Source organism: Betta splendens, chromosome 7 (genome assembly GCF_900634795.4).
Source record: "Betta splendens chromosome 7, fBetSpl5.4, whole genome shotgun sequence".
Taxonomy (NCBI): domain Eukaryota; kingdom Metazoa; phylum Chordata; class Actinopteri; order Anabantiformes; family Osphronemidae; genus Betta; species Betta splendens.
In genome coordinates, this window is record NC_040887.2 from 14,623,181 (window position 1) to 14,694,134 (window position 70,954).

The 70,954-nt window shown below is 44.1% G+C and overlaps 6 protein-coding genes and 1 long non-coding RNA gene across 7 annotated transcripts; 6 read left to right on the forward strand and 1 right to left on the reverse strand.

Annotated features, from left to right (window-relative positions):
* The first annotated feature begins 3,179 nt into the window (after nt 1-3,179).
* On the forward strand, nt 3,180-5,994 carry LOC129604348 (trace amine-associated receptor 13c-like). The gene is made up of 2 exons (XM_055510343.1): nt 3,180-4,790; nt 4,973-5,994. Exons 1-2 carry the CDS (start codon nt 4,618-4,620, stop codon nt 5,781-5,783), a joined length of 984 nt encoding a protein of 327 aa, XP_055366318.1. The 5' UTR covers nt 3,180-4,617; the 3' UTR covers nt 5,784-5,994.
* A 15,365-nt stretch (nt 5,995-21,359) lies between these two features.
* On the forward strand, nt 21,360-22,664 carry LOC129604360 (trace amine-associated receptor 7a-like). Its single transcript, XM_055510393.1, has one exon. It carries the CDS (start codon nt 21,555-21,557, stop codon nt 22,413-22,415), a length of 861 nt encoding a protein of 286 aa, XP_055366368.1. The 5' UTR covers nt 21,360-21,554; the 3' UTR covers nt 22,416-22,664.
* A 4,156-nt stretch (nt 22,665-26,820) lies between these two features.
* LOC129604335 (trace amine-associated receptor 9-like) lies at nt 26,821-28,005 on the forward strand. The gene is made up of 2 exons (XM_055510277.1): nt 26,821-26,993; nt 27,195-28,005. Exons 1-2 carry the CDS (start codon nt 26,821-26,823, stop codon nt 28,003-28,005), a joined length of 984 nt encoding a protein of 327 aa, XP_055366252.1.
* A 3,879-nt stretch (nt 28,006-31,884) lies between these two features.
* Nucleotides 31,885-33,163, forward strand: LOC114858740 (trace amine-associated receptor 13c-like). Its single transcript, XM_029156255.1, has 2 exons — nt 31,885-32,057; nt 32,347-33,163. Exons 1-2 carry the CDS (start codon nt 31,885-31,887, stop codon nt 33,161-33,163), a joined length of 990 nt encoding a protein of 329 aa, XP_029012088.1.
* Nucleotides 33,164-42,715: 9,552 nt separating this feature from the next.
* On the forward strand, nt 42,716-44,494 carry LOC129604376 (uncharacterized). The gene is made up of 3 exons (XR_008695193.1): nt 42,716-42,754; nt 43,483-43,594; nt 43,660-44,494. It is a non-coding gene; the product is annotated as an uncharacterized LOC129604376 (long non-coding RNA).
* Nucleotides 44,495-49,668: 5,174 nt separating this feature from the next.
* On the forward strand, nt 49,669-50,857 carry LOC114858741 (trace amine-associated receptor 9-like). Its single transcript, XM_029156256.1, has 2 exons — nt 49,669-49,841; nt 50,047-50,857. Exons 1-2 carry the CDS (start codon nt 49,669-49,671, stop codon nt 50,855-50,857), a joined length of 984 nt encoding a protein of 327 aa, XP_029012089.1.
* Nucleotides 50,858-66,933: 16,076 nt separating this feature from the next.
* LOC129604367 (trace amine-associated receptor 8a-like) lies at nt 66,934-68,548 on the reverse strand. Its single transcript, XM_055510410.1, has 2 exons — nt 68,131-68,548; nt 66,934-67,912 (listed from the first exon to the last, which is right to left on the reverse strand). Exons 1-2 carry the CDS (start codon nt 68,304-68,306, stop codon nt 67,102-67,104), a joined length of 987 nt encoding a protein of 328 aa, XP_055366385.1. The 5' UTR covers nt 68,307-68,548; the 3' UTR covers nt 66,934-67,101.
* Between the last annotated feature and the right edge of the window lie 2,406 nt (nt 68,549-70,954).

The window sequence follows — 70,954 nt, forward strand, 5'->3', positions numbered from 1 at the left end:
TGTGTGCATGCGCATAAGAGAGTGAGACCTCCTATACCCTCTGTAAGAGAAACAAAGTGGCGAGTGTGATTACATAATGGTGCCCAGCCTTCTATTAAATGAAGAACACATGTTTTGGCCCTCAAAAAAGGACAAAGGTGAGCTCAGAGTGAAGCTAGAGAGCAATAAAATACCTTAAACACTGGATTTACTGAACAGAGCAAAGAGTTTGCATGTTTGAGCATATGATGGTATATGTACATGCTGATTATTTAGGAACCTCTGAACATACTGTGAAAGATGCCAAAAAAGGCGAAATGTAAAAATGCTGATTCGAGTTTAACCTGAAATGCGTGTATTCAGGTACAGTATCTGTAGGTCTGGATGGATGAAAAAAGTCCCAGAAAGCAAAGGGAACTGATTCACAGTAAGTAGGGGGGCTCTACCATCTGTTCACCGCGCTTCTTAACCTGTTGGTCATTAACCCCATCTCCCAGTGTGTGTGAATGCATGTGTCTGTGTACGTGGTGAGGGTTAGTAGGTTATGGTTGACAGGTCTCTTCTTGCCAACTGCTGTATCTAAAAGATGGTGAATGTGGACATAGATGTAATTTCTTCCTTTATGATGCAAGCACACATAAAAACTGATGCAACCTACTGTATGAAGGTGGAGACGAGACCATTTCACCTCCAGCCTCACATGAGGAGAAACAAAGAACAGAGATAAATCAGCTGTTTGCTACATCTTGGATCAGGAAGCTGTGTGTTCAGCCTCTCCTCCTTTTCTGATGGAGAAACTGGAGGAAGCTGAACTCTGTTTTCCACAGCTCTTTAACGGCTCCTGTAAGAAGGTCATGCGTCCTCTCTCTGACGCTCTAAATATTTATGTCCTGATGTCCTGCATTTCTCTGCTCACTGTGGTTCTCAACCTGCTGGTCATCGTCTCCATCTCCCACTTTAGGCACAGATTCATGTCTTAGCTATTAGAATATTGCTAAATTGAGATTCATAGAAATAATTTACCTTTGAATTTAACATCATTGTGCTGACTTTTGTTCAAACATTTTCACAACAGACGTTTTTAGTGTATATGTGATACTTCTAGTGTTTATAATGTTCACAGTAATGCTGTTCTCTCCCTCCAGGCAGCTCCACACTCCCACCAACCTCCTCCTCCTCTCTCTGGCTGTGTCTGATTTCCTCGTAGGTCTTATTTTGATGCCGTTTCAGATCCTCTTAGCAGAACCGCGTTGGCTCCTCAGCGACTCAGTGTGTGTTCTTTATTATTTCTTCACATTTGTCATAGACTGTGCTTCTGTATGAAACATGGTTCTGATATCAGTGGACCGTTACATGTGCATTTGTGATCCTCTGCATTACTCCACCAAAGTCACTCTGAGGAAAGTTCAACTCTGTGTCCTCCTGTCATGGGTTTCATCTGTTTTTTATGCCTTCATAATATTATATGATAACCTGAAGCAACCAGGCAGGTTTAACTCCTGTTATGGTGAATGTGTGATTAACATAAATGGAGCTGTTGACCTTGTGATAAGCTTCATCATCCCCATCTCATCCATCATCATCCTGTACGTGAGGGTGTTTGTTGTGGCTGTGTCTCAGGCTCGTTCCATGCGCTCCCACGTTGCAGCTGTTAAACTGCAGCGTTCACTGACTGTGACTATCAGGAAATCAGAGATTAAGGCAGCAAAGACTCTTGGTGTGACTGTTGTAGTGTTTCTTATGTGTTACTGTCCTTCTTACTGTGCTTCTTTCTCTGGATATGACATTACAATTGGTACTTCGACCAATGATTTCATATTGTTTCTAGTTTTATCAAACTCTTGTCTGAACCCTGTAATTTATGCTTTTCTTTACTCCTGGTTTAGAAAATCTGTTAAACTCATTATTACTTTACAGATACTGCAATCTAAGTCAAGTGAGGCTTGTGTAATTCCAACTGACTAACAAATTTACTTACAACTGAAAACGTTAAAGCTCAAAACTCTATGTAAAATTCTTAACTTTTATCCTAATGGTATGAAAACAAATTTAAAACTCAAATTAAAGACACTCAAAAGGAAAAGTGGTTGTATGTGCTGAATGAAGAGGACTAGCAAAATTTTTTTAACCTGTCTCTCAGACACAGATTGTTCTCTAAAGTCTGATCTGTGCTTTTTTCTCCTCCGCCATAATATTTTAGTCTCAGTCTCTCTAGATTTGCTCTTGTCTGCCTTTCCTAACCAGCAGTCATCAGTACCTGAGGCCTCATGCTGACATGATTACGTCATGTGCTTCATGTACAGCATATACTGTACATCGCAGTGATGGTCTCACATTTATAACAAACAAACTGTTGAGTCTCTTAACTAAACAACTCAGTTAGTCAAGATGAAACGTATGAACAGGACATGTCATCAGATATGGACTATGAACTGATCACTGCATCAATTCTCCTGTAAGTAAACAGTAAATAACTATTATATACTGTAACATTAACGTTCTTCCTTACCATGAATGCACGTGGTAACCCTTATGCCCCTCTCCAAAAAACTCCCTTTCAAGACCCTTGTGGCCAAAAAAGAGCATGCACACAGAAACTGCTAAAATATATTTTTTTTATTTGTTTGTAGATCATTTAAACAACTTCAGACCTGCCCAAAACTAACAAGTCTTTAATTAGTTTCAGAATGTTAACACTTTAAATGCCAGTTTTTCTATTTGAAGTATTCACTAATTTTTAAAATTTGCCAATAACAACCATGCTAATCATTCACTGAATGGGAAAAAGCCAAAAGAAATTATCATCTTATTTTTTTAGTAAAAAATTACAAAAACTCCTTTTTACCCATAAACTATACAGCAGGAGGAGGCGTACACTCTTAGACTTTTGCTGTTAATTTACTACGGATAAAATTCAAAAATATATTTCTGTAATTGTGAAAATGCTGTACATTTGGTGCCGGTCGAGCAACCAGCTCCTGTCCTCTTCTCTCTTTTTATATACTTTCTTTTCTAATTTAAACATATGCTTCTCTTGTTTTGTTAATTATATTAGTGTACATAAACCTGTAATGTAAACCTGATAAGAATAAAACACCCTCACTGTGTCCCTGGTACCTTTGCAACGCCATGATCAGTGGGAGGTAATGCACATGAAAATTGTTGCTTGTTGCATCTGCTACTACTCTGACCATGAAAGACATAGTGGAACTTATGTCCCCTGTCCATACAGAGGAAAGAATTTGTTATCTTGACAGTTTGATTTTTGAAGCTGCTTCCTAGTGTAAGCACCACTTTCTCGAACACTATCCTGAGCATATTCGAGAGTTTGGCCCTGTGGCTGCCTTGTGGACAATAAGATTTGACGCTAAACATAGCTTCTTTAGGAGAACTGTCAGGCAAACAGGCTGCTTCAGGAACACCTTGCTATCCTTGGCAAACAAGCACCAGCTCATGGTTGTCACCACCTCCATGAATTGAATGCTGGCAGACCATCACAGACAGTCACAAAGACAACACAGTTATCTTTAGACGTGCTTAAAAGAGGATGTGAAAAACGTACTGAGGACAAGTTTTCCAACGGTCTCAACAGTCAGTAATAGTGTGCGTTTTTAGGCACTGACTATGCAATCATAATGTTGTTGTGTTGTGGTTCTGTTGCAGGATTGCTTCACTTTGCAGAAGTGTTTTAGGTCATGTTAATTCAAGATCAATTGGCCTTTGTTGTACTGTAAAACTACAAAATGCATGGTACAATGAACACCTTACTGTAGTAGCTATGAGTTACAGAGCACAGGTAATGTGCAGTTACTGGAACACAAAGCACTTGCAGATTTTCTTCCTTTAACGACTAGTTTCCTTGAAGCATCTTATTTGTCTCTCCTATTAGCTAAACTTCATTATTACAAACATATGTACAGCATGTATTTACTAGACTGATATTCGCAAACTTCAGGCATCCCCAGCACAGTTGAGGGACTTGTTTCTGTCATTCAAGAGACTTTTAGGATTCCAGTGGATTTTTATTTATTGTATCATGAAGCTATAAAGCTTTGTGAAAAAGTTAGCACAAAAAATTTTGCTCATTTGGCTCAGTTATTGCAAATTACAAATTTAAGTCACAATTTTACTCTTGTGGAAATCAGCTGGAGACCATCAGTGTGATAAACCATCTCAAAGTTTACTCTCATGTCGACACAGAGTGGATCACAATGACAGTACATCTAGGACATCTTACTATGTACAAAGTATCCATTGAAGGACTGAGGACACAAGACTTGTATTTATACCTGGTTACAAACCCCCACATGAGCTGTTGACTGGTCATTGTTATTTCCTTAACAATGTTTCCCATGGTCACCACTGTGAAACCCCCATCATTTGAAAGCCAAATGCTTGATGACCCCCATGGAACAGGTTTAATGGGTTCTGGTTGCCAGGTGTCTTATTACCAACTGTTGCACCTGTTGACCTTTTATTCTCCCTGATGCAAATACAAATGAAAACTGATTTGACAAATTAGGGGGGGATACGGGACTGTTCCACCTCCAGCTTCAAATGAGAAGGAGGAACTAGGACAGATAAATCATATGTTCATCACATCCTTGTGTGTTCAGCTTCTCCTCCTCCTCTTTTCTGATGGAGACACTAGAGGAAGCTGAACTCTGTTTTCCACAGCTCTTCAATTACTCCTGTAAGAAACTCACGCGTCCTCACTCTGAGGCTCTGATCATTTACATCCTGATGTCGTGCGTCTCTCTGCTCACTGTGCTTCTCAACCTGCTGGTCATTGTCTCCATCTCCCACTTCAGGTACAGATTAATGTCTTAGCTTTGAGAATGTTGTAATGCTGAAATTTAATGAAATGATTCTCCTTTGAACTGACTAATGCACAAAAATTGCCACAGCAAATTACTGCAACATTTTAGTAATTTTCATTACTTGTGATACTGGTGAAAATATTATTGACAATTGTGTTTTTCTATCCCTCCAGGCAGCTCCACACTCCCACCAATGTCCTGCTCCTCTCTCTGGCTGTTTGTGATTTTCTCATTGGTCTCATTGTGATGCCATTTCAGATCCTTTTAACAAAGCCCTGTTGGCTCCTGGGTGACCTGATGTGCACTGTGTATGCTTTTGTATCGTATATCACTGTCAGTTCTTCCATAGGAAACATGGTGCTCATATCAGTGGACCGTTATGTGGCCATCTGTGACTCTCTGCATTACACCACTAGTGTCACTCACTGGAGAGTTCAACTCTGTGTCCTCCTGTTGTGGGTTTCCTGTGTTTTTTATGCCTTCATGATCTTATATCATATTCTGAAACAACCAGGCAGGTTTAACTCCTGTTATGGTGAATGTGTAATTAACATAAATGGAGTTGCTGACCTAGTGATAAACTTCATCATCCCCATCTCAGCCATCATCATCCTGTATGTGAGGGTGTTTGTGGTGGCTGTGTCTCAGGCTCGTTCCATGCGCTCCCACGTTACAGCTGTTAAACAGCAGCGTTCACTGACTGTGACTGTCAGGAAATCAGAGATTAAGGCAGCAAAGACTCTTGGTGTGACAGTTGTTGTGTTCCTCCTGTGTTATATTCCTCCTTACTGTGTGTCTCTCTCTGGATATGAGATTACAATCGGTAATTCGAACAATAATTTTCTGTTGTTTCTAGTTTTCTCAAACTCTTGTCTGAACCCTGTGATTTATACTTTTCTCTATCCCTGGTTTAGAAAATCTGTAAAACTCATTATTACTTTACAGATACTGCAGCCAAAGTCCAGCGAGACCTGTGTAAAGTAGACTAACTAAGTTCTAATGCAATATAGAAAGTAACTATTTTCTTTAAAACTGTTTTGAATTTAAAATAAATTGAACTGAAAGTTTAAATAAACCAATTTAGTTGTAAATGTTTTATAGTTTTAATTCTGACCATATGAAACACTAAATGATGTTTATTAAAATGCTCTAAACACTGACTGTATAACTGTGTGGAGAACATTCTTTCTGCAAATGGGAAAGTGATTGTATCTGCTGAATGAAGATGTGATTGTTCTCTTCTGCTGTGTTTTCTTTCTCTCAGAAAAAGTGTAGCCAGTTAAAAAAAGAACAGGAAAAAGACCATAAGGAGCACAGTGGTGATTTATGTGGATGATGAAACGTGGTACTTTCAAACACCTACAGTACCACTACACTGTTCTCCGTTAAGGGCAGACTGCACACAATTTAGAAAGTAAGTTGAGACAATAGACATTAAGGAATATTGGCAGTAGTGCATAGTAGCACACCAATATAATCAGAATCAACTTTATATGCAAAGTTTGCAAAAGACCAGGAAGGAATTGAATTACTGTACAGTATGTTCATTTTTGTCTCTTGGTAATTAGTAACATTACTACATAAGTAACAGTATTTACATAAAAAATAACAGCACCCTATGCTATAGTCATAGAATTATTGTACTGACTTCTATCCTGTGATTGGAGAGTTCAGCTCAGACACAGCCTGGGGGTAAAAAACTGACTATGTCTGGTGATTCTGGTGGATTCTTGCTGCCCGTTTTCTAATTCTAGAGTGGTACAGATGTTGAATGGAAGGAAGAGCAGTCTTGATAATATTTTCTATTGACCCGACCACCCACTTGGTGGTTGAACCAAACCACACAGTGATGGAGATGCAGAGGACAGACTGGATGATTGCTGTGTAGAAGAGTGAGCTCAAAGTCCAGCCTCTGCTGGGAATTTTTGCAGATGTATATGTGGGGGGACCACTTCAAGTCCTGGGAGATTGTGGGTCCTAGAAACCTGTAGCGGATCCAAATTAATAGTTTGATATTATTGCAGTAACATTAACATTCCTCCAAATTGGGGGACCAGGTTTGTTTTAAAGCTGAAACCACACTTTCAGCAATCGAGTCAAACGCAAGATGTCAATTTAATGAGTTATTAATTATGAGTAACAATAACAATTCTTCATTGATAGAACCAAATTAGTCTCTAATGTTTTGAATTCTTGTCGCAGTTCAGTTACCTCTGAGTATGAAGAACAATGCACACACAACCAGATTCCTTTTAAAGTTATATGAATCTAATACTACTGGATAGACAGTATGCACCCTCATTCTTGAAGCAGTCTGAGGTGAAATGAACCCCTTTTTTTTAAACAGAGGGTCACAACACTGCCATAGTGTTGCACCTGTCCGTTTAAAATAAAATTAAACCACAAAGTCCTCGTTTTGCTGTCTCTGATTTCCTTGTGGGTCTGATTGTGATGCCATTTCAGATCCTCTTAAGACAGCCCTGCTGGTTTCTAGGTGACATGATGTGTACTGAGTATGCATTTGTATCATATATCACTGTCAATGCTTCCATAGGAAACATGGTTCTGATATCAGTGGACCGGTATGTAGGCATCTGTGACCCGCCTAGCTATTTTACTAGTGTTGCTCACAGGAGAGTTCAATCGTGTGTCCTCCTGTAGTGGGTTTCTTCTGTTTTTTGTGCCTTTGTGATTTTATTCGATAACCTGAAGCAACCAGGCAAGTTTAAGTCCTGTTATGTAGAATGTGTGATTAGTGTAAATGGAGCTATTGACCTGGTGTTTGGCTTAGTCAAGCCCATGCAAGTGGGTCACAGTGTACTGGAGCCCATGCAAGTGGGTCACAGTCTACTGTCAGATGTCAAAAACAGGAGGTGGTGAACTCAGGGGCTCTGCTTGTCCTGCGGGCAGCCTCGGCATCTCGTCTTAGCCTGTCCAGTAAAAGACCGGGCTCGCCACTAGAATAGAATAGAATGCCTTTATTAGTCCCACAGCGGGGAAATTCCCATCAGCAGCCAGGTTACCCGGCGCTAGTCCGACAGTGGAAGCAATTGCAGTTCAAACAATAAAAAACACACGCACATACAGTGGCACACAGTACAGGTGGAAACCTTGCTGGAATTTTTTCTTGGATTCATCAGGACAGATAGATAAGGTCGGAGAGCAGACAGTGAGACTGTAAGGTGGGGTGGGAGGGGGTGTATCTGCATCAGTGTAGTGAGGTGTTGTTTATAGAAGTAAGGCCGACCAAGATGTTTACAGGTCAGTCCAACATTTGTCCTTAAAGGGAGTCACAACAGGGGAAGAGGATAGATAGAGGCACAGCTTCATCGCCTCTTGTGGGACCATGGGTCACCCGTGACATCTCCTCAAGCCTGTCAGACAAGGCTGTCACCATAGTAACCAAGTGTTCAGTCTGTCTGCAGATGTTATCCCTCAGTCCCTTGTCTTCCTCCGAACGGACTGAGATATTATTAGTCAGTCCTGCAATCCGGGCATCCGAACGAGCTGAGATGTTACTGATCAGTCCCTCAATCCGGGTCACCCTCTGATGCAAATCATCCGAACGAGCTGAGATGTTAATTGTCAGTCCTTCAATCCGGGCCGTCCTCTGGTGTAATTTCGTCAGCCGAGTAACCATGGCCCCCGTCGGCGTTTGTAGCTCCACGGCCGGTGGACACGCCAATGAGCCGGCCGCAGATTTTCCAATCTTTCCAATCTTCCGATAAAGCAGGGCACCACCAAAGCCAATCATGAGTAGCCCTGTTATCAAAGTCCAAAACATGAATAGATCCTCTGCATCCTCGATGGACAGAGGCTCCAGACACACGGGGCACCAGGAATCCCACGCGTCCCGCACGTAGCCGGAGGCAAGAGTCCCCAAGGGGCGGAGTGGTTCTCCCGGAGATTCTTTCCTTTGTGAAAACATTTTGTCCAATGTGCTGAGTGACCAGTTGATTAGCTCCATGTTATTATTCCAGAATAGCAGATCAGGGTGCTCAGAAAAAGACAAGACAAGGACACTGCAAGCAAAAGCAGAGTGGGAGCAGAGAGAAAACACGTCTGCACTCCTCGAGAGGCGGAAGTAGAAAGAGAGGTTAGTTGTGAGCCTCTTTCCAACAGGTGAGCCTCATGGACTCTTGACTGGTAGAGAAACTTGGTGAGAATATTTTCGCGTTACCCTCTGCTGTGGAGGCACGGGCTCTGGTCGTTGGCTTTGAAGAGACACCCAGTTGTATGTGTTGGTAAGTTCACAAGCGGAGGTTGGTACACAGAGGGACGGTCAGCAGAGGTACAGGTAAGGAGCAGGCAAGGTGAGGTACAAAAACGTTAGTAGGGTTTGGCAACAGATCTATGCAGCAGGTGGCTACAGTACAGACAAGTACGTACAGTACCACAAAGACTCTGCAACTTACAAAAGAAGGACTATAAACAACGCTGGATGGTGGTGATGAGCATGTGACAATCAGGCAGATAACTGAAGTAAGGACTGGTGACTAAATACACTTACTTAGGGGATGAAAAACAGGTGGTGGATTATGACCAGAAGTAACGTTAGCTTTGAAGTTGGTGGAACAGAAGACTGGATATGGATACAGAAAATGGTGATGAGACCTGGACTGTGACACCCACCATTCGGTAGTCTTGGGTTAGACGTCATAACCCCCATCTGGATTAGAAGAGTGATGATTTATCCAGGGTTCCTGAGTGCTACCTGGAACTGTGGGCCATGTTTAATAAGTGTCACAGCCTGGACTCACTTCCTGTTTTATTTTCTTATACTTCCGGTTTTGTCTTGTCACTTTTGTTTTAGCTTTACTTTGCAGTCACGTGATATCCCCAGCTGTATTCTATCAATCATTACTCACCTGTGTTCTCATTAGTATTTAAGCACCACCTCTTAGCCCAGCACCTTGCCAGATTGTCTCTTTATGTTACTGCCAGCAATCCAGCGTTTTGTATCCATAATCTTGATAACCCGTGTATGACCTCGCTTCTCCTGACCCTGATTCTTGTCTCGTCTACGACCCTGCCTTGCCGTGAGTTGACCCTAGCCTGCCTTGTGATTACCGCTTGTCTAACCCTGCCTGTACTGTACCTGCCTGCTCTGTGTACTGACCTTCGCCTGCCTGACCACAAACTAGTAAACTGCGTTATCACCCAGTCTTGTCTCCGCTGTGCGTGTGGGTCCGCTACCTTGAGTCCGTGACAGTACAATCTGGCCACACTCGGACCCAGCCGGCGTCTTGCATCGGTTTAAGGGCTGCAAGGGATTTTGTTTTGTGTACTCAGACAACGCAGAGTCGCTATGGTGTTTACCTGCTCGAGTCTGCCGGAGGACCTCCGCTGGTGCTTCGGGGAGCTCGCGAGGAATTACGCGGAAGCCCCCAGTCTGAAGGCGCAGCTCCGCGTAATAAAACAGGCGATCGCTACCCTGGAGGAGGAATTTTGGTGGCTTGACTACCCGGGAGTGCAGACACTTTTTGAGAAACTCCAGGCCATGCGGAAGGATTTGGCACGCGCTCTGCGCGCGGCGCCCGCCAGCGTCTCGTCAGCTGTTCCTGCTGCACCGGAAAGCGCTCCTGTCGCTGCTCAGTCGAGTCAAGCTCACGTTCCTGTCGTCGCTCAGTCAAGCCAAGCTCACGTTCCTGTCGTCGCTCAGTCAAGCCAAGCTCACGTTCCTGTCGTCGCTCAGTCAAGCCAAGCTCACGTTCCTGTCGCTGCTCAGTCGGACCAAGCTCACGTTCCTGTCGCTGCTCAGTCGGACCAAGCTCACGTTCCTGTCGCTGCTCAGTCGAACCAAGCTCACGTTCCTGTCGCTGCTCAGTCAAACCAAGCTTACGTTCCTGTCGCCGCTCAGTCGAGTCAAACTCACTCCCCTGTTGCCGCTCAGGCAGATCCAGCTCCCGTTCCAGACACCAGCTCATCGGTCCCAGTCCATGCCCACGTTACCGCCATAGTTCCCGAGTCCAATTCCGCCCGTACCGTGGCCCCATCCCCTGCTTCAGCCCTGGCAGTTGAGAAGCCCACAGCTAGCCGTCGGAGGTCCAGACGGCGTCGACGACAGCCGGTTTCCCCTGTCCAGGCTCCAGAAGACTCGGTCACGGAAATCAGACTGCCTCCTTCGCCAGCAGAGGGCACTCTCGCCCCATCGGACGACATACCCACCTCCATCGCAGGCATCCCGGACAGCATCCTCCAACGGATCCGTGCCCAATGCACCCCTCCAGTCCTGTTCCTGTTTGCGCACTGTCTGAACTCCGCCGAGGCAGAGACCGACCCGGTAATCAAGGAGCGTCGCTTCCGTGAAGCCGCCCTGCTCATCGCTCGGAAGCCTGCACTGCGCGAGGCCCTGGGTTTCATTGAACCCCCATCAGAGCCTGCACCCGTTCCTGCATCAGAGCCTGCACCCGTTCCTGCATCAGAGCCTGCACCCCTTCCTGCATCAGAGCCTGCACCCCTTCCTGCATCAGAGCCTGCACCCCTTCCTGCATCAGAGCCTGCACCCCTTCCTGCATCAGAGCCTGCACCCGCTCCAGCGTCTAAGCCTGCACTCCTGGCCCCAGCGTCTAAGCCTGCATCCCTGGCCCCAGCGTCTAAGCCTGCATCCCTGGCCCCAGCGTCTAAGCCTGCATCCCTGGCCCCAGCGTCTAAGCCTGCATCCCTGGCCCCAGCGTCTAAGCCTGCATCCCTGGCCCCAGCGTCTAAGCCTGCATCCCTGGCCCCAGCGTCTAAGCCTGCATCCCTGGCCCCAGCGTCTCTGGCTGCATCACTGGCCCCAGCGTCTCTGGCTGCATCACTGGCCCCAGCGTCTCTGGCTGCATCACTGGCCCCAGCGTCTCTGGCTGCATCCCTGGCCCCAGCGTCTCTGGCTGCATCCCTGGCCCCAGCGTCTCTGGCTGCATCCCTGGCCCCAGCGTCTCTGGCTGCATCACTGGCCCCAGCGTCTCTGGCTGCATCACTGGCCCCAGCGTCCCTGGCTGCATCACTGGCCCCAGCGTCCCTGGCTGCATCACTGGCCCCAGCGTCCCTGGCTGCATCACTGGCCCCAGCGTCCCTGGCTGCATCACTGGCCCCAGCGTCCCTGGCTGCATCACTGGCCCCAGCGTCCCTGGCTGCATCACTGGCCCCAGCGTCTCTGGCTGCATCACTGGCCCCAGCGTCCCTGGCTGCATCACTGGCCCCAGCGTCCCTGGCTGCATCACTGGCCCCAGCGTCCCTGGCTGCATCACTGGCCCCAGCGTCCCTGGCTGCATCACTGGCTGCAGCAACTCCCGCCCTAGCCTCACCTCAGCCATGCCAAGCTCCAGCTCCAGCTCACGCCTCACCTCAGCCATGCCAAGCTCAAGCCCCAGCTCAGCCTGCAGCAGCTCAAGCCTCAGCTCAGCCTGCAGCAGCTCAAGCCTCAGCTCAGCCTGCAGCAGCTCAAGCCTCAGCTCAACCTGCAGCAGCTCAAGCCTTGGCTCCGCCACGCCAAGTTCAAGCTCCATCTTTACGCCAGCTAGCAGGCACCCCTGGCCAGTCACACCAGGCCTCAGTTCCTGTTCCTGTCGGCCATATTGAGGCCGTTCCTGTTCCTGTTCCTGTCGGCCAAGTAGAGGTCGTTCCTGTTCCTGACGGCCATATTGAGGCCGTTCCAGTCCCTGTTCCCGTCGGCCATATTGAGGCCGTTCTAGTTCCTGTCGGCTCCTCGGAGGAGGACGCCGTTCTAGTTCCTGTCAGCTCCTCGGAGGAGGACGCCGTTCTAGTTCCTGTCGGCTCCTCTGAGGAGGATGCCGTTCCAGTTCCTGTCGGCTCCTCGGAGGCCGCAGTTCCCGACGATCCCCAGGTGGGGGTCGCTCCCGCCGCAGCACCTGTGGCAGCCCCTGCCGACCTCCCGGAGGAGGTCGGTCCAGCTCTGTCTCCTGCCGACCTCCCGGAGGAGGTCGGTCCAGCTCTGTCTCCTGCCGACCTCCCGGAGGAGGTCGGTCCAGCTCTGTCTCCTGCCGACCTCCCGGAGGAGGTGGTCGGCCCGCTCCTGGTCCCTGTGGTTTTTGTGCCAATGTGTGCAGGTGCAGTTCCTGGTGGTCCGGCCCCGGACACGTTCGCCTCAGCTCCTGGTGGTCCGGCCCCGGACACGTTCGCCTCAGCTCCTGGTGGTCCGGCCCCGAACACGTTCGCCTCAGCTCCTGGTGGTCCGGCCCCGGACACGTTCGCCTCAGCTCCTGGAGGTCCGGCCCCGGACACGTTCGCCTCAGCTCCTGGTGGTCCGGTCCCGGACACGTCTGTCTCCGCTCCTGGAGGCCCGGTGCCGGCCACGTCTCCACGTCTGTCTTCGCCTCTGGTTTTCTGCCTCGTCTCCACGTCTGTCTTCGCCTCTGGTTCCTGCCTCGTCTCCACGTCTGTCTTCGCCTCTGGTTCCTGCCTCGTCTCCACGTCTGTCTTCGCCTCTGGTTCCTGCCTCGTCTCCACGTCTGTCTTCGCCTCTGGTCCCTGCCTCGTCTCCACGTCTGTCTTCGCCTCTGGTCCCTGCCCCGTCTCCACGTCTGTCCTCGTCTCTGGTCCCAGCCTCATCTCCACGTCTGTCCCCGTCGCCGTGCCCGGCTTCCCGCCGGCTCTCGCCTCACCTGCTGGACGGAGGGCCAGGTCCTTGGCGAATCCTGTGGCAGGGATGGCGCTGCCTCCTGCGTCGTCGGCCACCTCGGCTGGCCGGTTCCGGAGGCGACCACCTACCGGGAGGTCGCTGTTTCCTGCCCCGACGATGGCGCGGTCTCTGCCATTGCCGACCGCCGCGCCTTCTCAGTTCCCTGGAGCACCCCCGGTCGGGAGAGCACCGGCGCATGTGCTTGGCCACAGGAGGCGTCTTGTTCCGACGCCGGCCTCCTAGGACTCCAGCCTTGCCCTCGGGCACAAGATGTGCCGTCTCGGCCTGGCGGCTGCCCGGCCGGGACTCTCCTCGCATCCACCCTCCGTGAGGAGGTTTCTGGACTTTGTTATCATCCATCATGGACTTCACACTCATGGACTCGGTTCTGTTTTCTGTTATTCGTGCCTTGTGTTTTGTTTTGGCCCGCCTCCTGTCCTCCCTCCGCCCACCCTGCTTGTCTGCCTTGCGCGTTTTGGGGCGCCTGGGAATTCGCCCATGAGGGGGGAGTTCTGTCACAGCCTGGACTCACTTCCTGTTTTATTTTCTTATACTTCCGGTTTTGTCTTGTCACTTTTGTTTTAGCTTTACTTTGCAGTCACGTGATATCCCCAGCTGTATTCTATCAATCATTACTCACCTGTGTTCTCATTAGTATTTAAGCACCACCTCTAAGCCCAGCACCTTGCCAGATTGTCTCTTTATGTTACTGCCAGCAATCCAGCGTTTTGTATCCATAATCTTGATAACCCGTGTATGACCTCGCCTTGCCGTGAGTTGACCCTAGCCTGCCTTGTGATTACCGCTTGTCTAACCCTGCCTGTACTGTACCTGCCTGCTCTGTGTACTGACCTTCGCCTGCCTGACCACGAACTAGTAAACTGCGTTATCACCCAGTCTTGTCTCCGCTGTGCGTGAGGGTCCGCTACCTTGAGTCCGTGACAATAAGAGGAGAGCTCATTTACTGTCACCTCACTGACACCACGACTGAACCATCAACTTGAGACCCAGGATGTCACTGCCAAAGAGAAGACTCTATCAGCTTACACACACTAAGGTTAAGGTGAAGAAGGACTATATTGATAAGGCTCTGTTGCATGGACTCATTCGTCCCTCCTCTTCTTTGACAGGGGCCGGCTTTTTTGTAGATACTTGAAACTCTTATCCTCTCCCTCTCTTTTCCTCAGCTTTTGAGTTGCTGTCTGGAGCACAGATATTTATGGGGTGCCCCTATAAAGGAGCACCTATAACTAGTTTTCTCATATTTAACTAAATGACACAACATGTTTTCTCACATTTAGTTAAATGTGCAAAAGTCTAAATGTAAATGTTAAATATAAATGTTAAATCCATCCATTTTCCAAGCCACTTATTTCCTAATGCGGGGTCACGGGGGTGCTGGAGCCTAACCCAGCTGGCTATGGGCGAGAGGCAGGGTACACCCTGGACAGGTCACCAGTCCATCGCAGGGCAACACAGAAACAGACAACCAAGCACACACACCCCTACAGTACAGGCAATGGAGAGTGGCCAATCAACCTACTGCACGTCTTTAGACTGTGGGAGGAAGCCGGAGAACCCGGAGAGAACCTATGCAAGCACGGGGAGAAAGTGCAAACTCCACACAGAAAGGCACCAGCGGCCGCCTCCAGGAATCGAACCCAGAACCTTCTTGCTTGCTGTGAGGCAACAGTGCTACACACCGCACCACCGTCCCGCCTAATTGGTAAATGTAAATGTTAAATGTAAATCTAAATGTTAAATGTTAAATGTTAAATGTAAATGTTAAATGTTAAATCTAAATGTTAAATCTAAATGTAAATGTTAAATGTTAAATGTAAATGTTAAAAATTAAATGTAAATGTTAAATGATCGAACTGAATATTTAAGTAGACTCCACCCCCTATTATCCTAGATCAGTGACGCAGACTCTAACACGCTCCGCCCACATCTGACTCTGGATCGGTGCACGAAACTACTGGAGAGAAGCCTAAAGTCGAAGACTTTAAACTTTAAATGTGCACACACTAATTATGTACTTCCGTGCTATTAACTACTGATATTGAACAACTACGTGTACTTCATACAGGCTATTAGTACAACTGTAGTTTATTGTAGTATACTGTACTTGTGAAAACTCATATAATTGTAATATGTATTATTAGTACACTTTAAGTTAGGACAGTTTACCGAAGTACATTATTTACTTCATTCTCAGGGAATTTGTTTAAGTCATGATCACGACATTGCACAAAGTGTGAACCGGTGGGGGCTATTATGGGCTATATAAGCTTTTGTTTTGAATCCAACATGGACACTCTATTCTATAAGTATTTTCATGGAACTAAGTATGTCCCAACACAAATAGACAAAAAAATATATGTATACAGTGAGTTAACTCATAACTCATTCACCTAACATATTTAGACTTTTGTGTATACTTCTCAGTTTAAGTCGAGTATACTTCAGAGATAATTACAAATCTAGACAAAAAACACTTAACCTCTTTTTTTATACTTGTGCAGTAAGTAGAAAGCAAGTATACAGTACGGTACAGTACTACTTAAATATACTTTAGTATAGTTTTAATATACTTTGGTATATCTTAGTATACTACTGTGCATAAAAGTAAACTTAAAGAAAACGTTTTACTTTATACTTTTTAGTTTATAACAAGTATACAAATAGTACGCGTGTATGTGCAGTACTACTTTTTGCCAAGGGAGGGGAGAATGTAGCCAGGTAAAAAAATCTAAGAAAAGGAAACAAAAAAAGTCTGTTAATTCTAAATGATGATGTTGCAATATTTTTTGGAAGTGAAGGATTATTATTATTAATATTATCATATTATTATGAGCCCTGTAGCTTTGTGGATGATGGCAAAGGTTGCTTGCAAACTAAGTCGCACATGTGACTTAGCCTGTGACAGAAACATTTCCCAGTCTGAAAAGGACAGTAGCAAAATTTGTTTTGGATGATCCAGTAATATTAAAGGCTATAGATGAACCTGGGAGTTGTGAATGGTTATGGTGTTGTTAATGGGTTAGTTTTAGATTGAATGTGTCAATAGCACTAAGCTATTCATAGCTTGAAGCTATTGTTCACAAGCACTATAATATTCAATTTGAACCTTTAACGTCAGTGTTTCTCTTATCACTGACAGGCATCAGATGTTTTTCATTGATCTTTAGTGGTGGAAAAACTGAATCAATATGACGCAAAACTGCTGAAATTGTTCAGTGTTTAGAACAGAAGCATCTGATTTAGGCCAAAGGAGAAAAGAAATATGATGCAAAACCAGATGAAATCTTATGCAAAGTATGAGGGCGGAAACAATACTGTTCCACCTCCGGCCTCACACAAACTGGAAGATAAATCAGCTGTTTGTCACAGTTGATCAGGAAGCTGTGTTCACTTTCTCCTCCTCATTTTTCTCTGATGGAGACACTGGAGGAAACTGCACTCTGTTTTCCACAGCTCCTCAACTCCTCCTGTAAGAAACTCACGCGTCCTCGCTCCGAGGCTCTGGTCATTTACATCCTGATGTCGTGCGTCTCTCTGCTCACTGTGGTTCTCAACCTGCTGGTCATCGTCTCCATCTCCCACTTCAGGCACAGAATCATGTCTTAGCTATTGTTATATTGTCAATCACATCACTGAAATTAGTTTTCATTGTGTGGTAGCTTTTGCTTGAAGGTTTGCACATCAAAATTTATTATTGTAATACTATACCTACTGTATTTTTCTAGTTTTTATTACTGGTGATGATGCTTTTGGTGTTAATAAAATTTGCAGTGATGCTGTTCTCTCCCTTCAGGCAGCTCCACACTTCCACCAACCTCCTCCTCCTCCTCTCTCTGGCTGTGTCTGATTTCCTCGTGGGCCTCATTGTGATGCCGTTTCAGATCCTCTTAGCAGAACCCTGCTGGCTTCTCAGTGACTCGTTGTGTGTTTTGTATAATTTCTTTGCCTTTATTACTGTTTGCTCATCTGTAGGAAACATGGTTCTGATATCAGTGGATCGTTACGTGGCAATTTGTGAACCTCTGCATTACGCCACCAAGGTCAAACAGAGGAAAGTTCAACTCTGTGTCCTCTTGTCATGGGTTTCTTCTGTTTTTTATGCCTTCATGATGTTATATGATAACTTGAAACAACCAGGGAGGTTTAACTCCTGTTATGGTGAATGTGTGATTAACATAAATGGAGCTGTTGACCTAGTGATAAGCTTCATCGTCCCCATCTCAGCCATCATCATCCTGTATGTGAGGGTGTTTGTTGTGGCTGTGTCTCAGGCTCGTTCCATGCGCTCCCACGTTGTAGCTGTTAAACTGCAGCGTTCACTGACTGTGACTGTCAGGAAATCAGAAATTAAGGCAGCAAAGACTCTTGGTGTGACAGTTGTTGTGGTTCTCATGTGTTACTGTCCTCCTTACTGTTTGTCTCTCTCTGGATACAACCTCACAATCGGTACTTCAGCCAATGATTTCCTGGGATTTTTAGTTTTATCAAACTCTTGTCTGAACCCTGTGATTTATACTTTTCTCTATCCCTGGTTTATAAAATCTGTTAAACTTATAGTTACTTTAAAGATACTGCAACCCAGGTCCAGGGAGACTTGTGTAACTTAAACTGATAGGATGTTTAAATAATTCTACTTAGTTAAAAATGTTTTATAATTGTAACTGACAAATTAAAATGCTTAATGGTGTTTATTGTGACGCTCTACACAGTCTGTGGTAAATGGTATGGTAAATGGTAAACAGTATGTTCTGATTAAAGAAGACTAAAATATGACTCTTTTGTGTCTCTCAGACACAGACTGTTCTCTGATCTGTGCTTTTCTCTTCTCCCCTTGAATAATAAAACGTCTTTCTCTGTATTTAGTCCTATACAGTATGTGTTTTACACCCAGCAGAACATCAGAACCAGGGTCTCCATTCTCACATGATGATTTTATATATTTACAATGCAGCACATATGTGTTGCTTTAATTGCTGATAGGCAATGGTTATGCTACCAATTTTTTTTTTTCATTTGACTGATTGAATTATTTTAAATGTTAGTGGTAGAAAAATAAAATCTTAAATTGTTTACTTTTTTTAACAAAAGCATCTCATTGAGACCAAAAGGAAAAAAGAAAGATGACTGATGGAGAGCAGGTAAACTAGTAAAAGTGATTCTCATTTGACTGATTCATTTCTCCTAAATATTAGTGGTGGAAACACTAAACTTTTTTTTCTCCTTGGAACAAAGGCATGTGATTAAGATCAACAGGGAAAAAGAAAACTGATGCAAAGTATGAGGGCGGATACAAGACTGTTCCACCTTCAGCCTCACATGAGGAGGAGGAGGAACCCTGACAGAGACAAATCAGCTGTTAGTCACATCATTTCTCAGGAAGCTGCGTGTTTAGCTTCTCCACTTTTCTAATGGAGAAACTGGAGGAAGCTGAACTCTGTTTTCCACAGCTCCTCAACGCCTCCTGTAAGAGGTTCACGCGTCCTCACTCTGAGGCTCTGATCATTTACATCCTGATGTCCTGCGTCTCTCTGCTCACTGTGCTTCTCAACCTGCTGGTCATCGTCTCCATCTCCCACTTCAGGCACAGATTCATGTCTTAGCTTCGACAATATCTTTACACGAACTTTCACTGTGATGATTCTCTTCAGAGTTTTATCTTGGTGTGCGTTGACTTTTGTTTGACAGTGCATAGAACCAAAATTTGTAGGGTTTTACTACTTGTCATTTGTGGTGTTGATGATTCTTGTGTTAATAATGTTCACAGTGATGCTGTTCTCTCCCTCCAGGCAACTCCACACTCCCACCAACCTCCTCCTCCTCTCTCTGGCTGTGTCTGATTTCCTCATTGGTCTTGTTGTGATGCCGTTTCAGATCCTCGCAACAGAACCCTGTTGGCTCCTGGGTGACTTATTGTGTGTATTCTATAATTTATTTGCCTTCATCACTACATTTCCCTCAGTGGTAAACATGGTTCTGATATCAGTGGACCGTTATGTGGCCATTTGTGAACCTCTGCATTACGCCACCAAATTCACTCAGAGGAAAGTTCAACTCTGTGTCCTCTTGTCATGGGTTTCTTCTGTTTTTTATGCCTTCATGATGTTATATGACAACCTAAAGCAACCAGGCAGGTTTAACTCCTGTTATGGTGAATGTGTGATTAACATAAATGGAGCTGTTGACCTTGTGATAAGCTTCATCATCCCTATCTCAGCCATCATCATCCTGTACGTGAGGGTGTTTGTGGTGGCTGTGTCTCAGGCTCGTTTCATGCGCTCCCACGTTGCAGCTGTTAAACTGCAGCGTTCACTGACTGTGACTGTCAGGAAATCAGAGATCAAAGCAGCAAAGACTCTTGGTGTGACAGTTGTTGTGTTCCTCATGTGTTACTGTCCTCCTTACTGTTTGTCTCTCTCTGGATACAACCTCACAATCGGTACTTCAACCAGTGATTTCCTGGGTTTTTTAGTTTTATCAAACTCTTGTCTAAACCCTGTGATTTATACTTTTCTCTACCCCTGGTTCATAAATTCTGTTAAACTTATAGTTACTTTAAAGATACTGCAGCCCAGGTCCAGGGAGACTTGTGTAACTTAAACTTATAGGATGTTTAAATAATTCTACTTAGTTAAAATGTTTTATAATTGTAACTGACAAATTAAAATGCTTAACGGCGTTTATTGTGATGCTCTAAACACAGTCTGTGTTAAACTGGGGAAAATGGTTGTACAGTATATTCTGATTAAAAAAGACTAAAATATGACTCTCTCAGGACCCTTATTGTTCTTTGATCTGCCCTCTTTTCATGGGTTTTATCTGTTTTTTATGCCTTTGTGATTTTATATGATAACTTGAATCAACCAGGCAGATTTAACTTCTGCTATGGACAATGTGTGATTAATATAAATGGAGCTGTAGATATTGTGTTAGGCTTCATCATTCCCATCTCAGCCATCACCATCCTGTATGTGAGGGTGTTTGTGGTGGCTGTGTCTCAGGCTCGTTTCATGCGCTCCCACGTTGCAGCTGTTACTGTAAACTGCAGCGTTCACTGACTGTGACTGTTCAGAGGTCAGAGCTGAAAGCAGCCAGGACTCTGGGTGTGGTTGGTGCTGTATTTCTTGTGTGTTATATTCCCCCTTTCTGTGTGAATCTCTCTGGGTACAAACTCACAATTGTTGCCTCAGCCAACGACTTCCTTGTTTTTCTAGTTTTATCAAACTCTTGTCTGAACCTTGTGATTTATGCTTTTCTTTACCCCTGGTTTAGAAAATCTGTTAAACTTATACTTACTTAACAGATAATGCAGCCTAAGTCCAGAAAGACCTGTATAAAGTAGACTAAATATATAAATAACTCAACATAGTTAAAATTTAAAAAAAGGGCGATTATGATTCTGACCAAACTTGAGACTATGTAAAATGCTTGATGATGTTTACTGTGATGCTCTAAACACACTCTGTTGAAATGTGTATATAAACTCATACTTTTCTGTGACGGGAAATTAGGTGCATATGATGAATGAAAACAACTAGTATGATATGATTCTTTTTCTCTCCTGTGTTTTTCTTTCCTCCTAAATATTTTTTTTCTCCTTGGAACAAAGGCATGTGATCAAGATCAACAGTGAAAAAGAAAACTGATGCAAAGTATGAGGGCGGATACAAGACTGTTCCACCTCCAGCCTCACATGAGGAGGAGGAGGAACCCTGACAGAGACAAATCAGCTGTTTGTCACATCATTTCTCAGGAAGCTGCGTGTTTAGCTTCTCCTCTTTTCTAATGGAGAAACTGGAGGAAGCTGAACTCTGTTTTCCACAGCTCCTCAACGCCTCCTGTAAGAGGTTCACGCGTCCTCACTCTGAGGCTCTGATCATTTACACCCTGATGTCCTGCGTCTCTCTGCTCACTGTGCTTCTCAACCTGCTGGTCATCGTCTCCATCTCCCACTTCAGGCACAGATTCATGTCTTAGCTTCGACAATATCTTTACACGAACTTTCACTGTGATAATTCTCTTCAGAGTTTTATCATGGTGTGTTGACTTTTGTTTGACAGTGCATAGAACCAAAATTTGTAAGGTTTTACTACTTGTCATTTGTGGTGTTGATGATTCTTGTGTTAATAATGTTCACAGTGATGCTGTTCTCTCCCTCCAGGCAGCTCCACACTCCCACCAACCTCCTCCTCCTCTCTCTGGCTGTCTCTGATTTCCTCATTGGTCTTGTTGTGATGCCGTTTCAGATCCTCGCAACAGAACCCTGTTGGCTCCTGGGTGACTTATTGTGTGTATTCTATAATTTATTTGTCTTCATCACTACATTTCCCTCAGTGGTAAACATGGTTCTGATATCAGTGGACCGTTATGTGGCCATTTGTGAACCTCTGCATTACGCCACCAAATTCACTCAGAGGAAAGTTCAACTCTGTGTCCTCTTGTCATGGGTTTCTTCTGTTTTTTATGCCTTCATGATGTTATATGATAACCTGAAACAACCAGGCAGGTTTAACTCCTGTTATGGTGAATGTGTGATTAACATAAATGGAGCTGTTGACCTAGTGATAAGCTTCATCGTCCCCATCTCAGCCATCATCATCCTGTATGTGAGGGTGTTTGTTGTGGCTGTGTCTCAGGCTCGTTCCATGCGCTCCCACGTTGCAGCTGTTAAACTGCAGCGTTCACTGACTGTGACTGTCAGGAAATCAGAAATTAAGGCAGCAAAGACTCTTGGTGTGACAGTTGTTGTGTTCCTCATGTGTTACTGTCCTCCTTACTGTTTGTCTCTCTCTGGATACAATCTCACAACTGGTACTTCAACCAGTGATTTCCTGGGATTTTTAGTTTTATCAAACTCTTGTCTGAACCCTGTGATTTATTCTTTTCTCTACCCCTGGTTTATAAAATCTGTTAAACTTATACTTACTTTAAAGATACTGCAGCCCAGGTCCAGGGAGACTTGTGTAACTTAAACTGAGAGAATGTTTAAATAATTGTACTTAGTTAAAATGTTTTATAATTGTAACTGACAAATTAAAATGCTTAACGGTGTTTATTGTGATGCTCTAAACACAGTCTGTGTTAAACTGAGGAAAGTGGTTGTACAGTATGTTCTGATTAAAGAAGACTGAAATATGACTTCTTCTGTGTTTTTTTTTTCTCTCAGACCTGGATTCTCTGATCTGTCCTCTTGTCATGGGTTTCCTCTGTTTTTATATGCCTTTGTGATTTTATATGATAACCTGAAGCAACCAGGCAGGTTCAACTCCTGTTATGGTGAATGTTTGATTAATGTAAATGGAGCTGTTGACCTGATTCTAGGCTTCATCATCCCCATCTCAGGCATCAACAATTGGTGCCTCAGCCAATGACTTCTGAACCCTGTGATTTATGCTTTTCTTTACCACTGGTTTAGAAAATCTGTTAAACTTATACTTACTTCACAGATAATATAGAGCCTAAGTCCAGAGAGGTCTGTATAAAGTACACTACATGTATAAATAATTCTACATAGTTAAAATATTTAAAAGTGTATCTGTAAGAAATGTGTATATAAACTCATACTTTTCTGTGACGGTATATTAGGTGCATGTGATGAATGAAAATGACTAGTATGATGTGATTCTCTTTCTCTCCTGTGTTTTTCTTTCTGTCAGACAGAAATTATTCTCAGATCTGTGATTTTCTGTCCTTCACCACGCCCTGTCTATGTTTTACATGCAACAGCCAGCAGAACAAGACACCTCATGCTTACATGATGAATTTACAGCATATGCTTTATGCACAGCACATATGTCAGTGTTGCTTTTATCACTGATGGGCAGCAGGTAATAGGTATTTTCATGTGACTAATATATTCACCTTCTCCCCGTGACAAACCAGCGGTTTGTCAACCCTTGGCTTGCCATAGCCAGAGCAGCGGCTCCGGACTATACTCACGCATACAGCACACACACGCACACAACCAGGATCAGGATCAGCTGATTAGCCACCGAGAGCAGGTGCACACGCGAACGTGCTGGCATTTGGACATTCCACTATTATCCCACCACCTCCCGTTGTTACACCCTGGACTATTCACAGTGGATATGTCCAACTCGGGCCCTTCCACTCGACTCAGCATCGAACTTTGGAAGCGAAAGTGTCGTCAAGCTGAATCTCAAGCGCGTTCTTAATCACGTGACCGATGAGCGCGAGAGGTACCGATACGTCACGTGACTGCCGGGCGGCTTATCTGCAGTTTAAACGGACTGGTTTCAATATGTCAGAGCTTTATAAACGTGGCAAGCAGACCGGAGATGATGTATAAGATGATATATGATCTATAAGATAGACAAGTTTCACATTACAGATATTTGTAATTTATTCATGACAAGTTCAAAATGTAATTAAAGACTAAAACTACATTTTGACAAGTCCATCAATCCATTTTCCAAGCCGCTTATTCCCTAATGCGGGGTCACGGGGGTGCTGGGGCCTAACCCAGCTGGGAGGGTACACCCTGGACGGGTCGCCAGTCCATCGCAGGGCAACACAGAGACACACAACCATTCACACACACTCACACCTACGGGCAATGGAGAGAGTCCAATCAACCTAATGCACTGTGGACTGTGGGAGGAAGCTGGAGAACCCACGCAAACACGGGGAGAACGTGCAAACTCCACACAGAAAGGCACCCAGAACCTTCTTGCTGAGAGGCGACGGTGACCCACTACCCACCGCACCACCGTGCCGCCCCCAAGTCCATCCATCCATTTTCCAAGCCGCTGAATCCCATATGTGGGGTCGCAGGGATGCTGGAGCCAAACCCAGCTGGCTATGGGCGAGAGGCAGGGTACACCCTGTGGTGGAGAGAAGTTAATTAACCTAATGCACGTCTTCAGACTGTGGGAGGAAGCAGGAGAACCCGAAGAGAACCCACGCAAACACTGGAAGAACGTGCAAACCATTTTGACAAGTCGCAATTCCAATATCATATCTTTATTAGTCAGACATCAGAGCCGTGCAAACGGCTCTTCTCCAAAGCTGGAGAGGTAGTTTGAATGTGATTATCCACAGAGAAACACAATTACACACCTTTGATTAAATAACTTTTATTTGACAATAAAACATGGACTGTGATCCTGAACAACCACATATCAGCGAGGGTTTGATGGTAATTCTGCTCTGATGCAGCTCTCGTACACAACCAGCAGATGTCGTTGTTCTGACTGTGTCAAATAGTGTCGATTTCAGCCAAATGTGTCCTAGTTGCTCAGTGATTCATGAGGCTTCGATCTTGCCATCTTTAATTCACATACACTTTACACTTTGTTGCGTTTGTTGGTTGTGGTTTTACTTACGTGTCGGGAGTATTCGTCTTTGGCGTCATGCCGTTGAAACCTGACAGCGGGCGCAGCTCGCATTTCACATGGGTCCTGCGAAACCACTATGGTTTGTTATTATTATTTGGTCCCATTCATTATTTGTGTTGTATTCTTGTGTTAATGTACCTGGGGATTATTGTGGAAAATGTGTTACTAATGTATACCTTTTAAAAGGTGAATGTTGGGGTTTCATGTGTATAGTGTTCCAAAACGTTCTGGACAATGGTTCCTCCCAATTGAAGGGGGTGGGGCCAGGCCCGTTAAGAAAAGTGGCCAAATTTCTTTGTGGGGGACAATAGTTTGGACAGAGAGTGAGTTGGTTGGTCGGTCGGTCGGTCGGTCGGTTGGTCGGTTGGTTAATGAGAGACAGATTGTGGATGAGAGAAGAGACATTTCTTTTTGAGTGGTTTTTGGTAGTGATAGGCAGATGAAGCTTTATGAAGCATTGAAGCCTTCCATCCAATAGGTTCTCTCCAGTGCAATGCTTCTTGACGCTTTATTTGCTCTAGTACAGTAGGACATCTACTTAACGCAACAATATCAGTTGGCATTAATTTGAAGCATGTAGCATTTTGCAGAAAGACTGTAAATTAAACTGTCAGCAAAATAAATAAGTATGCATACATGTATGTTGTATATTTTACTGCATATACAAATATACACACACACACACTGGCTTTATGGAAAATGATTATTTAGAAATGATGAAAATTGAAATGATTATTTGCAATGAGGTGAGGGGATGGACAATGATTGTGCTTTTGTAACATTGGGGTATGGCCAGTGACTATGGTTTACAGTAGGAGACATATCATCATCATATTATCGTCAGTTTCTCCACTGTAGCAGGTCTTAGATGATATCTTTTTTTTTACATTATTGCTTTGGAATACAGTACAGCTGCTCACAAGGTTTTGCCACTGCTAACTTACATAAATGGGGATAGACATATTTCTGTCTCTCCCAGTTTTGGAGCCTGCGGCAAAATCCGAACCGCTTCGTGAATTAGTCACGTGGAACAGCCGGGCCGCGAGAGTTTGCGCGTCATCATTTCAGCCCTGCCTCTAAATAAAGCGAGCCTCGGTAAGCGCATTGCAGAAACACAAGCCTCGACACAAGGTTCTGGGTTTGATTTTTCACCTTTAATGGTTGTCCTTATCATTCCTTTTTCTTTTGTTGCACCTGTGGGTTTCTGGATAACCTGTACTTTTTGGGCCGAATAAACTCACCATCTATAAGCAAGCCATCATTCCCTTGGTTGTTTTTGAACATTGTTCCACATCTGGAGTTAGCAGTCAGAGCTCACTCACCACACCCCAACAGGTATCAATGGACTCAAAGGTATGTGGGTATGTCGGGCAGCTGGGGATCCAACCATCCTGCCAGTGTCCAGTCCCTGGTCCACCCATGCTGCCTGTGCTCTGTTGTTGCTTGTTGTTGTTGCTATGCTCTCCTCTCTCTCTATCCCCTCACCCCCAAATCGTTGAGGCAGATGGCCGCCCACATTTAGCTTGGTTCTCCTGGAGGTTTTTTCCTCGTTAGAGAGAGACTTTTTCCTGTCCACTGTCACTGTCAAACTGTAATTAATTACAATTAAAGGCTTGCTGTATGTGGGATTTATTGGCTTTAGTTGTGTAAGATCTTAAACCTTACGCTGTAAAGTGTCTTGAGATAACTTTGTGATGATTTGGCGCTATATAAATAAAAATTGAATTGAATTGAATCTTAAATGTTTATTAAGAATGATTTTTATTTGACTGATTAATCTATCTAAAATATTAGTGGTGGGAAAATGAAACCTTCAGTTGTTGACTCTTTGGAACAAAATCATCTGATTAAGACCAAAAAGTAAAAAGAAAACTGATGCAACGTATGAGGGTGGAGACGAGACTGTTCCACCTCCAGCCTCACATACAGTACTGTAAGGAGAAACTAACAGAGAAAAATCAGGTGTCTTTCACATCTTGGATCAGGAAGCAGTGTCATCTCTTCCTCGTTCTCTTCTCTGATGGAGACACTGGAGGAAATTGCACTCTGTTTTCCACAGCTCCTCAACTCCTCCTGTAAAAAGCCCACACGTCCTCACTCTGAGGCTCTGATCATTTACATCTTGATGTCCTGCGTCTCTCTGCTTACTGCGAGTCTTAACCTGCTGGTCATCGTCTCCATCTCCCACTTCAGGCACAGAATCATGTCTTAGCTTCTACAATATTTTTACACAAACCTTGACTAAGATAATTCTTCTCAGAGATTTAGCTTGTTGTTGCCTTTTGTTTGAAAATGTGCAGAACCAAAATTTGTAGGGTTTTACTACTTGTCATTTGTGGTGTTGATGATTCTTGTGTTAATAATGTTCACAGTGAAGCTGTTCTCTCCCTCCAGGCAGCTCCACACTCCCACCAACCTCCTCCTCCTCTCTCTGGCTGTGTCTGATTTCCTCATTGGTCTTGTTGTGATGCCGTTTCAGATCCTCGCAACAGAACCGTGTTGGCTCCTGGGTGACTTATTGTGTGTATTCTATAATTTACTTGCCTTTACCACTACATTTGCCTCAGTGGTAAACATGGTTCTGATATCAGTCGACCGTTATGTGGCCATCTGTGACCCTCTGTGTTACTCCACAAAAATCACTCAGAGGAGAGTTCAACTCTGTGTCCTCCTGTTGTGGGTTTTCTCTGTTTTTTATGCTTTCGTGATTTTATTTGATAACCTGAAGCAACCAGGCAGGTTCAACACCTGTTATGGTGAATGTATAATAAGCGTAAATGGAGCTGTCGACCTGATTCTAAGCTTCATCATCCCCATCTCAGCCATCATCATTCTGTATATGAGGGTGTTTGTGGTGGCTGTGTCTCAGGCTCGTTCCATGCGCTCCCACGTTGCAGCTGTTAAACTGCACCGTTCACTGACTGTGACTGTTCAGAGGTCAGAGCTGAAAGCAGCCAGGACTCTGGGTGTGGTTGTTGCTGTGTTTCTTGTGTGTTATATTCCACCTTACTGTGTGACTCTCTCTGGGTACAACCTTACAATTGGTGCCTCAGCCAATGATTTCTTGGTTTTTCTAGTTTTATCAAACTCTTGTCTGAACCCTGTGATTTATGCTTTTCTCTACCTCTGGTTTAGAAAATCTGTTAAACTTATAGTTACTTTACAGATACTGCAGCCTAATTCCAGAGACACCTGTTTAAAGTAAATGTAGTTAAACTATTTTTAATTAATTAATTATTTTAAAGGTGATTCTGATTTTGAATAAACTTCATACTATGTAAAATGCTTAATAATGTTTATTGTGATGCTTTAAGCGCACACCCTGTTAAACTGTGTGTATAAATTCCAGTTTTGCATGTGGTGAATGAAAATGACTAGTATTGTCATGGAATTGCAAGATTTTGGACCCAAATGCACAGCTCAGAGACAAGGATCTGTTCAGAGATTTTAATTAGCAGACTTGTGGCTGGTCACACAAGCAGGGTTCGGCACACAGCGTGCACACAAAGTAAAAATATAGCAGCAATATTTAAAAGTCAGGTTGTGTTGGCACACTACAACAATACAAGGGTGGGTAGAGTGATAATGGAGTAATGGGCGGGAATTTTGCATATTGTATAAGTATAAAAATATATAAATATTGCACATACAATAGCAACTTTCCTATATATATAGTAGCCACTGATGCAATGGGTGAGTCCAGTCCAGATTATTGTTTAGATGCGCTCCACTTCATCCTCCAGCATCTGGACTCTCCAGGATCCTATGCCAGCATATTGTTTGTACACTTCAGCTCTGCCTTCAACAGAATATTTCCATTGCTGCTCCATGACAAACTCTCCCAGCTGAATGTGCCTGACTCCACCTGCAGGTGGATCTAGACTTCCTCAACCACAGAGAGCAGTATGTGAGGCTGGGGAAGATTGTGTCTGAATCCCAGACCATCAACACCAGATCAAGACTGTGTCCCTGTTATTCTTACTGTGCACAAACAGCTGCACTTCTGGACACCAGTTTGTCAAACTCCCTCATCAGCTTCATCTCTGATGGAGATGAGTCAGCCTATAGGAGTGAGATAGTCAGTCTGGTGTCATGGTGCAGCGCTAACAACCTGGAGCTCAGTGCTCTGAAAACAGTGGAGATGACAGCAGACTTCAGGAAGGACCCAGCTCCCCTCCCCCCTGTCATCCTCTGTGACACCCCAGTGACCTCTGTGGAGTACCTTCGCTTCCTGGGCACCATCATCAGCCAGGACCTCAAGTCAGAACAGAACATCAGCTCTGGCAGCTGAAGAAGTTCCACCCCCCTGTGAAGATGTTGGTGAACTTTAACACTGCCGTCATTGAATCTATCCTCACATCCTCCATCACAGTTTGGTTTGCTGCAGCCACAGCCAGAGACAAGGCCAAGCTGCAGCGTGTCAAACACTCTGCTGAGAAGGTGATCGTGCTGCCACCTCCCATCTCTCCAGGAGCTGCACATCGCCAGGACCCGGAGACGAGCAGCCATGATTGTAGCCGACTCCTCCCATCCAGGAGATGAACACTTTCAGCCCCGCCCTTGGGCCTGGTCCATCTAGACCAGGACCTCACGCCACAAGAACAGCTTCTTCCCCACTACAGTCAGTCTATTGAACTGTGCCCCAACTCTCTCCAGCTTAACCCCCTTAACCCAAGGACAGTCACTGCCACTTCACAGGTCACACCACCTCAGACCACATGCACACTCATTTCATCTGACTGTACATAGTCTGTATATATCTGTATTTTCTTTAATCTATCCCTCATGTGCACTACTATGTAATGTTTGTTATGTCATGTTTGTATGTATGTTGTGATGCACCACCTGCCAACACCAAGGCAAATTCCTAGCCCTTTAAGTGCTCTCTACAGGACCTGGAAATAAAGCTATTCTGATTCTGATTCTGATTGACGTCACCAGAGATCAGAAAGAGGGCCTGTGGGTGCTGTTTGCAGCCTGCTGGTGACTGAGAGCAGGGTCTCAAAAGCTGTGTCAGCGTTAGTGGAGAGTGGGACGTACACAGCAATTATTATAACAAAATTATTATAACGTGTGAACTCCCGTGACAGTTAGAATGGCCTCGTGCCAACTGCTAAGACCTAACATGTATGAGGGTGGAGGGTGGACACGAGACTGTTTTACCTCCAGCCTCGCATGAGGGGGAGGAGAAACTAGGACAGAGATAAATCAGTTGTTTGTCACATTGTTTTGCAGGAAACTGCCTGTTCCACTTCTCTTCTCCTTCTCTTCTCTGATGGAGACACTGGAGGAAGCTGAACTCTGTTTTCCACAGCTCCTCAACTCCTCCTGTAAGAAGCTCACGCGTCCTCGCTCTGAGGCTCTGATCATTTACACCCTGATGTCCTGCGTCTCTCTGCTCACAGTGGTTCTCAACCTGCTGGTCATCGTCTCCATCTCCCACTTCAGGCACAGAATCATGTTTTAGCTTTGACAATATTTTTACACTACGCTTCACTGATATAATTGACCTCAGTTTTAAATTGCTGTGTGTTGACTTTTGCTTGAAAGCACATAAAACTAGAATTTGGGGCATTTTACTATTTTTCAGTACAGGTGATGAAGCTTCTGCTGTTATTAATATATATAGTGATGCTGTTCTCTCCCTGCAGGCAGCTCCACACTCCCACCAACCTCCTCCTCCTTTCTGTGTCTGATTTTCTGGTTGGTCTCGTTGTGATGCCGTTTCAGATCCTCACAACAGAGCCCTGTTGGCTCCTCGGTAACTCATTGTGTGTGTTCTATAATATATTTACCTTCATCACAATATTTGCCTCAGTGGTAAACATGGTTCTGATATCAGTGGATCGTTACGTGGCCATCTGTGACCCTCTTCGTTATACCACCAAGGTTAATCAGAGGAGAGTTCAACTCTGTCTCCTCCTGTCATGGGTTTTCTGTGTTTTTTATGCCTTCATGATGTTATATGATAACCTGAATCAGCCAGGCAGGTTTAACTCCTGTCATGGTGAATGTGTGATTACCGTAAATGGAGCTGTTGACCTAGTGATAAGCTTCATCCTCCCCATCTCAGCCATCATCATCCTGTATGTGAGGGTGTTTGTTGTGGCTGTGTCTCAGGCTCGTTCCATGCGCTCCCACGTTGCAGCTGTTAAACTGCAGCGTTCACTGACTGTGACTGTGAGGAAATCAGAGATTAAGGCAGCAAAGACTCTTGGTGTGACGGTTGTTGTGTTCCTCATGTGTTACTGTCCTCCTTACTGTGTGTCTCTCTCTGGATACAACATCACAATCGGTACTTCAACCAATAATTTCCTGAGCTTCTTAGTTTCATCTAACTCTTGTCTGAACCCTGTGATTTATGCTTTTCTTTACCCCTGGTTTAGAAAATCTGTTAAATTCATACTTACTTTACAAATACTGCAGCCTAGGTCCAGTGAGGTCTGTGTAACTTAAACTGATGGATTCTGTAAATTATTTAGCTGAAAGTTTTAAACACCAAACTTCTCACTATGTAAAATACTTAATGACTTTTATTGTAATGCTCTGGACACAGATTGTGTTAAACTGTGTAAAAACTTACAGTTTTTTGTGAAGGGGAACATAATGTATATGTTCGGATTTTTGTGTAATGTACAATAAATGTATTTGCTAAATAAAAAGAAGCAAAATGTGATAATTTTTGTGTTTTCCTGTCTCTCAAACACAAATTGTTCTCTAATCTGTGCTTTTTTCTCCACCTCTACAATAATAAAATGACAAATTCTCTCTGGTGTTGGTTCTTTCTGTGTTTCACATTCAGCAGCCATCAGACCCTGTTCAAATGATGATTTTATGTAGTTTATGAACAGCACTTTTATCACTGATGGACAGCATTTAAACTAGTAGTGTTTTTGACCGATGAATTTATCTTAAATGTTAGCAATGAAAAAATGAAACCCTAAATCATTCACTTTTTGAAACAAAACCATCTGAGGGTGGTGTCAGGAGCCTGGGGGGGGGGGTCTAGGACAGAGATAAATCAGCTGTTTTTCACAACTTGGATCAGGAAGCAGTGTTCAGCTCCTCCTCCTCCTCTTTTCTGATGGAAACACTAGAGGAAATTGAACTCTGTTTTCCACAGCTCCTCAACTCCTCCTGTAAGAAGCTCACGCGTCCTCGCTCTGAGGCTCTGATCATTTACATCCTGATGTCCTGCGTCTCTTTGCTCACAGTGGTTCTCAACCTGCTGGTCATCGTCTCCATCTCCCACTTCAGGCACAGAATCATGTCTTAGCTTTGACGATATTTTTACACTACGCTTTACTGAGATAATTTACCTCAGTTTTAAATTGCTGCATGTTGAATTTTGCTTGTCATGTTTTATCTTTGACAATATTGTTGTTTTGTAAATCGCTGAAATGAGTTTTATATTATTGTGTAGTAGCTGTTGCTTGAAGGTTCTCTCTGCAAAAGTTATTAATGTAATATTTTTCTAGTTTTTATTACAGGTGATGATGCTTTTGGTGTTTATAATGTTCACAGTAATGCTGTTCTCTCCCTCTAGGCAGCTCCACACTCCCACCAACCTCCTTCTCCTCTCTCTGGCTGTGTCTGATTTCCTCGTGGGCCTCATTGTGATGCCGTTTCAGATCCTCTTAACAGAACCCTGCTGGCTCCTCAGTGACTCAGTGTGTGTTCTCTATTACATCTTTGCCTTTATCACTGTCTGTGCCTCTGTAGGAAACATGGTCCTGATATCAGTGGACCGTTATGTGGCCATTTGTGATCCTCTGCATTACTCCACCAAAGTCACTCAGAGGAGAGTTCAGAGTTTTGTTGTTCTATGTTGGGTTTCCTCTGTTTTTTATGCCTTTATGATTTTATATGATAATATAAAACAACCAGGCAGGTTTAATTCCTGCTATGGTGAATGTGTGATTAACATGTTGGGAGCTGTTGATCTAGTGATTAGCTTTATTATACCTATCTCAGCCATCATCGTTCTGTATGTGAGGGTGTTTGTGGTGGCTGTGTCTCAGGCTCGTTCCATGCGCTCCCACGTTGTAGCTGTTAAACTGCAGCGTTCACTGACTGTGACTGTTCAGAGTTCAGAGCTGAAAGCAGCCAGGACTCTGGGTGTAGTTGTTGCTGTGTTCCTCATGTGCTACTGTCCATATTATTGTGTGTCTCTCACTGGCTACGGCATCATTATGGGCTCATCAATTAACGCATTCACAGATTTTCTGGTCTTAATAACATCCTGTCTCAACCCTGTGATTTACGCCTTCCTCTACCCCTGGTTTCGAAAATCGACTAAGTTTATTGTTACACTGAAGATACTGCAGCCTCGCTCCTGCGAGGCCAATGTACTCTATAGCTGAGTCAGGAAAGAGCTTTCTTTGTCTGAAAAAAAGGATGTTTTCATAAGTATGAATAATATTTACATTTACTTCAAAATGTTACACACCCTAAAATTCTTTGTAACTATATAGACAGATCAAAATGTTTAATTAAAAAATGACATAAAAGTCTTTATTTCACCTATCAATGTGTATATTTCAGCTGTTTTGAATGAACATGTAAAAAAAACTCCCATCTAGACCTAGACTGTATTATTCAGTTCATATACCTAATGTAAAGGATGATTGAGGAGAAGGATCGTGCTCTTTCACTTTACCTCTGACCACATTCATCATTTTCACCAAATCACTGTGCCATGAAGCAGCTCCACAACCACTGTTCCTCTCAAAACTGTGAAACAACGTCACTCCAGTTGTTTTGACTCCCTGCAACTATTCCTGAACTGGATCTCTTATTGACCTGGAATGTTTACTACTCTGCCTTTACCTTTACCCAACCTGTAATTATCTCTGTGTATTGTCTTATCATGGTTACAGACTGGACTGTGGACCCCTCAGACAAATAAAGGTCTATTTACAATAGTGTCACTGTGTGATGACGCTGCCCTTTGACCTTGGGCTAGTATGTTAGTCCCACCTGTGTGTGGTCATTTCTGTGACCTGACCATAGGAGATTTTCTGGGAGAGAACTTGTTGTTAGGAATTTGGCTCTCTCTTTATGATTTACAATGAGTTGTGAGCATTAAGATGATGTTTTACCACATCTGTAGCAACCAAAACAAAGTCACTTGCTACATCTGTGAGTGATGATTGTACAATGAACTATTGTATGAGGGAGGAAGGCGAGCGAAAAGCTTGGAGTTAAAAGAGGAGGAGGAATAGGAGATGGCTTTAAGACACACAGCGTTAACAGACCAGAGGATGAAGACACTGGAGGGCCCTGATCTTTGCTTTCCACAGCTTCTCAACACCTCCTGCAAAAAGTTCACACGTCCTTACTTCGCAGCGATGCTCATTTACACGATGCTGTCCATTGTTTCACTGCTCACTGTTGTTCTGAATCTGCTGGTCATCATCTCCATCTCCCACTTCAGGCACAGATTTATGTCTTAACATTGACAGTGTTTGCCATATTCACAGCGATGCTGTTCTCTCCCTCCAGGCAGCTCCAGACTCCCACCAACCTCCTCCTTCTCTCTCTGGCTGCGTCTGATTTTCTCGTTGGTCTCCTTGTGATGCCATTTCAGACCCTCCTAACAGAGCCCTGTTGGCTCCTGGGTGATCTGGTGTGTGTTCTTTATTATATTTTACCTTATATCACTGTCAATGCCTCAATCGCAAACATGATGCTGATCTCAGTCGACCGTTCTGGCCATCTGTGACCCTCTGCATCACCCCATGAGAATCAATCAAATAAGAGTTAGGCTCTGTGTCCTGCTGAGTTGGGTTTACTGTGTTTTCTACAGCTTTATGATTTTATTTGAAAACCTGAATCAGCCAGGCAGGTTCAGCTCATGTTATGGAGAATGTGTGATTAGCATAAACGGAGCTGTTGACATGATTCTAAGCTTCATCATCCCCATCTCAGCCATCATCATCCTGTATGTGAGGGTGTTTGTGGTGGCTGTGTCTCAGGCTCGTTCCAATCGCTGCCACACCAAAACTGTGAAGCTGAGGCGTTCAGAGACTGCGACTGTTCAGAGGTCAGAGCTGAAAGCAGCCAGGACTCTGGGTGTGGTTGTTGTTGCGTTTTTCATGTGCTATTGTCCTCTTTATTGACTGTGTCTGTCTGGCTTCGATCTCACAATCGGCTCTTCAAGTGATAATTTAATTTTTTTTCTCTACTATTCTCCAACTCTTGTCGGAACCCTGTCATCTATGCCTTGTTTTACCCCTGGTTTAAAAGATGTGCTAAAATTATTCTTACTCTTGAGATACTAAAGGCCAATTCCAGTGAGGCCCGTGTCCTGTAGAGAGAAACTGTTTGAGTGTTTTACTTCAGTGATTTTTTAGGGGGTGGATGCCTAGATGAAGACCATAACATCTTGTGTCTTCTTTTATGTGTAATCTTTACTTTTGTAAGGTTCTTCATATATAACGCCATTATATAACGTAATTAAATCACTTACTACATTTGCTTAATTTGCCTATTGCAATTATCCAAAATTTAGTTTTATTTACCTAAAATACGGTATTATCCAGCAGTTGTACAATGTTGTGCTGTATTATCCAAAGCAATAATTAGCTGGTAGAGCAAGAATTACATAATATATGATAATTAAACTGTATATAAGATGATAGGAAGCTCTATCTGCTGTACATGTTTTTGTTTTTAATTTTATTGGCATTTCTGACTGAAAGCATACTGTAGAATTGTAGCAGTGAATCTTGATCTAAACATATTCCCTATTCATTTTCTGGGGACGTAATGTATCTGTACCTCTATGCCACTGAGGGTTACACACACTGCTCCTCTGTGTAATTCAGGTCAAGACCATTGCTCACAAGAGTGTGCATTAGCGAACAACATCATCACCAGTGAATCCATGCAATCAGACGTGTTAAAACAACAAAACATCAACACATGATGCAATTACAGAAGCTTCATCGGAGCTGTTAACAGGCAGAGCAACATTAGAGAAACCATTTACTGATGTAAAGCCTTATAATCCCAATAGGAGTTAGTCTGGGTCTGTGTTTTTTATTTTATTTTATGTTTTTATAATTTGAATGAAACCAGACTGAATCCTTTATAAATGGATGTGAGAATGAGATTGAAATGAAAAACTCAAATGAGCCTGTCAACGATCAAGCTTTGTCATGCGTCTGTACTGTAATCATTAAGGATATTTTGTGTTGTGACACTCTGGCGGCCTGAACTCCAGGCTTAATGTTGTGTTCCTCATGATTTGCAGTCATTTTATGTTCTCCTTGTGTTCGCGTGGGTTCTCCGGCTTCCTCCCACAGTCCAAAATCATGCATTAGGTTGATTGACAAACAACCATTCACACACACACTCACGTGTGTAAATGTGTGTTGCCCTGCGATGGGCTGGATACCCTGCCTTTCGCCCATAGCCAGCTGGGATAGGCTCCATTGCCCCCGATGGGATTACGTGGTATGGATAGATGGATGTTGATGGTTCTTTGTTGGTTTTGTAATTGTTTATGATTATTGTATTTATGGACAAACCCAGTGCTTGCTACCTGCTCAGACTCAAGCACCAGTCAGACTTATACACTCTGACCTTTGTGCTCACCACCTGTGTTGCAGTATATACATCTGCTTTAAACACTAATGATAAAATATTATTTTCAGAAAAGGTGAGCCATTCACACCTCACCTCCAACCAGATTTGAGAGAGGTGGGGCCTAAAATGTTAAAAAAAACAGTCTCACTGTCTTAACAGCCCAATTGAAGCTAAACTATACCAGCTAAAAGAAAACGGAAGGAGGTTGAAAGGTTAGAGGTGATGGAGTAAAAGGGAGGATGGGAGAGAAGTCACAGATAAATGAGTTACACAAACGGAAGTCTGCTCAGGAAGCTGTGAGTCCTCAGCAGCTTCTCTTCTCTGGTGATGGAGACACTGGAGGAGCCTGAACTCTGCTTTCCACATCTCCTCAACGCCTCCTGCAGGAAACATGCTCGTTCTCACTCTGAGGCAATGCTCATTTATGTTCTACTGTCCTGCATCTCTTTGCTCACTGCGATTCTCAACCTGCTGGTCATCGTCTCCATCTCCCACTTCAGGCAGAGACTAATGTTTTGATTTTAACATGTTGTTGTAGTGAGTCACATTGGAAAACCTGACTGTTAAACAATTTCACTGATTAGCTTGCAAAGTATTAATTCAATGTTTCTAATGATCAGTGATGCTGTTCTCTCCCTCCAGGCAGCTCCACACTTCCACCAACCTCCTCCTCCTCTCTCTGGCTGTCTCTGATTTCCTTGTTGGTCTCATTGTGATGCCGTTTCAGATCCTTTTACTAGAACCATGCTGGTTTCTAGGAGACTTGGTGTGCACTGTGTGTTTTTTTATACCATATATTACTATTTCTGCCTCTGTGGTAAACATGATGTTGATCTCAGTCGACCGCTATGTGGCCGTCTGTGACCCTCTGAGCTACTCCATCAAATTTTCAAAGAAAACAATTAAACTTTGTGTCCTGTTGTGTTGGGTTTATAGTGTTCTATACAGTTTCATGATTTTGTATGATAACCTGAAGCAACCAGGCAGGTCTAACTCCTGCTATGGTGAATGTGTGATTATTGTAAATGGAGCAGCTGACCTTGTTTTAAGCTTCATCGTCCCCATCTCAGCCATCATCATCCTGTATGTGAGGGTGTTTGTGGTGGCTGTGTCTCAGGCTCGTTCCATGCGCTCCCATGTTGCATCTGTTAAACTGCAGCGTTCACTGACTGTGACTGTGAGGAAATCAGAGATTAAGGCAGCAAAGACTCTTGGTGTGACGGTTGTTGTGTTCCTCATGTGTTACTGTCCTCCTTATTGTGTGTCTCTTTCTGGATACAACCTCATAATCGGTACTTCAACCAATGACTTTTTGGTTTTTCTACTTTTATCAAACTCTTGTCTGAACCCTGTGATTTATACTTTTCTGTACCCCTGGTTTAGAAAATCTATTAAACTCATTCTTACTTTACAGATACTGCAGCCTATGTCCAGAGAAACCTGTGTAAAGTAGACTGATTGGAAAATTATATTGTATTTAGTTGAAACTGTAAACTCTGATTATGTACATGTAAAATGCATAAAGATGCTTATTGTGATACTCTAAACACAGTCTGTGGCAAACAGCGGAGAACTTTAGTTTTTGTGAAGTGGAAAATGGTTGACTACGCTGAATGAAGAGGACTAAAATGTGCCTCCCCTTCTCTGTTTTTTTTTGTCTCTCAGACACAGATTGTTCTCTGATATGTGTTTTTACTCCTCCACTACAATAATTCAATGTCCAATGTTTGGTCTTGTTTTATATCCAGCAGCCATCTGAATGATAGTTTTAATGCTGACACCTTCATAAGCATAAGTGTTGCTTTTATATCTGACATCTATGTGGCCAAGTGTGGAAAAACAGACCAGACACAGTCAGCTCTAAATTTTAGGGGACCTTTATTCCTCAACTATTCCAGTGGGGGAAACAGCGTTAATGTACTTAGTTTTTAGTAGTTAGTTTTGGAAAACAACTTTCTTGACAATAAAAAAAAAATCAGAAGACCCATCTATCCCTCAGATGTTTCCAGTATTCTTCAGTTTCCAGCCTTGGTGGGTCTGCTTTTATGTTATTACCCTGCCACTTTGAATACACCTTGGATGGCTCAGTGGAGAACATCCTGTTTATTCTCCTGGTTTCAACTTCTCGGGTGTATATCTTCATCTGGCTATCCAGGGCTGTTCCTGTTTTACTTTGAAGGACTTCCTCCCTTCTATGTCACACCTGTTTCTCATGCTATCCCCGGTTCATCACGCACACCTGTCAGCAATCATGTAATCACCACCAGTATTTCGACACCAGCTCACACACCAGTCAGACGCCAGATTGTTGCGTGTACACACCACTTTCCAGCGTTCCCGTATAGCTCACCTTGTTTTTGATCCTGTCTGAACCTGGACTGCGGTCAAGTGAGCCGTCGTTCGTTCATCCGTCGTTCAGCCAGCCGCGCTTCAGAAACGTCTTGCGCCCGTATTACACGCTTTACAGCAGAGCACAAAACACGCTCGTCGCGACTTCCTCTTTTCATAGCGACACGTCTGGTCTGTTCAAAATATTGAAAAATACGAAACAAAATATTGCATATATAGAAAAACTGTCGCCTAATAAAGATCTGTATACTTTTACTGTAAAATTAAGCATTTATTAGTATTTAAAACTACCATGTCATACTGTGAAATTTTTATAATTAATAACTTAACTTTGGTGCATAGTTCCAGGCCCAGACCACTTTCCCCTTGTTCTACTAGAGGTGTACTATCACCACACAAAGATCTGTATATTTTTACTGTATAGTTTTGGATTTATTAGTATTCAAAACTACCATGTCATACTGTAATACAGTCAACTTTGATCATTAATAACTTGACTTTGGTGCATAGTTCCAGGCCCAGACCACTTTCCTCTTGTTCTACTAGAGGTGTACTATTACCCCACAAAGATCTGTATATTTTTACTGTATAGTTTTGGATTTATTAGTATTCAAAACTACCAGTTCATACTGTAACTGTATAGGCCGTATAGTCAACTTTAATGATCAATAACTTGACTTTGGTGCATAGTTCCAGGCTTAGACCACTTTCTCCTTATTCTACTAGTGATGTGCTATCACCACACAAAAAATCATGTATTTTTACTGTATAGTTTAGGATTTAGCAGTACTTGAAAGTACTATGTCATACTGTAATACAGTCAACTTTGATGATCAATAACTTGACTTTGGTGCATAGTTCCAGGCTCAGACCACATTCCCCTGATCTACTAGAGATGTACTATCACCACACAAAGATTCGTGTATTTTTACTGTATAGTTTTGGATTTATTAGTATTCAAAACTACCAGTTCATACTGTAACTGTATAGGCTGTATAGTCAACTTTAATGATCAATAACTTGACTTTGGTGCATAGTTCCAGGGCCAGACCACTTTCTCCTTGTTCTACTAGAAGTGTACTATCACCCCACAAAGATCTGTATATTTTTACTGTATAGTTTTGGATTTATTAGTATTCAAAACTACCATGTCATACTGTAATACAGTCAACTTTAATCATTAATAACTTGACTTTGGTGCATAGTTCCAGGCTCAGACCACTTTCCTCTTGTTCTACTAAATGTGTACTATCACCCCACCAAAATTCATGTATTTTTACTGTATAGTTTAGGATTTAGCAGTACTTGAAAGTACTATGTCATACTGTAATACAGTCAACTTTGATCATTAATAACTTGACTTTGGTGTTTTTAGTTTTGGATTTATTAGTATTCAAAACTACCAGTTCATACTGTAACTGTATAGGCTGTATAGTCAACTTTAATGATCAATAACTTGACTTTGGTGCATAGTTCCAGGCCCAGACCACTTTCTCCTATTTCTGCTAGATGTGTACTACCATCACACAAAGATTCGTGTATTTTTACTGTATAGTTTAGGATTTATTAGTGTTCAAAACTACCAAGTCATACTGTAACTGTATGGGCCGTATAGTCAACTTTAATCGTTAATAACTAGACTTTGGTGCATAGTTCCAGGCCCAGACCACTTTCTCCTATTTCTGCTAGATGTGTACTATCATCACACAAAGATTCGTGTATTTTTACTGTATAGTTTAGGATTTATTAGTATTCAAAACTACCATGTCATACTGTAATACAGTCAACTTTCATGATTAATAACTTGACTTTGGTGCATAGTTCCAGGCTTAGACCACTTTCTCCTTATTCTACTAGTGATGTGCTATCACCACACAAAGATTTGTGTATTTTTACAGTATAGTTTAGGATTTAGCAGTACTTGAAAGTACTATGTCATACTGTAATACAGTCAACTTTGATGATCAATAACTTGACTTTGGTGCATAGTTCCAGGCTCAGACCACATTCCCCCTGATCTACTAGAGATGTACTATCACCACACAAAGATTCGTGTATTTTTACTGTATAGTTTTGGATTTATTAGTATTCAAAACTTCCAGGTCATACTGTAATACTCTATGGGCCTTATATTCAACTATGATGATGAATAACTTGACTTTAGTGCATAATGCCAGGCCCAGATTATGTCACTTTTCATAAAAAAAACTGAGTGAGGCTAAGCACACACACATTAAATCCTTTTATTACCATCTGTTAGGATTCCAAAGTGTGACTTTTAATATTGAAACTAAATGTTTAATGTTTAATATAAAGTCATTGAACAGTCAAAAACTGAATATTTATGTGTGAAACATACATTAACGTGGTGGAGGAGTTTGTGTGCCTGAATGACCCCGGGAGCTATGTTGTCGGGGGCTAAATGCCCCTGGTAGGGTCTCCCAAGGCAAACAGGTCCTGGGCTGGGCTGAAGTGGAGGAAGTGTCCGGAGAGAGGGAAGTTTGGAGTTTGCTTAGACTGTTGCCCCCGCGACCCGCCCCAAGAAAAAGCAGTTGAAAATGGATGGATACTGAAATCGTTATTTGTTCTCATTAAACCATTTCCCATGTCTGGAGTTTGTTTTATCAAAGTTATTGCCGTCTCTGTTCTTACACATTGTAATATCTAGTTTTGAACACTAAAATGTAAATACAAAATGTATATAACCAAATATTCAGGATTAGATTTAATGCAATTATTCTCTCTTCACAATACAGACTTAAAACAATAAAAAAGAAAGTTACACACTACACTGTTTGTAGTGCAGTACTTATTGGTTTTATGCTTGACTGTAAGGGCCATATTTCAGCATAACATGGTACTACTAAAATCCTAAACTATACAGTAAAAGTACACAGATCTTTGTGTGGTGATAGTACATCTCTAGTAGATCATGGGGAATGTGGTCTGAGCGTGGAACTATGCATCAAAGTCAAGTTATTGATCATCAAAGTTGACTGTATTACAGTATGACATGGTAGTTTTGAATACTAATAAATCCAAATCTATACAGTAAAAATACACAGATCTTTGTGGGGTAATAGTACACCTCTAGTAGAACAAGAGGAAAGTGGTCTGAGCCTGGAACTATGCACCAAAGTCAAGTTATTGATCATTAAAGTTGACTATACGGCCTATACAGTTACAGTATGAACTGGTAGATTTGAATACTAATAAATCCTAAACTATACAGTAAAAATACACGAATCTTTGTGTGGTGATAGTACACTTCTAGTAGAACAAGGGGAAAGTGGTCTGGGCCTGGAACTATGCACCAAAGTCAAGTTATTGATCATTAAAGTTGACTATACAGCCTATACAGTTACAGTATGAACTGGTAGTTTTGAATACTAATAAATCCAAAACTATACAGTAAAAATATACAGATCTTTGTGGGGTAATAGTACACCTCTAGTAGAACAAGAGGAAAGTGGTCTGGGCCTGGAACTATGCACCAAAGTCAAGTTATTAATGATCAAAGTTGACTGTATTACAGTATGACATGGTAGTTTTGAATACTAATAAATCCAAAACTATACAGTAAAAATATACAGATCTTTGTGTGGTGATAGTACACCTCTAGTAGAACAAGGGGAAAGTGGTCTGGGCCTGGAACTATGCACCAAAGTTAAGTTATTAATTATAAAAATTTCACAGTATGACATGGTAGTTTTAAATACTAATAAATGCTTAATTTTACAGTAAAAGTATACAGATCTTTATTAGGCGACAGTTTTTCTATATATGCAATATTTTGTTTCGTATTTTTCAATATTTTGAACAGACCAGACGTGTCGCTATGAAAAGAGGAAGTCGCGACGAGCGTGTTTTGTGCTCTGCTGTAAAGCGCGTAATACGGGCGCAAGACGTTTCTGAAGCGCGGCTGGCTGAACGACGGATGAACGAACGACGGCTCACTTGACCGCAGTGAACCAGGGGTGTGTTCCAGAAAGCGAGTTATGTGACATACCCAGGTAAGTTTGAGGGTAAGTTAGTGATTTACCTCAGCTTTCGGTTCCAAAAACTGAGGTAACTTTCAGGGTATGTTTGTAACCATAGCAATTACTCTCTGATCATAACCTGCTCCGGAGCAGGTCATGTTACGGGGTAAGTTCGTTTCGGAGGTTACTGAGCAGGACGTGCCCGTTTGATGACGAGCCCGTGGACGTGGAGGCGCAGCTTATTATATTTATTTCCACCGTGAGAGGATCATAAAGCCACGTATCGTTGTTTTTTTCATATGATTCTCATATGAGAATTATTTGAAGGAGGGAGCGTTATTATTTTTCTTAAGAACCGTTAATGTGTTTAACGAACCATTTGAAACATTTCATCTCAAACTTAACAAACGCAGGTCTGCACTTATCACAGAAAGAATTCTGTGCGTAGCTCTATGTTCTTCGATCAGGACATTTTTGTGTGGCAGGCTTGTCCTTTCTATGATAATCTATGGCACATATTTTACTACGTACACCTCGTACTCGACGTACTGCAAACATGCACACTTTCCGTATTTTATTGCTTTCCATTTCTGGGTTTCTAAACGTGATTGGGTGCATCGATAGCACCCACATTCCTATTAAAGCTAGACTATGTCAATAGGAAGTAATTTCACAGTATCAATGTGCAGGTAACTATTATTTCCTGTTCAGAATCTTTTGGTTCAAAGACCATTAAACTCATTACTGTTTCCATTAAATAGGTAATATTTGATGCAACCCATCTCATCACTAATGTTGAACCCAAATCATCAGGGTCAGTGCATGATTCCAGAATCTTCAGGGAATCATCACTATGTCACATGTTTCAACAGGGTATGTTGTAATTTACACAAGTTCATGTTTTTACTGTATTGTTTTACACATTTCAATCATTACAGGATGCTACAATGGCTTCTTGCTGGGGGACAAAGGGTGCCCTGTTTGATGACACCCTTCTTCTGAGCCTGGACCACAGACATTGTTCAACCGGGCCCACAGCAGAACACGGACCAAGGTGGAGATGACCACAGGCATCCTGAAGGCGATGTTCCAGTGTCTACGTGGCCTCAGGGTCAGTCCAGAGAGGGCATGTGACATTATAGTGGATTGTGTTGTCCTTGCAATATTGCCACAATAAGGGGAGTGAGCCACCCTCCTTGTCCTGCTGAAGATGACCAAGAGGATCCAGTAGTGAACAAAGTAGACCACAGAGAAGACTCTTAAGACACATGATTTGTCAGAATCACTTTTATTAAGGTTTTTGAACCAAAGCGCTTATCATTTCTTCATGTCCTGAAAAATAAAATGGAATATTATTTACATTGCTTCACACAATGTCTCAGACTGTGTGCTTTCTGGAGGGTCCAATAATACAATCTGTCCATCAGTAAACGCAAGACAATGCAACCCATAAGATCAAAGTGAAATAAAGTCAATGTACTACAACATTGTAGAAGCCTGTGCAAGATATAGATCCTGTAATTGTGTGATCACATCTTACCTTTTTTTGTAGGATAATATTACTATTATCTAATATTATTCAAGTAATAGTACAAAACAATGTGGAAGTTATGTTCAATCTTCCTTTACAACAAAAGAGGCAATGGCAACATAACTGTAATTAAATAAACTCAATTTACTTTATTTTCTTTTTCTTTCCTTTGCCGATGCAGCTGTGTTGCTTTTTCTATTAATAATCGGCTTAAATTCTTCATTCTCTGCATCAAAATCTCCAACTCCGCTGTTGAAATACGCTGCCATTATAGTGTCGCTTTTTTCCATGGTAACTGGCGATCCATTGACAATATCTTTATATATACGCCGTGCACGTGCGTTAACTCTGGGTTACCGACAGGAGGTAGATTAACCTAACTTATCAGGTATTTTGGAACTGACATACTCAGGGTAAGCAGGTTCTGGGTTAATCAACCCAGAGTTCAGGGTTTACCAGAAGGTTTATCAACCCTGCTTTCTGAAACACACCCCTAATCTCTGATTCCTGTCTGCTCCTTGCCTGTATCTACGTTCTGGAAAAGACTGGTAAAGTGACCTGACTGCCTGACCACGAGATAGCCTACTCCTTGCCTGTACTTCTGCCGTGCTCACTTGTCACTGAAACCTTGCCTGTCCCCGGAACTGACTTTGCCTGCCCCTCTTGGGCCTTCCCTGAGACCACCCTTGTATGACCTGGATTGCCTTGAGAACGTTTCTACAATAAAGACTGTTTATTTACCAACCGATTATAATATCTTATCTGCACTGTGCATGTGGGTCCGATATCTACAACAGCCTAACATCCCATAGATGGTGTGTGTACAGTAGCTCTGCGATCCTTTCAAGTGGCAAGTTTCGTTTTTCAGTTGGAGACAGTGAGAACCTCAATAAAGGCACAATTTGCCACACAATAAGAACCATTTGTTTAGCAGTGAAATCGTTTGCTCACATCTTCATCACCTTTCCTGGCCACAGAAGATTTGTGCACATCAAAGAGGAGTTGTACAAGATTGCAGGTACTGTAAGATGTCATAAATGCATATTTGAAAAAAAGTGACACAGTTGGACTCTTGTTATTCTGTGTTTTCCCTAATTGTTATTGAAAAGTTTGAAAAGGAGCGAGTTGTCTTCTTTCCAGTAGTTTGAAGCAAACCTTTAAGCTCGGGCGTTGGTCTTTCATCAGTTATCAGCTTTTGTTTTGACTGAAAGTCCAGTTTTGAAAATGTTTTAAAACAACTATAATTCTCCTCCAACTTGAGAGTTTGGAAATAAATGAGTTTGCTAACTTACTGGAGCAGCGCCAGAAAGTAATTATGTTAAACACACATTGATAAATGTTTGGTTTCGAAGATCAGCGATATCTTCCTTCTGTGCTGTACATATTTAAATCTTCTTTTGACTCCAAACCAGAGCTTTGAAGCTTGGATGTTGTTTGCCACTGGGTCTATTCAGAGAGACGTCTTGCAAATAATTTTTTTGAGTTCCTCACAACAAATTGTAGTCATCTGAGAAAAACTGTGTCCCCTTATCACCAACAACAGTTGGAGGGAAGATGATACCAGCCCCTAGAAAGGCCTGCAGAAGATGATGTCTCTTTGTAAGTGTAGAACATGGATTCTCAAGGTTGTGCATTTTTCCCAAAAACTGCTTAAGAATGTGTAATTGCATTCAAATTGTAATGTCCATAGATGGATAAGTGGACCAAACTGGAGAATGAGGTCAGGATAATGACTGATGAAATGATGTTTGGGCTTCATCAGTCACATGAGATACACAGGCACTTAGGATGCACACAGGCAAGATAGTTAGATTGTTTCTTAATAATAGCAGAAATAGCAGCAGTGCATTCGGGAATAAAAACTAAAAAAGTATAGATATTTTTGTCGGGGTATCGATCAATATCAATACTAGCATTGGTATAAATATCATCAATATTAGGATCGATCCGTCCCCCATAGTGTCCTTTACTGCTCTGAACATGGTCATTGTCAAACTGTATTGTCTGGTTATTGCCCTGGCAGATGATCTGCATTAATGCTTCTCTGCCTATATCACAAAATCTACAGAAGTGCAAACTCCTGCTAAATTTTTCAAGAAAGCCCCCTATGTTATGTGAGCTGAGGTTGTCCCCTGCTATGGCACATAAAGTTGTGCTTTGTATACCTTTCCATCAGACAGAGTAAACCCATGAGCAGACTCCTCCCATGACACGCCTCTGTATAAATATGTTCATTCATTTAAATGCGGTCTGCGTCTGTGCAGTACGCCAAGCGAGACCGTGTGTGCAGGTGTTAATGCTGCAGGTTCCGCACAGTAGTGGAAATAAAAAAATAAAAGTGGTCTGACATAAAGGTGGATGTAAAGCAACATTTACCACCAAAGCGTCACCAAAACAGGCAACAGTTAAGTTGAAGACGATCTAACCCCTCACACTGTGTTCAGCAACTAATAGAAAGTCTCTACATTAAACCACTGACTAGTGCTGATGCTGAAGACAGGATGTACTTTTGTTGCCCACAGGTTCTATGCACAACAGGAATTAATATTAAGGTCATTAAAATATTTCCTGACTACGAAGCCAATGATCTGATACCAGCTTCAAACCTGTTCCAATTTCTGTTCAAGTTTCACCCTGTGATGGTCCAGTCGATGGAACTAATTACATTAGGTAAGCCGGCTCTAGATTCAAACTGCCCTTTAAAAAACTGCCCTGATCAACCGTTGTATGGGAACTTAATGCCTTGCTGACATAGAGATGATTGAGTCCTACAGAACTGGCATGGCATGGCTCGGCTCAGGGTTCACTACCCGACCGGTCTGCAGCTTTCTCTGGAGGTGTCACCAGGCGCGAGGCGATGGACCCACATGCACAGCGCAGACAAGGCGTGAGATTGAAGAGGTTTAATGAGAATCAAGGTCAGGCAGGTAGGCAGGCACGGTAGGCTGGGGTCAAGCGGTCGGTAATCAGGAACAGGCAATGGTCAGACTCACAGAGCAAGATGCAGGATATAAGACGAAGGCTAGGTGAGGTCAAGGCTGGAGCTGAGGTCGGTACACAGGATGAGCAAAAACAAGAGCGCTGGAATGCTGGCACGAAACAAAGACAATCTGGCGATTTGACTAGGTGAGTACTGGTGCTTAAATACAGGGTCTTGATTACAGATAGATTGCAGATGGTAGATCATGAGACCGCAAGTAAAGCTGAAGTGAATGCATGCGGCAGGATGTGAACAACAATAAAGCAGGAACTGGATAAACACACGACTAAGAACCAGAGCCCATGACAGGATGCCCCTGTGGCTGGCTGCGCGGCTTCTCACTGCATCGCAATCCAATAACAGGCACCTCTACTAGATTCTAAGAGATCCTCTAACAGATCATCTAATAGAGGTGTAGAATATATATGTTTGCACCGTTTTGCACATGTTTTTATATAATCTCATCTAATTGCAGATGTGTGACTGTATATACATTTTTTATCATTTTTCTCCCGTGTGATATATTTACGTAATAAATAGTTGCCCAGTTTTGTCTCTTTGTGTCGCTAACGGACCAATAGCTGTAGAAAAGTACTTACACCAGCCAGCGAGCTACCATAGACCATTTACTTTATGTAGTTTTTGATACATCTGACCTTAGGCATACAGTAGATTCGTGCTTACACCAGGTTTTCGTGCATAAGTATCCTTTGTACATGAGGCCCCTGGTTCTTTACAGAAAGGAACAAGTTGCATGTGATCAGCACTCGATCTATTGTGTGGCAATAAATCAGCAAGACTTACACACACTGTATTTTGTGTTTTTTTTCTTCGCAGAGCCCAGTGGGTTTACTACAAAACACTCTTTGCCTGCCTTATTATGACCTAGACAGATCTGAACTAGGTCAACATAATTGAAACTGCTCTTGAAAACAATTTTTCTTTTCTGGTTAGTTTTCAATGACTTATTGTCGCAGGCACTAAAGAGTTCAGAGATGATCTCAATCACATTGTTTGTATCAGCTTCTGAAACCCCAAGTGCAAAAAACTTTTCTTTCAGTCTGAAAAGCATTAGTTCGCATATCAGATTCATTTTGTTCACTCTGGTGTCAGATCCCAGACTTAACAACTGAATCTACTAGTTGTTCCTCAATATCATTTTTATGCCTCCTACTCACGTGTGAGGTAAATTTGAATACAACTGTAAAGCTCTTGTCACAGGTTTTATACAGACATGAAACTGATTTTCCGTCACTGATGTGTTTTTTTCAGATGGGAGTAAAAGGTCTTTAGGTTGTCACACCGTGCAATGCAAAAGTCAATGTGACATGTTCAACTAAACCGCATAGTCTAGGCCTGGCCACACATTTGTATTTATCTCTGTAAATGTAAATGTAGATAGGTTGCAATTTGACATAACACACTTAAAATTTAAAGAGTTTTTGCATGAATTCTCATGTACCTCACATAAATCAGTGTTGTAGCACAGTTATGGCAACAGATCTGACAGGGACACACTGCTGCCAATGTGGTAAGACATTGGAAGGGAAATTTTTTAAGGAACCTATATAGTTGTCAGACTACAGCTTTCCATCAGAATCAAAATCAGAAAAAGCTTTATTGCCAGGCCCTGTAGAGTGCACTTTACAGAACTACAGTAGAAACTTCGTCTTGGTGGCCACCATCTGCGGCGCCACGTCCCCGCTGACAGTGGAAGCAAGTTGCAGTACAAAACAATACAATACAGAAACACTCGCATACACACAGTGGCACACAGTACAAGTGGAAACCTACATCGGGGCGTATAGATAAGGTCAGAGACCAGACAGTAAGACTGTAAGGGGGGTATGTGCATCAGTATAGTGATGAGGAAGACCTCACTCTCTGCGAGGCATGGGAACTGGGGCCAGGAGGATGGATCACGATTCAGGCTGCATCTACTCTACGGTAGTCGCCGAGATGTCCACCTTCCAGAGAGCGTTGGCCTAGCTTCCTCCCAAGGAACCCATGCCGGTGGGCCGCATTAAACTGCCTGATGCCGAGAGGCGACACACGCTGGGTTTCTGCCTCTACTGCGGCCAGCCTGGGCATCTCGTTGCCACCTGCCCAGTAAAAAAACGGGCCCACCACTAAGCAGGAGGCTAGTGGCTCTATACCAGGGAACAGCTCTAGTTTGTTTTCATATCATGTGTATCAGTCATAACAGACCAAAATCCACCTTCAGAATTACAATGTAGATGAGGATGTCAGCAAGAGGGAGGGAGGGAGGGAGGTCAGAAACTCAGTACGAGACTGGGAGTAAGTTGGAGTAAAGAAGAGCAGGAGGAAGGTGAGACAGTGCAGAGAGACTAGAGACTAGAGTAGATAAATGAGCTACATGAGCAGAATCTGTTCAGGAAGCTGTGAGTCCTCAGCACCATCTCCTCCTCCCTGGTGATGGAGACACTGGAAGACTCTGAACTTTGCTTTCCACATCTCCTTAACGCCTCCTGCAGGAAACAAGCTCGTCCTCACTTTGAGGCAATGCTCATTTATGTTCTACTGTCCTGCATCTCTCTGCTCACTGCGAGTCTCAACCTGCTGGTCATCGTCTCCATCTCCCACTTCAGGCAGAGACTAATGTTTTGACTTTAACATTTTGTTGTATTAAGTCACATTGGAAAATTCGACTGACTGCAAAAACATATTTATTACTGAGAGACTGTTTTTACTGATATTTGGTCATTTTATTGTTGCTAAGTAGACAATTTTAATTTATTATTACAGTAATTAAATGTAGATAATGTTCACAGTGATGCTGTTCTCTCCCTCCAGGCAGCTCCACACTTCCACCAACCTCCTCCTCCTCTCTCTGGCTGTCTCTGATTTCCTTGTTGGTCTCATCGTGATGCCGTTTCAGATTCTATTGATAGAGCCCTGCTGGTTTCTAGGTGACTTGGTGTGCACTTTATATTTTTTTGTACCATATATCACTATTTCTGCCTCAGTAGTAAACATGGTGCTGATCTCAGTCGACCGTTATGTGGCCATTTGTGACCCTTTCAGCTACGCCACCACATTTTCTCAAAAAGCAGTTAAGCTCTGTATCCTGCTGTGTTGGCTTTATTGTGTTATGTACAGTTTCATGATTTTAAGTGACAATCTAAACCAACCAGGCAGGTTCAACTCCTGTTATGGTGAATGTGTGATTGTTTTAAACGGTGTGCTAGACCTTGTGTTAGGCTTCATCATTCCCATCTCAGCCATCATCATCCTGTATGTGAGAGTGTTTGCAGTGGCTGTGTCTCAGGCTCGTTCCATGCGCTCCCACGTTGCAGCTGTTAAACTGCAGCGTTCACTGACTGTGACTGTCAGGAAATCAGAGATTAAGGCAGCAAAGACTCTTGGTGTGACTGTTGTTGTGTTCCTCATGTGTTACTGTCCTCCATACTGTGTGTCTATCTCTGGATACAACCTTACGATCGGTACTTCACTCAATGATTTCCTGATTTTTCTGCTTTTGTCCAACTCTTGTCTGAACCCTTTGATTTATACTTTTCTCTACCCCTGGTTTAGAAAATCTGTGAAACTCATAGTAACTTTACAGATACTGCAGCCTAGGTCCAGAGATACCTGTGTAAAGTAGACTGACCATAAACTGACTATATAATGACTATATAAAAAGGTTCATAATGTTTTAAACTGTGGAGAAACTCAAAGTTTTCTGTGAAGAGGAAGGTGGCTGGGTGTGTTGAATACAGATATCTAGCAAAATGTGATTCTTCCTGTCTTCTGTCGTTATTATTCCACCACAATAATAAAATGTTAAACTCTCTCTGGATTTAGACCTGTTTGTGTTTTACATCCAGCAGTCGTCAGAGCATGAGGCTTTAATGCTCACATGATGACTTCAAAATAGTTTATGTATAGAGCATGAATCACTGTTGCTTTATCATTGACATCCATAACAACTGTTCACTCTGTTAACGATAACACAAAATCAGACACAAGATATAACATGTGACCTGGACATGTCTTTAAAACCTGGACACAATTTTAAAAATGGACTAAGCAAACTGTACAAACTGCCAGATCTCAGCATCAATTGTCGCATCTGTCTAGATAACAGTAAACATGCTTATTATTCTATGTTAGTTTTCTGCTGAGCATGAATGTGTGTAAAACCTATATCATTACAAACCATCATGTGAAAATGTGGAATCTTCAAGGTATATTAAACTGAAAAAGAGAAGGCAGGGATGAGGCGATCGAACAGTCCGATAGTTCTATCCAGTGGAACAGGGGAGAGAATATACATAAATATACACCCTTGTCCCCTGGCTGGGAGCAGCAAAACCAACCCCCACCTGTGGGGGCGATAATGTCCCACACGGGGTTTGGTGCTTTGACTGAAAGAGAAGTAGAAGTAGTTGACAACATAAACAATAAGGTATAATAAATAAAATGAAAAACCCATTTTTTTTTATCTGTAGGAAAATACACTGGCCAATAAAGACTGGCCAATAAAGAAAAAGGCTGCTGCACCGGTTTTAGGCTACTTTCCGGCTTAAAAAGCAATCACAGAAAGTTCTAAATAAATTTGATGTCTGTAGGATTAAATGATTTTATTAAATCTGTTTTGATTTTACAGTTTAGAGTGAGAATACCTAATGGTGATAGTTTCGATTTAGATGTTAATTATAATTTAAAAATTATGAAATGTGTTTTTTCAAGATGTTTCTCAAAATTGAAATAAATATCTTGTCACAGTCTGGGTTTTTCTGCCTGCATTTCCTGTTTTATTTTGTAGTATTTCTGGTTTCTGTTCAGTCATGCCTTTTCCTGTATTACGTTTTAGTCACGTGACCACACAGCTGTTTTTAATCCGGTCTTTAGTTCAGTATATAACTACCAGCACTTACCTTTGCTCCCTGCCAGATCGTTGATCTTGACTTGTTCCAGCACTCTAATTACCCGCTTACTGGTTAACACGCTGTTTGATCTGACTTGTCTATTGGATTCTCCCTGTCGGTACCGTAGCCTGGGTTTGTATGTGTTTTTTTACTAACCGCCTGCCTGCCGTCTTTGTACTTTTGCCCATTTGCTTACCCGGTTTTGAACTCTGCTTGTAAATGACTAATGAGAACATTAAACTCCCTCAATCTGAACCTGAGAGTCTCCTGAAGCCGTGCATGTGGGTCCGCCATCTTCGCGCAGACCGCCCCGTGACAAGTGTTTTATCGTCGTTTTAATGGAAAAGAGTCAAGTAACATGCATACAAGCCATCAGCTGAACTCAAGCTGATCATTAGAAGCCTAATTTGGTATGCCACCCCATGATTTTCTCTGGCCCCCGTTTGGCCACCCCACTGAAGATTGTCAGTGTGTGACGGTGTGACGGATGTTGTGTTTCTCGTGTTATATTCCTTATTACTGTGTGTTTCTCTCTGGATACATCCTCACAAACGGTACTTCAACTAATGAGATTTTCCGGGGGGCGGCACTGGTTCGGTGGGTTCTGAGGGTGGGTTCTATTTTCTAGTTTGTTGTGATAGTTAACATGTGTATCAGTCACAGACCAACATCAACTTGTTCAGATTTGTACAGTAGATGAGGATGACAATGTCAGAATGAGGGAGGGAGGTCAGAGAGAGAGGCTGTAAATGAGGAGGAGCAGGAGGAAGGTCAAACAGTGCAGAGAAACAGATAAATGAGCTACACAAGCAGAGTTCTGCTCACGAAGCTGAGTCCTCAGCAGATTCTTTTCTCTGGTGATGGAGACACTGGAGGAAACTGAACTCTGCTTTCCACATCTCCTCAACACCTCCTGCAGGAAACATGCTCGTCCTCACTCTGAGGCAATGCTCATTTATGTTCTAGTTTCCTGCATCTCTCTGCTCACTGCGAGTCTCAACCTGCTGGTCATCGTCTCCATCTCCCACTTCAGGCAGAGACTAATGTTTTCACTTTGACATGTTATTGTAGTCACATTGGAAAACATACTTTTTAAACATTTTCATTAACACCTTCCAAAAACACATTTAATACTAACATACTAGCATACTGTTTTTTTCAAATATTTGCACATTTTCACCGTTACTAAAAAACGTATTTTGAATAATTCAGTGTTAATAATGTTCACAGTGATGCTGTTCTCTTCCTCCAGGCAGCTCCACACTTCCACCAACCTCCTCCTCCTCTCTCTGGCTGTGTCTGATTTCATTGTTGGTCTCATCGTGATGCCGTTTCAGATCCTCTTAGCAGAACCCTGCTGGTTTTTAGGTGACTTGGTGTGCACTTTATACTTCTTTGTACCATACATCTCTATTTATTCATCAATAACAAACATGGTGTTGATCTCAGTCGATCGTTATGTGGCCATCTGTCACCCTCTGAGCTACGCCAGCAAATTTTCTCAAAAAACAGTTAAGCTCTGTGTCCTGCTATGTTGGCTTTATTGTGTTATGTACAGTTTCATGATTTTAAGTGACAATCTAAACCAACCAGGCAGGTTTAACTCCTGCTATGGTGAATGTGTGATTAGCGTAAATGGAGCTGTCGACCTGATTCTAAGCTTCATCGTCCCCATCTCAGCCATCATAATCCTGTATGTGAGGGTGTTTGTGGTGGCTGTGTCTCAGGCTCGTTCCATGCGCTCCCACGTTGCAGCTGTTAAACTGCGGCGTTCACTGACTGTGACTGTCAGGAAATCAGAGATTAAGGCAGCAAAGACTCTTGGTGTGACGGTTGTTGTGTTTCTCATGTGTTATATTCCTTATTACTGTGTGTCCCTCTCTGGATACATCCTCACAATCGGGACTTCAACTAATGAGTTTTTACTTTTTCTTCTTCTGTCAAACTCTTGTCTGAACCCTGTGATTTATACTTTTCTCTACCCCTGGTTTAGAAAATCGGTAAAACTCATAGTTACTTTACAGATACTGCAGCCTAAGTCCAGTGAGGTCTGTCTAAAGTAGAATAGCTGGGTTTTACAGAATATACAATAATTGTTCTTAATTGAGAAGATTTTCAAGTTATAACTCTGACTGAACAGTAAATGTAAATAAATAATCATGCTTAAAACTTTGCCTTCATGTGATTTAATTACATGTAAATTTTCCATGTAATTTTATCACATAAATGAGAGGTGGGATTTAATGTAAAGTCTTTCGGTCAGGTTAGGGTTATGCCATCAGATACAGTACCTGATGTAATGAGGAACTTCATAACTTTAACTATTTCATCAGTTTATGGGTATATGAAAAAAATACATAAAATAAGATAATTGGATCATTGATTCACTCATGTTCTCTGCATCTGATCCCTCACTGGTTGTAGCAAGCAACCACATTGAGGAGTGAGTTCGAAGTTTCTTACTTAACGAACTGTTGAGACAAATTGGGCGCCAACCTGAAACCTTCTGCATCTCAGAGAATCTCTTTCCCACTGAGCCAACAAAGGACTGTTCCTACCCAATGTGAATAATTCTAAAACATGAACATAAATATTAGTAAAAATATATATGGTTCGTTGGTTATTTATGAACACCAAAAACATATTAACAAATGTAATTGAAAATTTTACAGTTAATACTTCATTGCTATTGCTTATGCATAAAGTACCAACTAACAGTGCCACAGATAGCGCTCAGCTGGCTCAGTTGGTAAAGCTTTAGTCTGTAAGTTTCCCCAAGGGAATTATTAGACTAGGTCTTATCTTATTACATGTAGATATTTTACATAATCATAACCTGATGAAATAGTTAATATCAAATTTCTCATTACCAGTATATCAGGTATTTGAACAAAGCTTTATGTGTACAATTACATTAACTTAATGTAATCCAATTGTATAACCCTAATGACCAACCTGTTTCATAGATTTTAAGTAAAGGTTATTTGATTTTTTTTAAACATAGTATATGTTTAAACATATTTGAGTTTTGTTTGTTTCAAAAAACACAACCATTTGAAATCCTAGCTTTTGTGTATTTAGTACTTAAAAATTATAAATATATAAATAATAGATAAATGTATCTGAAAAGAAAAGTGTGTGCCTAATAACTAAACTGTAAAATAGTGTCATGATCTAGTGGCAACAAACTATTTGAAAGCAGAAATATTGCTATGTTTCTTTAGTATAACGAAACATTTATAATATAGCTGAAAGTTGCTAATGCATTAAATATATATTTCAATTTATCTTGAGTTATATGAGGGAGGGAGTGTGGGTATTTATTATACTGTAAAATATTCTAATAACTATTTTAATTGATCATTTGAAACATACTGAATTGAGATGAGTTGAATGTATACAGTAACTGGTTGGATCTGCAAAGCAAAAGGTGCAGAGCTATATGTGCCCACACAAGCATTAGTTTAAGTTTAATTTAAATAAAAAGTAACACATGTTACAACAGTCCTTTTAAATCATTTGTTCAACCTTTGTTCTAATCAGGTATTGAAACAGACTTCTCAGGGTTGGAATGAAGCATCTTAACCACTCAGCCACACTAGTTGCTGACATCACTGCTCAGAGCAGCACTATACAGTACATACTATTTCTTAATTTCTTTCTTAATTAATTTCTTAAAACATCCATAATATAGTTGAATATTGGTGATAGATTATCATATAACTCAAATTACATAGGAAATTGTGGTGGAAATTTTCCATAAAGAAGTAGATGAGAGAGAGTGGTCCTTTTGTGTGATTTATTGAAATAATAAAGAAAATAAAAATAATGGGGAAAGCAAATAAAAAGCATGGATGTTGATCGTGCACATCAACAAACCAAAAACCAGCTGGGGAGATCAGTGCACACACCACAAAGGTGTGATGCAAAGAGCCTGCGATCGTCAAGTTGTTTCTGCCTTTTAGCTCCTCTGTCCGACTAGGGTGGAATGTCTTTCTAACCCAATCAAATTACATGCACCATCTCCTCCCTGTCGCAGTGTGTGTGAAGATATTTACATTCTCACACCTGAATCGCTGACGTCCAACTATCTGTGAGAAAGGAGCACCAAGTCTCAACAGACAGAGACACAACTCCCCGACCTTGGGTTTGGGAGCTAGAGTTGGGAGTCTATCAGGCAGAGACAACCATTGAACAATCTAGGTGAAATGTCAAATGCATACAGTAAGACAAAACATAAGATATTAATTGCAGAACATAAGTCATAACTCGTATAATAACTGCATAGAAATGCATAGAAATAAGGAAGACACATAGAAATAAGGAAGAGACAATTTTTCCCATAACAGAAATACATATATTTATATTATGATGTTGTTGCATTAACATGTCCTAGACAGGACTCAACCCAGGTCCCCCACACCAAAGTCAAGAATTTAAGCCATTCTTAACTGAAAGAGCTTTCTCCAAATGCTTAGTAATTTTACAGGTTTTGATGATTGCTTACACACTAAAAGTGAATGCTAAGACCAAAGCCATAAACTTCTTGTAGCACAATGTTAAACACAGTCAAACCATTGCTTAAACACAATTTCAACTTTGCACTGGGTTTTTTGTGGAATTTTGTAACACACTTATTACATTAGACACTTGGGAAAACACTCAAAAAGCAATGCTCATCTGGCAAATGTAGTCACTCACATACACACCTAAGAACACCGCACAAAAAACACAACACCAAACAGGTCAGACACGTGGAGAACTATGCAAACATGGAGGCAATGAGAGGAGGAGTGAAAGGAGGACAAAGAGAGAGGGGTCAGACGTGGACGTGGAAGAGGACGAAGGAAGGATAAATGTGTTGCCTTCAGCCAACTTCCTTCAGACTGGAGAAGACATACCCAGGTAAGTCATCACTATGGCACACGTTTCAACAGAGTATGTTGTAATTTACCCAAGTTGATGTTTTTACTGTATTGTTTTACACATTTCAATCTTTACAGGATACTACAATGGCTACTTGCTGGGGGACAGAAGGGACCCTTCTTTGTGTCAGGCTCGGGCAGGCGGCGGACCCACATGCACAGCACGACGGCAGGATTATGATAAAGAGGTTTATTCTTTAAGGCACGGTCAGACGGTCCAGGTCATACACACAGGATCACGGCAAAAGCACAGGCAGGGATAAGGCACACTCACGGTCAGTAGATAATCCAGGGTCGGGCAGGATACACGGTGCAAACAGGAATGAAACACGAGAAACACGAACACTCAGGGAACTCAGGAAACTAGGGACGCTCAACTCAGGAACACATGAAACTAGGAACTAACGAACTCGACAATCTGGCAGGGAACTAAGGACACAGGTGGTGGTTAAATACACAGTGACTTGATGACTAACAGAGTGCAGGTGTGGGTAATGACCAGGTGAAGCAGGGACAGCTGTGACAGGACATGAACCGGAAGTGAAGCTTGAGCAGACACAGAACCCAGGAGACTACCAAAATAAAACAGGAAACCACTAGAAACACAAAGCCAGATCATGACAGTACCCCCCCCCCTATGGCGCCTTCCACGGCGCCCACGGAAGCCCCCCCCCCCAAACCAGGGCGGGCGGAGGGTGGTCCCAGGAGGAGGGACCGAATCCCAACCCCTCAAGGCAAACGAGCAGGGTGGGTGGAGGGAGGACCGGAGGAGGGCCAAAACAAGAGTCCACATGACATGACAAAAGTCCACGACCAGGAAAACAACAACGACGTCTCGCCGCTCCCTCTTAAGGCGGGTGGAGACGCGGCGAGATCCTGCCCAGCCGCCGCTGAGGCAGAGGGGCACACCCAGTGCCCCTGGGCTTGACCAGCGTCCACGGGGATCCCCCCCAACGGCGATGTCCTCCTGGGGGACGCCAATCCAGGAGGCTGAGGAGTCGAGGCGGACGACGCCGCAGGAGGCAGCGCCATCCACGCAGCAGGAGGCGCCGAGGGCGAGGCCACCAGTCCGGCAGCCGAGACAAGGACGAGGCAGGAACCAGCGGCGTCCTCCTTGGACCACCGCGACGAGAGACAGGAACCAGCGGCGTCCTCCCTGGACCACCGCGACGAGAGACAGGAACCAGCGGCGTCCTCCTTGGACCACCGCGACGAGAGACAGGAACCAGCGGCGTCCTCCTTGGACCACCGCGACGAGAGACAGGAACCAGCGGCGTCCTCCTTGGACCACCGCGACGAGAGACAGGAACCAGCGGCGTCCTCCTTGGACCACCGCGACGAGAGACAGGAACCAGCGGCGTCCTCCTTGGACCACCGCGACGAGAGACTGGAACCGAAGCAGATGCGGTCAGCGCCGGACCACCAGGAATCAAAGCAGATGCGGTCAGCGCCGGACCGCCAGGAACCGATGCAGGTGCGTCGGGAGCTGCGACGGGAACGACCCCCTCCTGGGGTTCGACAGGAACTAATGCAGGTGCGGCCGGAGCCGGGCCGCCAGGAACCGATGCCGGTGCGGCCGGAGCCGGACCGCCAGGAACCGATGCCGGTGCGGCCGGAGCCGGGCCGCCAGGAACCGATGCCGGTGCAGCGGGAGCTGCGGCTGGCGCGACCCCCTCCTGAAGGTCCGCCGGGACTGCGACGGGCGCGACCCCCTCCTGGAGGTCCGCCGGAACTGCGGCTGGCGCGACCCCCTCCTGGAGGTCCGCCGGAACTGCGGCTGGCGCGACCCCCTCCTGGAGGTCCGCCGGAACTGCGGCTGGCGCGGCCTCCCCCTGGAGGTGCGCAGGGACTGCAGCTGGCGCGACCTCCTCCTGGAGGTGCGCAGGGACTGCGGCTGGCGCGACCTCCTCCTGGAGGTGCGCAGGGACTGCGGCGGGCGCGACCCCCTCCTGGGGGTCCGCCGGGACTGCGGCGGGCGCGACCCCCTCCTGGAGGTCCGCCGGGACTGCGGCGGGCGCGACCCCCTCCTGGGGGTCCGCCGGGACTGCGGCGGGCGCGACCCCCTCCTGGGGGTCCGCCGGGACTGCGGTTGGCGCGACCTCCTCCTGGAGGTGCGCAGGAACTGCAGCAGGCGCTGCCTCCTCCTGGAGGCCGGCGGGCGCTGCGGCTCCGAGGGTGACAGGAACTGGAACGACCGCTACAGGGCCGACGGGAACGGGACCAGAGACAGGGGCGACCTCTACTTGGTCGACGGGAGCGCCCTCACCTTGGCCGACGGGAACGCCCTCAACTTGGGCTACGGGAACGCCCTCAACTTGGCCGACAGGGACAGGAACGGGAACGACCTCAACTGGGCCGACAGGGACAGGAACGGGAACGACCTCAACTTGGCCGACAGGGACAGGAACTGGAACGACCTTAACTTGGTCGACAGAGACAGGAACTGAAACGACCTCAACTGGGCCGACAGGGACAGGAACTGGAACGACCTCAACTTGGTCGACAGGGACAGGAACTGGAACGACCTCAACTTGGTCGACAGAGACAGGAACTGGAACGACCTCAACTGGGCCGACAGAGACAGGAACTGGAACGACCTCAACTGGGCCGACAGAGACAGGAACTGGAACGACCTCAACTGGGCCGACAGAGACAGGAACTGGAACGACCTCAACTGGGCCGACAGAGACAGGAACTGGAACGACCTCAACTGGGCCGACAGAGACAGGAACTGGAACGACCTCAACTGGGCCGACAGGGACAGGGACTGGAACGACCTCAACTTGGCCGACAGGGACTGGAACGACCTCAACATGGCCGACAGGGACTGGAACGACCTCAACATGGCCGACAGGGACTGGAACGACCTCAACATGGCCGACAGGGACTGGAACGACCTCAACATGGCCGACAGGGACTGGAACGACCTCAACATGGCCGACAGGGACTGGAACGGCCGCAACATGGCCGACAGGGACTGGAACGGCCTCAACATGGCCGACAGGGACTGGAACGGCCTCAACATGGCCGACAGGGACTGGAACGGCCTCAACATGGCCGACAGGGACTGGAACGGCCTCAACATGGCCGACAGGGACTGGAACGGCCGCAACATGGCCGACAAGGACTGGAACGGCCGCAACATGGCCGACAGGAACAGGGACTGGAACGGCGTCAACTCCGGAGCTGGCATGACAGCTTACAGCTGCCGAGCTCGACGGGGAAGACGTCGGGCCTGACTGGGGAGGACTAACAGTCGTCAGACGGACGGTGCCCTCTGACTGGGACAAGGACTGAGCGTGACTGGGCTGAACTGGGATCCGGACTGGGCTCGACTGGACTGGGGCCTGGAGACGACAGGGCTGCACCGGGGCATGAGCATGGCGAGGTTGAACTGACTGAGAGGTGGGGCATGAAGCGGCCGCTGGCTGCAGACCCGGGAGTTGCAGGGCCTCACGCAGGACAGGCTCCCTCAGGACGAGAGCGGCTGCTTCCTTGAACAGTTGTTCTCTCGCGCCCTGGTCTGCTGCCGAATCGGCGGTGTTCATGAGGTGGGCGAAGAGAAACGCAACTGGAGGAGAGCAGAGGAGGTGGACCCGTCGGGCGACGCTGTCTGGGATGCCTGATATCTGAGGGACACAGTCAGTCAGAGAATCACGGGGCTCCTCTGTCGGAGAAGGAGACGGCTCGGTCCCCATGACCGAGACCGCGGGACCCGGAATCCTGGAACCGCGCCGCCGCCGTCGCCGTCCGGAGCAGCTGCGACTGTCCGTCGTTTGAGGCGCTGGGAGCGGTGTGGACCGGACCTCTGTACCGGGACCCGCATGGTGAAACGGGACCGTGGCGTCTGGAGCTTGGGCTGGAGACTGGGCAACACACGACTGAACTGGGGTCTGGGCAACACACGGCTGAACTGGGGTCTGGGCAACACACGGCTGAACTGGGGTCTGGGCAACACACGGCTGAACTGGGCTCTGGGCAACACACGGCTGAACTGGGGTCTGGGCAACACACGGCTGAACTGGGGTCTGGGCAACACACGGCTGAACTGGGGTCTGGGCAACACACGGCTGAACTGGGGTCTGGGCAACACACGGCTGAACTGGAGGCTGAGCAGCGCGCGGCTGAACTGGAGGCTGAGCAGCGCGCGGCTGAACTGGAGGCTGAGCAGCGCGCGGCTGAACTGGAGGCTGAGCAGCGCGCGGCTGAACTGGAGGCTGAGCAGCGCGCGGCTGAACTGGAGGCTGAGCAGCGCGCGGCTGAACTGGAGGCTGAGCAGCGCGCGGCTGAACTGGAGACTGAGCAGCGCGCGGCTGAACTGGAGACTGAGCAGCGCGCGGCTGAACTGGAGACTGAGCAGCGCGCGGCTGAACTGGAGACTGAGCAGCGCGCGGCTGAACTGGAGACTGAGCAGCGCGCGGCTGAACTGGAGACTGAGCAGCGCGCGGCTGAACTGGAGACTGAGCAGCGCGCGGCTGAACTGGAGACTGAGCAGCGCGCGGCTGAACTGGAGACTGAGCAGCGCGCGGCTGAACTGGAGACTGAGCAGCGCGCGGCTGAACTGGAGACTGGGGCCCGCGTGAGAGCAGGAAATCCTCCCAGGGAAACAACCAGGGAGCTGGGCAGGTTGGTGCAGGCACGACGATCCGACGGGGCGGAGAGGAGGAAACCGAAACCATACTTCCGCGGGAGAGTTATATTTGCCGTAAAAAACAACAAGAGGAAAAAAACAGTCACTGACCTGACCGGAGGCTAAGTGCTGGCTGGGTCCAAGAATGGCCAGATTGTTCTGTCAGGGACTCGGGCAGGCGGCGGACCCACATGCACAGCACGACGGCAGGATTATGATAAAGAGGTTTATTCTTTAAGGCACGGTCAGACGGTCCAGGTCATACACACAGGATCACGGCAAAAGCACAGGCAGGGATAAGGCACACTCACGGTCAGTAGATAATCCAGGGTCGGGCAGGATACACGGTGCAAACAGGAATGAAACACGAGAAACACGAACACTCAGGGAACTCAGGAAACTAGGGACGCTCAACTCAGGAACACATGAAACTAGGAACTAACGAACTCGACAATCTGGCAGGGAACTAAGGACACAGGTGGTGGTTAAATACACAGTGACTTGATGACTAACAGAGTGCAGGTGTGGGTAATGACCAGGTGAAGCAGGGACAGCTGTGACAGGACATGAACCGGAAGTGAAGCTTGAGCAGACACAGAACCCAGGAGACTACCAAAATAAAACAGGAAACCACTAGAAACACAAAGCCAGATCATGACACTTTGCCTTATTTAATGACACCCTACCCTGAACCTGAACCTGGATCACAGACACGGTTCAACCAGGTCTATGGGCCAGGGTGGAGATGACCACAGGCATCCTGAAGGTGAGATTCCAGTGTCTACATGGCCTCAGGGTCAGTCCAGAGAGGGGATGTGACATTATAGTGGCTTGTGTTGTCTTTCACAACATTGCCAAGACCAAGAGGATCCAGTAGTGAACCAAGTAGACCAGAGATGGAAGACTTTTAAGAATTGTTTTGTCAGAATAACTTTTATTAAATGTTTCTGCACCAACTCACTATTCAGTCCTTAATCTCCTAAAAATGAAAATGAAATGTTATTTGCATTTCTTTACACACCCACACTTCACAATGTTCAGAAAAAGTCCTACAGTAACCTTAAGGCGATGGTCCAGTATTTTAATTTCCAGTTTAGCATTTTTAATAGCCAGTCTCCTCCACTATTTTGAGCTGTATAAGATCCATCTCAAGGTCACTCCTTGTGATTTGTTGTTGATGTTGGATCTCATACAGCTCATTTGCTGGCAATGAAGTGCACCCAAGAATGCCATCGACCACTGGTCGCACTTTATTTTGGGATGAGCGAGCTCCTCAGATGGGGTGAGGGTAGGTGGTTGTGGCCCCCACCTGTCTGACGAGCCTCTGCCTTTTTTCTATTAGCTAAATTACAGTAAGAATATGTTATATTAAACAAGAACATGTTTAATACATAGATCTTGTAATTGTGTAATTAAATCTGTGTGTAGGATGTTTTTGTGTTTCATTTTGACTTAGTATTATCCAATATTATTATAATTTTATGAAATTAATAATATAAACTATGTGTAAGTTATGTTTAATTTTCCATTACAATAAAAGAGGAGAGGGTAACATAACTGTTATTAAATAAACTCACGCGTTTACAGATGCTGATGCAGCTGTATTGCTTTATTAATAATAATAGACTTGAATTCCTCATACGTCAGCATTAAAACCACCAACTCTACCTCTGTGAAATATGCTGCCCTTTTTTTTCGCTTCGATTTTCCATGGTGATCCATTGACAATGTCTTTATATATATATGCCATGCACATGTGTTAACTCTGGGTTACCAACAGGAAGTACATTAACCTAACTCTTATCATGGGTTTTGGAACTGACATACTCAGGGTAAGCAGGGTCTGTGTTAATCAACAGAGCATGCATTGGTCCATTATAACCCCAACCCAAAGGGTTCGCACTTCCAGGTGAGGACAGAGTGGGGGAGAGAGAGACCAGGGAAAAATCACAACTACTGGAGATTAAGAAAAGAGATGGAAGGAAACAGATGAGCCCTGCTATGGACTGGCGACCCGTCCAGGGTGTACCCTGCCTCTTGCCCATAGCCAGCTGGGTTAGGTTTCAGATAGATGGATAGATGGAAACAGAGGATGTATAAATGAAGTCCCCCAGAAGTCTATGTCTATTGCAGCTTAACTAAGAGATGGTTCCTGTGACTAACAATCATTGCCATTGACCTGAACCATCTCTAACTATAAGCTTTATCAAATAGGAAGGTTTTAAGCCTGATCTTCAAGGTGGAGAGTGTGTCAGCTTCTCGAACCTGAACAAATTTGTTATAAAGGCAGATGAGAGAGTTGTCTTTTGTGAAATTTATTGTAATAAGAGAGTAAAATAAAAGATAATGGGAAAAGCAAATCAAAAGCCAGCTGGGGAGATAAGAACATACACCATGGAGGTATAATGCAAAGATCACACAATCCTCAAGTTTTCTTGGCCTACGTGCGACTAGGGTGGAATGTCTGTCTAACCCAATCAAATTACATGCACCGTCTCTTGCCTGTTGCTGTGTGTGTGCGAAGATGTTTACATTCTCATACCTGCATCACTTGAGTCCGACTATCAGAAAAGAAGGAGCACTAAGTCTCAACAGACAGAGAGACACAACTTCCTGACCTTGTAAGGTTCGGCAGATGTCTTGATAAAGAGTTCTACTGGGTTTAGTAAAACAGTCTTTATTGTGCAGATTACAGAGCGGCTGGATGATGGTCTCTGGCACAATCATCTGACAAGAAACAGACTTGCACATGTGAGAAACAGAAACGGTTGTAAGACAGGCAGGGTACGGTAACAGAAAGCTCAGATAACGGTACCAGAGGATCAGGCAGTTCGGCGTCAGTGGACAGGCGAGGTTCAGCAACGTGCAGGGTCAGTGGCAGGACAGACAAGGCCTAGGCGATCCTGGCGTCCGGTTTAGCAGGCGGTAATTGGAAACAAACAAATATTTTACAGAGTACAGAACAGCGGGCTGGAGATCATTGGCACAATCTTCAGACAATGGACAGGCTGATAACAGCGGTCAGACAAGCACGAGTCAATAACAGAGAGATCGGAATACGTTACCAGAGGATGAGGCAGTTTGGCGTCAGTGGACAGGCGAGGGTCAGCAACATGCAGGCTCGTTGACAGGACAGATAAGAGCTACGCAATCTCGGCGTCGGTTAAACAAGCAATGGTCAGTAACAAGCAGACAAAACGACAATCTGGCAGAGGATTCAGGTGAGTACTGGTGGTTAAATACAGGAGTGATTGCTAATGACAGCCAGGTGGAGTGATGTGGACCGGAAGTGAAAACTGGCAGCAACATGGACTAGGTAAGAACGGAAATACCAAAATAAAAACAAATAAACCCAAAACCTAACAGACCTTGGTTTGGGGGCTAGAGTCGAGAGTCTATCAGGCAGAGACTACAATTGAACAATCTAGGTGAAATGTCGAATACATAAGACAAAACATAAGATAATAATTGCAGAACATAAGTCATAAATCATATAATAACTGCATAGAATAAGGAAGAAACAATGTTTCCCATAACAACAGGAAGCTGATTCCACAGGAGAGGAGCTTGGTAGCTAAAAGCTCTGCCTCCCATTCTACATTTAAAGACTCTAGGAAGCACAAGTAGCCCAGCGCTACTATGGGTTGGATGAGGGTTGAATTGGCTGACTGATGGTAAGCCTGTCATGTCACTTCCGGTTTCTGAGGTTTGCTGCCGCTCCGTGTGTACTGCGTTAATCTCCGCTCTCTTCTAAACATTATGGTCTTTTTCGCTAGTTGCAGGTTTGGAGGCAAGGTTGTTAGACTTAGAGTGTCGGCTTCGCACCTTAGAAAACAGGCCAGCTAGCCAGGCCCCTTTAGCTGATGTGGAGCCTCCTAGCTTAGCTGCTACCAGTTCCTCGGCAGGCCCCAGGCAGCTGGAAATAAATGGCTCGTAAGAAACATAGCTTTAGGCAGGTGCCCGCGGTTCACCACCAACCATTTCATGTTTCAAACAGATTTCAGACATTGAGTCTTACCTTAAGCTCCTGTCTAGGTGTCATGAACCAGGCTGTTCCTGTGTCTTCTAGGTTGTTATGTTCATTTCCTGTTTTTTGTTGTTCCCGGTCTTGGTTCCTGTCTGCTTTAGGTTTGGTTCACCAGTCATGTGTTTACTTCCTGTTTTATTTTCATGCACTTCCGGTTCTGTCCTGTCTTGTCTAGTTCACCTTTGTCTCCTGTTACGTCATCACCAGCTGTGTCTCATTATCAATCTTTGTTCTCTGTCAGTTAGTTGTTATCGAGCACCTGGTTTGTCTGTCTCTCAGCCAACTCAAAGTAAGTCGAAGGTTTTGACCTGTGCCTGTTTTTTGACTCTGTTTGCCTTGTCCTCGCCTGTACCTCTGCTTGAATCCTGAGTTTCCTGGTTCTGACAATTGCCTGCCTGACTCCTGTTTTGCCTGCCGTCTTTATGCCAAATAAACCTGGCTCATTCTAAGTTTGTCTCCCGAGCTGTGCGTTTGGGTCCTTTATCCCTGTCTGCTCACGGTGAGCCCTGACACTAGGATGACGCAGAGTTGCAATCTACAATCAGAGTTGCTTACACGCCTCTCTGCATGTTCTTTACAGCCGTTACTCCTTCTAAGTCTCAGGTATCGCATAGAGACTGTGTCTGCTCCCCGACCACCTAAACTATACAAGTCACAAACAAATCAAAGAGGAGTGACTTACCAGAATTTAATAAACATCAAAATGGTTCCTCTTACAAAACAAAGTAACAGTAAGCTAATAAAGTGACGTTTATTAAATATCAGATCTCTCTCATCTAAATTATTGTTAATAAATGACCTGATTAGTGACCATCACATAGATCTGTTCTGTCTCACTGAAACCTGGCTGCAGCAGGATGAATATGTTAGTTTAAATGAGTCGACTCCAATGTATCACATCAACTAGTCATTGTAGTGGGAGACTTTATCATTCATGTAGATGTCGACAGCAACTGTCTCAGCTCACTCTCCACCTTTAAGATCAGGTTTAAAACCTTTCTTTTTGATAAAGCTTATAGTTAGAGATGGTTCAGGTCACTTAAACCTTACTTTGCAAAGTGCCTTGAAATAATCTTGTTGTGATTTGGCACTATATAAATAAAATTGAATTGAATTGGTGGAGAAAAGAAAAGCACAGATCAGAGAACAATCTGTGTCTGAAAGACACAAGACAAGAAGAATCACATTTTACTAGTCCTCTTTATTCAGCACATACAACCAATTTCCCCCCTGCAGAAAACCACTATTTCTTTACTGTTTGCTACACACTGCATTTAGAGCATAACAATAAACACCATTAGGCTATTTACATTACATTTACACTTACTGTTGAGTCAGAGTTATAAGTTTAAAACCTCAATTAAGAACAATTGCTGTATATAAAACCCAGTGATTCTACTTTACACAAGCCTCACTGGATTTAGGCTGCAGTATCTGTAAAGTAACTATGAGTTTAACAGATTTTCTGAACCAGGGATAGAGAAAAGTATAAATCACAGGGTTCAGACAAGAGTTTGACAAAAGAAGAAAATGTAAGAATTCATTAGTTGAAGTACCGATTGTGACGTGGTATCCAGAAAGGGATGCGCAGTAATAAGGAATATAACAAATGAGAAACACCACAACTGTCACACCAAGAGTCTTTGCTGCTTTAATCTCTGATTTCCTCACAGTCACAGTCAGTGAACGCTGCAGTTTAACAGCTGCAACATGGGAGCGCATGGAACGAGCCTGAGACACAACCACCACAAACACCCTCACATACAGGATGATGATGGCTGAGATGGGGACGATGAAGCTTAGAACCAGGTCAACTGCTCCATTTACATTAATTACACATTCTCCATAGCAGGAGTTGAACCTGCCTGGTTGCTTTAGGTTGTCAAATAAAACCATGAAACTGTACACAACACAATAAAGCCAACACAGCAGGACACAGAGCTTAACTGTTTTTTGAGAAAATTTTGTGGCGTAGCTCAGAGGGTCACAGATGGCCACATAACGGTCGACTGAGATCAACACCATATTTGTTACTGAAGAATAAATAGAGATGTATGGTACAAAGAAGTATAAAGTGCACACCAAGTCACCTAGAAACCAGCAGGGTTCTGTGAATAGGATCTGAAACGGCATCACGATGAGACCAACAATGAAATCAGACACAGCCAGAGAGAGGAGGAGGAGGTTGGTGGAAGTGTGGAGCTGCCTGGAGGGAGAGAACAGCATCACTGTAAACATTACCAACATTTAATTATTTAAAATGTCTTTTTAGTAACAGTGAAAATGCGCAATTATTAGACAAAACAGTACATGGATGTTAGTATTAAATGTGTTTTTGAAAGCTGTTAATAAAAATGTTTAATAGTACGTTTTTCAATGTGACTCACTACAACAACATGTTAAAGTCAAAACATTAGTCTCTGCCTGAAGTGGGAGATGGAGACGATGACCAGCAGGTTGAGACTCGCAGTGAGTAGAGAGATGCACGAAACTAGAACATAAATGAGCATTGCCTCAAAGTGAGGACGAGCATGTTTCTCGCAGGAGGCATTGAGGAGATGTGGAAAGCAGAGTTCAGGATCCTCCAGGGCCTCCATCATCAGAGAAGAGAAGCTGCTGAGTACTCACAGCTTCCTGAGCAGAGCTCTGCTTGTGTAGCTTATTTATTTGTGTGTCTCTGTGTCGTCTCACCTACCCCCTGCTCCTCCTCACTCCCAATCTCTCTCTCTCTCTCTCTTACTTCCCTCACTCATTCTGACATCATCCATCCTCATCTACATCATCTTCAGTCTGAACAGGTTGACATTGGTCTGTTATAACTGTTACATGTGATATGACGACAAACTAGAAATATTGATGTGACCCTGTCAGAACCCACAGATAGGAACTATTGGAGCATTCTACAGTTGCAGCATAACAATATGACCACCGTTTTCACTGCAGTACAATTGTGTCACGCATGCACCACGGGTCAGGATGCTAGCCTCGCACAAAGGTCTTTACGTTCATTGTGGTGACTAATAAACGCAATAGTTTCCTAAGTAATAAATGCAATTTCATTCAAAGTAACTTGTTTTCAAAGACTATTCATGTTAGGTTACCTTACAGACCTGCACCACAGCAGCAAAAGTGTTGTTTTGTGTCTTTAAACAGAAAGAAAATGTAAACACCCAGTGCCCAATCTTCACATATTTCACTGGTTATGGGTCAATATTTAATTAATATCATATATATATATATATATATATATATATATATATATATATATATATATATATATATACAGTATATACACACACACTCTATTCTCACCCTCCGCGGGTGGTGGACTGCACTTTTCTGGACTGAGATTTCGGATGTTTTTCCAGGGATCTGTCGTAGCCACTCCTCCAGTTTGGGGGTCACAGCCCCTAGTGCTCCGATCACCACAGGCACCACTGTGGCCTTCACCTTCCAAGCCTTCTCCAGTTCTTCTCTGAGCCCTTGGTATTTCTCTAGTTTCTCATGTTCCTTTTTCCTGATGTTGCCATCGCTTGGTATTGCCACATCCACCACTACGGCTTTCCTCTGCTCTTTATCCACCACCACAATGTCTGGTTGGTTCGCCATTACCATTCTGTCAGTCTGGATCTGGAAGTCCCACAGGATCTTGGCTCGCTCGTTCTCTACCACCTTGGGAGGTGTTTCCCACTTTTTTGACCTTGGGGTTTCCAGTCCATACTCCGCACAGATGTTCCTGTATACTATGCCAGCCACTTGGTTATGGCGTTCCATGTATGCTTTGCCCGCCAGCATCTTACACCCTGCAGTTATGTGCTGGACCGTCTCTGGGGCCTCTTTGCACAGTCTACACCTTGGGTCTTGTCTGGTGTGGTAGATCTGGGCCTCTATGGCTGTGGTGCTCAGGGCCTGCTCCTGTGCAGCCAGGATGAGTGCCTCTGTGCTGTCCTTCAGCCCAGCCCTTTCAAGCCATTGGTAGGATTTGTTGAGATCAGCCACTTCAGTTATGTTCCGGTGGTACATCCCATGTAAGGGCTTGTCCTCCCATGATGGTCCCTCTTCCAGCACCTCATCCTCTGTTCTCCACTGCCTGAGACATTCACCCAGCACGTCGTCTGTCGGGGCCTTATCCTTGATGTACTTATGGAGCTTGGATGTTTCATCCTGGATAGTGGCTCTCACGCTCACTAGTCCTCGGCCTCCTTCCTTGCGACTAGCGTACAGTCTCAGGGTGCTGGATTTGGGGTGGAACCCTCCATGCATGGTGAGGAGCTTTCGTGTCTTAACATCTGTGGTCTGTATCTCTTCCTTTGGCCACCTTATTATTCCTGCAGGGTATCTGATCACTGGCAGAGCCTACAGTAGCTGTTTATTGCCCGGGATTTGTTCTTGCCATTGAGCTGGCTCCTTAGGACTTGCCTTACTCGTTGGAGGTATTTGGCTGTTGCCGCATTCCTTGTTGCCTGTTCAAGGTTGCCGTTCGCCTGTGGTATTCCAAGGTACTTGTAATTGTCCTCAATGTCTGCTATTGTTCCTTCTGGGAGTGAGACCCCTTCTGTGTGGATAACCTTGCCTCTCTTTGTCACCATCCTCCCACATTTCTCGAGCCTGAATGACATCCCGATGTCTGAGCTGTAGATCCTGGTGGTGTGGATCAGCGAGTCGATGTCTCGCTCATTCTTAGCGTACAGCTTGATGTCATCCATGTAGAGGAGGTGACTTATGGTGGCCCCGTTCCGGAGTCGGTATCCATAGCCAGTCTTGTTTATTATTTGGCTGAGGGGGTTCAGACCTATGCAGAACAGCAGTGGGGACAGTGCATCTCCTTGGTATATGCCACATTTGATGGATACTTGGGCGAGTGGCTTTCCTTTGGCTTCAAGGGTGGTTCTCCACAACCTCATTGAGTTTGCAATGAAGGCCCTTAGAGTTCTGTTGATGTTGTACAAGCATTCAGTGATCCATGTGTGTGGCATTGAGTCATAGGCTTTCTTGTAGTCGATCCAGGCTGTGCACAGGTTGGTGTGTCGCACTCTGCAGTCTTGGGCGACTGTTCTGTCAACCAGGAGTTGGTGTTTGGCTCCTCTGGTATCCTTACCAATGCCCTTCTGTGCTTCGCTCATGTATTGACCCATGTGCCCACTTATCTTAGCTGCGATGATGCCTGACATGAGCTTCCATGTTGTGGAGAGACAGGTTATTGGCCGGTAGTTGGATGGGACTGTACCCTTTGAGGGATCCTTCATTA

What these genes read in the sequence shown, in the direction of transcription:
- LOC129604335 (XM_055510277.1), top strand. Translation starts at nt 26,821, where the DNA reads ATGGAGACACTGGAGGAAATTGCACTCTGTTTTCCACAGCTCCTCAAC. An exon ending in GTCTCCATCTCCCACTTCAG is followed by an intron (nt 26,994 to 27,194) that starts GCACAGAATCAT and finishes CTCTCCCTCCAG; the next exon opens with GCAGCTCCACACTCCCACCA.
- LOC129604348 (XM_055510343.1), top strand. Translation starts at nt 4,618, where the DNA reads ATGGAGACACTAGAGGAAGCTGAACTCTGTTTTCCACAGCTCTTCAAT. An exon ending in GTCTCCATCTCCCACTTCAG is followed by an intron (nt 4,791 to 4,972) that starts GTACAGATTAAT and finishes CTATCCCTCCAG; the next exon opens with GCAGCTCCACACTCCCACCA.
- LOC129604367 (XM_055510410.1), bottom strand. Translation starts at nt 68,306, where the DNA reads ATGATGGAGGCCCTGGAGGATCCTGAACTCTGCTTTCCACATCTCCTC. An exon ending in GTCTCCATCTCCCACTTCAG is followed by an intron (nt 67,913 to 68,130) that starts GCAGAGACTAAT and finishes CTCTCCCTCCAG; the next exon opens with GCAGCTCCACACTTCCACCA.
- LOC129604360 (XM_055510393.1), top strand. Translation starts at nt 21,555, where the DNA reads ATGATTCTTGTGTTAATAATGTTCACAGTGATGCTGTTCTCTCCCTCC.
- LOC114858741 (XM_029156256.1), top strand. Translation starts at nt 49,669, where the DNA reads ATGGAGACACTGGAAGACTCTGAACTTTGCTTTCCACATCTCCTTAAC. An exon ending in GTCTCCATCTCCCACTTCAG is followed by an intron (nt 49,842 to 50,046) that starts GCAGAGACTAAT and finishes CTCTCCCTCCAG; the next exon opens with GCAGCTCCACACTTCCACCA.
- LOC114858740 (XM_029156255.1), top strand. Translation starts at nt 31,885, where the DNA reads ATGGAAACACTAGAGGAAATTGAACTCTGTTTTCCACAGCTCCTCAAC. An exon ending in GTCTCCATCTCCCACTTCAG is followed by an intron (nt 32,058 to 32,346) that starts GCACAGAATCAT and finishes CTCTCCCTCTAG; the next exon opens with GCAGCTCCACACTCCCACCA.